This window comes from Phascolarctos cinereus, unplaced genomic scaffold, assembly GCF_003287225.1.
Source record: "Phascolarctos cinereus isolate Bilbo 61053 unplaced genomic scaffold, phaCin_HiC Scaffold_4;HRSCAF=312, whole genome shotgun sequence".
NCBI lineage: Eukaryota > Metazoa > Chordata > Mammalia > Diprotodontia > Phascolarctidae > Phascolarctos > Phascolarctos cinereus.
The window spans coordinates 92,444,028-92,516,116 of record NW_027555847.1 but is presented as its reverse complement, the minus strand read 5'-3'; the positions used below and the strand labels follow the sequence as shown (position 1 = coordinate 92,516,116).

Sequence of the window (72,089 nt, the reverse complement as noted above, 5' to 3'; positions counted from 1 at the left end):
AGAAAAAGCTCTGGACTTGTGATCAAGAAATTGGGGTTTGAATATGGGTTTATTAATTGTTTGACTTGGGGTACCTTATGTCATCTACTGTAAAATGAGGCATTGCACCACCTACATCACAGGGCCTGTTGTAGGAATCAAATAAGACAATGTGGGAATAACTTTATAAACCCTAAAGGGAGCTATGTCAGCTGTCTGCTCCCCTTCCCCTACTTTCCGGCCTTTTCAAATTCTTCTTCCTTTGCCTCCCTTCTGCCCAGTAGCATCCCAGTCCCCCCACCTCTCCGACAGTCCCCCCCTCAAAAAAAAAGGAAAAGGCAACCTGGTTTTGCTTCCTCTGGGAAGCCTTCCAGGATTGAGCGTCTTAGAGGTTTCACTAACCCAAGTCTAGGACTTTCTCTACTCCTCCAGCTCCTGATGGCCAGAGCCTGAGCAAGGAAGATCGTTACTAGTGGCTTGGGGGCTCTGGGAGTCTCAGGTGTGGACCTCCCAGGGTCATCTCAGCCATCTGCCCTCTACCCTGGCACTGGATGGGGCCCACGGCTGTCTTTCCCCTCTTGTGGATCCTTAAGGCTCTTCAGGGAAAGCAAGTCCACAGCCTCCCTCCTGTAACTCGGTAACATTTGACCTACTTCTCCAGGCTGGATCTGTGTCTTTGGCAACGAGGTCCAGACCCACAAGTTTGTAAAGGGAAAGCGAGGGCAAACTCCCTCCTCCCCACTCCACCCCCTTCCCCCACCACCCCTGGCAGGAGGGGAGACGGTGAGTGTCCTGCATTACTCCAGGAAGAAGCCAGATGGCAGGAGAGCTCATGCTACCGTCCAGCTCTGCTCTCTGAGCCCTGGGATGACGAGCCCGGCCTGCCAGTGGACAAGCCAGGGATTCTCTGGGCTCAGGGGCGGTCTGCCCCTCAGACCTCAGCACAGCTGCTGGGTCTACTGCCTGCAAGGGTGACAGGGGGATGTCTCCTTGCTCAGTCTCAGAAATGGAGAGCTGCAAAGTGTCCAAGAAGAATCCCCAAAACAAGGGGGGTGGCTCAAAGGGGTGACCTCTGTCCCTCTCTTTTAGCCCCTTGTTCCCGTTCTGGCTCTTTCTCTAATGGAGAGAACGGCCCAGAGCCAGCTGACCCACCCAGCCCCAGCCCCAGCCCTGATGCCCAGATGGCTACTTCTATTCTCAGGAAAGCGGCAGCCAGCATTGGGAAATATCCCTAGGAACCCAGACCAGAAAGCAGTTCTTTTCAAAAGAGAGGAGGTGAATTCCCTTCCCTGAACTGTCCTCCCAGAAAAATCACACCTACTGATCACGGGCCCCAGAGTCAGAGGATCTGAGTTCAAATCAGACCTCTGATATTTTTGGCATATGTGATCTTGGGCAAGTCACTACCTCCTTGGGCTTTGGTTTCCTCATCTGTAAAACAAAGGAAATGGACTAGATTTCTAGATCTATGATCCTTTAAACATGCCTTCACAAGATGGCAGCACCCACATCAAGAGGGTGCCAGGCCAGGCCATCTGGAACACCAGCTCTGGCTGCTCCCTCCCACCCTCTGCCCCCAAACATCCACATACCACAAAAGAACCCACAGGGGTAGGTCTTCCCCTTGCAACTTTTGTGGCTGTGTGGCTCTAATTAAGCAGCTTTCCTTTTTGGGTTGAGTTCTCTCATCTGCAAAATGAGGATGTTGGATTGTATGATTTTTGAGGTCTCATCCAACTTTCTAACAGATCATTCTATGTTTTGATGTCCCATCTGGCTCTGAAATTCTGTGTGTGTGTGTGTGTGTGTGTGTGTGTGTGTGTGTGTTCTAAATTCCTGCCTGGATCTTAAAATTCAGTGCTATAAAGTCACTAGCAGCTTTGACTCTGTGTCTCTGATTCTATTCCATTTTCCTCGGATATTATTTACTAGGGCCCTGTTGTACACTCAACACTTTTCCTAGGGATAAGGAGAGAAAAGGAGACTCAGGAGTTACAGTTCTTGGTCTCAGGGAGCTCACAGTCGTATGGGTGTACACGCACATAATCTGACCAGAGAGCATTGGAATGTGAGATCTTTGAGGCCAGAGGCCACTTTTGCCTTTTTTTTTTTGTGCTCAATAAAATGCTTAATAAATAAGGTGCTTAATAAAGGCTCGTTGATTATTAACTGAACTTTGAGTCTCGACTTCCTCTTCTTTAAGGCAGGATTTTAATCTTGGCATGAAAATTAAACACACAGAGATATGTATACATGCATCCTTGAGAAGCTATACAAAGTGATGGGTTTTGTATACCTAAAAGTTATTCATTTTGTTTAAAACAAAAGATATACAAGCTGAGTGTGCTGATAAAAAAACCAGCTGGCTTATGGGACACAGAAATAATGATCTTTGTGGTTAAGGGGAGATGGAACTGTAAACCCATAGCTTGGGTAAAGCACAAATAAGGCCTCTGATAATGTCCCTCTCTGTTTTTTTTTCCTTTTTACTGTAGGGGGGCAGGTATTGAAATTCTTTGAATTCAATGATTTAACCTCAATAGCATAGGATCAGAAGATTTAGAGGCAGTAGGAGCCTTAAAGATCACCTGACATTTGTTTTAAATAAGAAGAAACGGGTCCAAAAAGAGATATGATTTAAACAAGTGGTAAATAGGGAGGGAGCCGTGTGTAGGAGAAGGGGTGTGCTTATAGAGACTGAAAGGCCAAACTTTGATTTTTAAAAAAATTCTTATATATTTATAGCATCCTTTTCTTTAAATTTGAGTGCCAAATTCTCTCCCTCTCTCCCCCACACTGAGAAAGCAAGCAAAATGATGTCAATTATATATGTGAAATCATAAAACCAAAAAATAAAAATAAAAATAAAAAAAGAAATCATAAAACCATTTTCCATATCTGCTGTATCACCAAAAAAAAGCAAAAAAATTAAAAAAGTGGGAAAATTATACTTCAGTTTGCACTCAGAGTTCATCAGTTCTCTCTCTGGAGCATTTCAGGATAGCATTTTTTCATCATGAGTCCTTTGCAATTGACTTGGATCATTATATTGATCAGAGTAGCCAAGTCTTTCACAGTTGATCACCATTACGACATTGCTGTTACTATGTGCAATGGTCTTCCGGGTCTCCTCACTTCACTTTGTATCAGTTCCTATGGGTCTTGCCATGTTGTTTTTTTTTTTCCTGAAAACATCCCCCTCCATCATTTCCTATAGCACAACAGTACTCCATCACATTTATATAGCACAACTCAGCCATTCCCCAACTAATGGGCATCCCCTCAATTTCCAATTCTTTGCAACCACAAAAAGATCTACTATAAATATTTTTGTACATAAAAGTGCTTTTCCTTTTTCTGCGATTTCTTTGGGGTACAGAACTAGTAATGATATTGCTAGGTTAAAGGTTATGCATAGTTTTATAGCCCTTTGGGTATATTTCCAAATTGCTCTCCAGAATGACTAGAATGCAATTCCACCAACATTTCATTAGTATACCTATTTTCTTGATCCTCTCCAGCATTTGCCATTTCTGATAGGTGTGAGGTGGTACCTCAGAGTTGTTTTAATTTACATTTCTCTAATCAACAGTGATTTAGAGCATTTCTTTCATATGACTATAGATAGCTTTGATGTCTTCTTTTGAAAGCTACCTGTTTTTAACCTTTGACGATTTATCATTTGGGGAATGGCTTTTATTTTTATAAATTTGACTCAGTTCTCCATATATTTGAAAAAAGAGGCCTTTATCAGAGAAATTTGATGTAAATTTTTTTATATTATTCCATTGTCTATGTACCTTTTATCAAAATGTAATTTCTTTGATTATCTCTTTTAATTATGTCTATTTTTGCTTTTACTTTGTCTCAGATCATGATTGCTATCCCTACTTTTTTTTTAAACTTAAGCTGCAGCATAATTCTGTTCCATTTCCCTATTTTAACTCTATGTGAGTGTCTTTCTGTTTCAAGTGTGTCTCTTGTAAACAACATATTGCTAGATTCTGGTTTTTAATTCATTCTGCTATACACTTTCATTTTATGCATAAGTTCATCCCATTCACATTCACAGTTATGACTACTGTGTATTTCTCTGCATCCTATTTTCTTCTGTTTATCCTTCTCTCTCTCTTTTTGTACTATTTCTTCTCAAAAGTCTGTTTTGTTTCTCACCACTGCCTCATTTAATCCACTCTTTCTTTTGTCTCTCCCTCCCCATATGCCTTTTCCCCTTCCCCTTCTATTTCCCTGTTGTCAAGAGAGATTTCTATACCCAACTGAGTGAATATATATTCTTCCCTTTTTGAACCAATTCTGATGAGAGTGAGGGTCAAGCATTAGCCCCCATCTGCCCCATTTTCCCTTTCACTACAAAAGCTTTACTATGCATATCTCTTTTATGTGAGAAAAATTTCCCCTTTCTACCTCTCCCCCCTTCTTCCAGTACATCCCTTTTTTTCATTCCATTTTTTTTAGGTCATCCCAACATAATCAACTCACACTCATGCCCTCTGTCTGTGTAGAAATGCTAAGGTTCTTAGGAATTACATGTATCATTTTCCCATATAGAAATGTAAGCAGTTTATTGAGTCTCTTATGATTACTCTTTCATGTTCACCTTTTTATGTTTCTCTTGAATCTTCTGTTTGAATGTCAACTTTTCTATTCAGTTCTGGTCTTTTCATCAGGAATGCTTGAAAGTCCTCTATTTCATTAAATATTCATTTTCCCATTGAAGGATTATAGTCAAATTTTTCTGTGTAGATTATTCTTGTTTGTAATCTTAGCTCTTTTGCCTTCTGGAATGTCATATTCCAAGCTTTGTGCTCCTTTAACATGGAAGCTGCCAAATCTTGTGTGGTCGTGACTGTGGCTTCATAATATTTGAATTGTTTCTTTTTGACTGCTTGCAATATTTTCTCCTTGATCTGGGAGCTCTAGAATTTGGCTATAATATTCCTGGGAGTTTTCATGTTGCGATCTCTTTCAGGAGGTGATCAGTGGATTCTTTTGGTTTCTATTTTACCTATGGGATATAAGGTACTGGGGCAGTTTTCCTTTATAATGTCTTGAAATATGATAGTTAGGATCCTTCTTTGATCATGGCTTTCAGGTAATCCAATAATTCTTAACTTATCTCTTCTTGATCTATTTTCCAGGTCAGTTTTTCTCATATTTCACATTTTTTCTATTTAAAAAAAATTCTTTTGACTTTGTTTTATTGTTTCTTGATGTCTCATGAAGTCATTAGCTTCCACTTGCCCAATTCTAATTTTTAAGGAATTATTTTCTTTTTTCTTTTTTTTTTGTGAGGCAATTGGGGTTAAGTGACTTGCCCAGAGTCACACAACTAGTAAGTGTTATATGTCTGAGCCTGGATTTGAACTCAGGTTGCTCTGACTCCAGGACCAGTACTCTATTCACTGCACCACCTAGCTGCCCCAGGAATTATTTTCTTCAGTGAGCTTTTGTACCTCTCTTTCCATTTGGCTAATTTTGCCTTTGAAGGGGTTCTTTCCTTCAGTTAATTTTTATGCCTCTTTTACCATTAGGCCAATTCTGTTTTTTAAGGTATTGTTTTCTTTTTTTTCTTTTCTTTTTTTTCTTCTGTTTTTACTTTCTGTTATTTTCTGTTATTTTAAAATTTCTCCCCTCTCCATCCCAAACCATTTTTTCATATTATTTAATTTTTTAAAATTTTATTAATTTATTTTGATTTATCAACAATCACTTCCATATGTTTTTGAGTTGAAAATTTTTCTCCCCCTTCCTCCCCCCCAACCCTCCCCAAGACAGAGCACAATCTGATATAGCCTTTACATTTATATTCCTATTAAACATATTTTCACATTAGTGAAGTTGTAAGTAAAAATTAAAACCAATAGGAGGAACCATCAGAAAGATGAAACAAAACTCAATAGAAGGTAAAAATAAGTGATAGTGATTTGACTTCCATAGTTCTTTCTTTGGATGTGGACAGCATTTTCTATCCTGAGGCCTCTGGAGATGTCTTAGATCCTTGTAATGCTGAGAAGGGTTCAGTTTAACAATATTAGTCATCGCATAACATGGCTGTTATTGTGTACAAAGTCCTCTTGGTTCTGCTCCTTCACTCACCATCAGACCATATAAGTCTTTCCAAGTTTTTCTGAAGTCAGCCTGTTCATCATTTCTTATAGCACAATAGTATTCCATTACATTCATATACCACAACTTGCTCAGCCATTCCCCAATTGATGGGCGTCCTCTCAATTTCCAATTCTTTGCCACCACAAAAAAGAGCTGCTATGAATATTTTTGTACATGTGGGTCCTTTTCCCATTTGTTTGATCTCTTTGGGATATAGCCCTAGAAGTGCTATTGCTGGATCAAAGGGTATGCACATTTTTGTAGCCTCTTGGGCATAGTTCCAAATTGTTCTCCAAAATGGTTGGATCATTTCACAACTCCACTATCAATGTATTAGTGTTCCAATTTTCCCACATCTTCCCCAACATTTATCATTTTCCTGTGCTGTCATATTGGCCAGTCTGATAGGTGTGATGTGGCATACGGTATTGTTTTCTTCAGTATATTTTGTGCCTCTTTTGCCAAGCTGTTAATTCTCTTTTCATAATTTTCTTGCATTACTATAATTTCCTTGCCCAATTTTTTCTCTACCACTCTTAGCTCTTCCAGGAATTCTTATTGGGTTTGTGTCCAATTAACATTTTTTTCTTTGAGGATTTGGTTGTCGCTGTTATCACATTGTTGTTTTCTTCTGAACTTTGAATTTTATGTTAAAGTTGGGCTCTGCTCACCTGGGGGTGGGGAGGCACTGTCCTAAACTTTAGGCTTTTCTGTGCTGCTATTTTCAGAGCTAATTCTGGGGGTCTGCAAGTTTTTTGGTGTATCCATGGTGGCATGATCCTGGAAGAGGTGTGGTCATTCCTCTCCTGGTCTTTGCTTTGGTCTTTGCTCAGGAAGGGCCCCTGGTCTGCAGTCACAAGAACTAGGGCTCCTCTTTGCCTTGGAACTGTGACCAGGGCTCCCGTTCCCTGTGACCTACCATTAGCCCTCTTCTCTACCCTGAAACTGGGACCCAGAACTGCTTATGGGCATTAGAGTTTCCAAACAGCACCAGCTGCACCCAATGCAAGCAAAGGGTCCCCTGCAATCTCTTTCTGACCAGTTGTCCACCCCTTACTTTCTCTGCGCCGAGAGGTCCTGAAGCTGCTGCTGCTGCCGGTGCTACTGTCCTGGTTGCCTCTGAGGCCCAAAGATAGTGATGCTCCTGTTGAGCTCTGGGTTGGGTCTCCACCCTGATGTTACAAACCTCTCCTGCTGATCTCCTAAGCTGTCTTGGGCTGGAAAACTGTCCTACCCTGTCCTTTTGTTGTCTCTGCTGCTCCAAAATTTGATTTGAGGAGTTATTTTAAAGTTCTTAGGAGGAGAATGTTGGGAGGGTTCAGCTGGGTTGCTATTTGCACTCTGCCATCTTGGCTCTGCCAAGGCCCGTTTTTGAATTTTGATGTTTATTAGCTGGGTGACAAAGGGCAAGTCATTCAGCTTCTCTGAGACTCAGTTTCTTCATTTGTAAGATCAAGATGACAATAATGCCTACCCACTTTCAAGGATTGGAGTAAGCATTCAGTGAAATAAGGAAGCACCTTATAACCCCTAAAGTGCCATGTAATTTTTGTGGATGGAAAATGCTGAGATTGTACAAAGATCTTGGGGCATATGGAAGGTGAAGGGGAGTACCATGAAAAGTCCTTTCTGACTTCAGTAATAATAAAGCTAGTGTTTATAAAGCACTTTCCAAACATGATCTCATTTGACCCTCACTACAACTCTGTGAGGTAGGTGCTATGATTTTCTCCATTTTACAGATAAGGAAAGTGAGATAAACAGGAGTTGAGTGACTTGTCTAAGATCACCCAGCTAAGTAAGTGTCTCAGGCAGGATTTGAACGCAGGCTTTCCTGATTCCAGTCCAATGCTCTATCCACTGCACCACTTGGCTATGTGGATGAATCTGGGATCTCATCCATGACAGTCCTCCTTTTGCTAGTACAAGATCTCACCTCATCTATACCTTTTCCTCCTGGGTGATTCTCATCCATGTGTTACCGTAAAGCCTCCATAGATGACCCACCCAACATAATAGAGGCTTTCCTCTGGTTTTCTTAATATTTCCCAGAAACCAGCATGGCCCTCAGGCTGTACAATTAATATTCTTCTCTCTCCCTACAAGATTGGCCCACCTCCTTATCTAGTCAAATGCATCCTTTGGTATACTTTTAAGTCGGGAGCAAGATACTATTATTAACATACTACAGGGTATTAACATTACTTATAGGCACCACTGTCTTTCCGCTGCTCTTTGGGTCAATGTAACCAGATTGCATCATTTTACCCAGATTACCCACATAACAAATAAGGTCGTTTAGTCAGTCAAAGCGCATTTATTAAGTACCTAATATGTGCCAGGCACTGAGCTAAGTTCTGGGGATATGAAGAAAGGCAAAAGATAGTTCCTGTTCTCAGGGAAGCTCATAATCTGTTGGAGGAGACAGTATGAAAACAACTATATACAAACAAGACATAGGATAAGTTGGAGATAATCAGTAGAGCAAACTCAGCCCTAATATTATGTCCCCTCAGGCCCAGCTTCAATGTTAGGTATCACTTTTATCCTCTTTGGTTTTACTGTTCAATTAAAGGTTGTAAAGTTCCTTCCCCTCCATGGGTCATCTGTAAAGGAGGGTATTGGACTTAGGTGGTCTCTGAGCATTTGCGTTCTCAGCTAGGTGGTGCAGTGGATAGAGTGCTAGGGCCCGAGTCAAGAAAACCCAAGTTCAAATCTACCCTCAGACACTTATTAGCTATGTGATTCTAGGCAAGTCAGATAAGTAACTGCCAATTTCTTCCATTTCTTCAACTGTAAAATGAGGCTAAAAATAGCATCTACCTCCCAGGCTTGTTTTGGGGATCAAATGAGATAGCATAAATGTAAAATGTACTTTACAAATGTAAAGTGTACTTAACAGTGTGTGGCACATACTAAGCGCCTAACAAATGTTTATTTCTCTGACCTTATTTAGAGCTTTGGAAGGGCCCTTGGAGGTAAACTGGACAAAACCTCATATTTTGCAGATGAAACTGAAGACCTGAGAAATCGTGACAGGCTCAGGGCTACCCAGGTTGTAGGTAGCAGAGGTAAGATTTGAACTTGGGGCCTCAGCTCTCAGTCTCATGTTCACGTTCTAAGATTCTTTCCCTCTGACAATCCATTCTCCAAGGTTCTTTCAAGCACAGAGCAATGGGTCTTTCCAGCTCTAAGAACCTAGATTTTGAATGAATACATTTCACTCCATTGCTGCAGTGTCAAGGGTCCTAAGATTTGGAGTCAAAGAACTCTTGGCCTGAGTCCCTGCTTTGCTATTTACTGGCTTGGTGACTTTGGTCCAGTCATTTAATTTCCCTGAGTCTCAGTTTTCCTATCTGTAAAATAAGTGAGTCAAAGCAGGCAATTCCCAAGGTCCCTTCTAGCTCTCAAGTCTATGATTCTAGCACTGGGTTATCAGTTTAAGCCATAGTTAAATATGAGTCAGTTCTGTGTGAGCTCTAGCCTTCATTAGTTGTGTGATCCCAGACATTTCATTTCCTCTTCCTGAACCTCAGTTTTCTCATCTATAAAATGGAGGTGTGGTACAGCGATTCGAGAGCCAGCCTGTGAGCCAAGAAGACCAGGGTCCAAGTCTTACTTCAGTAAGACTGTGACTCTGGCAACTAAGGTTAGAATTTGCAGAGCAGTTGCTGGTCTATGTTGGTAGAGGGAGTTCCCTTCACCAGTGAGATCAGAGAAGTGTACTAAAAATAAAAACATGGGCGTGTCTAACCTCACAGAGAGAGATTGGAAAGAAAATTCTTTAACACAATTCTATATAAATGAGAATTCTTACTAATCATTCAACAAGCATTTGTTAGGGATCTGAAAATGAAATTGAATTAAAAAAAAACCAAGCATTTATTAGGCATGAGGGACATAGAGGCAAAAAATGAGACATTATATAGATTTATATTCTATAGGGAAAGGCAATATATAACCATGTAAATATATACAGAATAAGTAAACATGAAATACAATCAAAGTCTATGCACTTATTACTTCATTGTTTCAAGGACCTATGTGATTTCCTTGGTGGGAGGGAGTATGCTAGCCATCAACCCATATCTTACTCTGTTTCTAATTCAGGAAGTAAATTGTCTCTAGGGGCTTCCATTGCCAAACATTTGGTCACCCTGTAACCAATGTGGTGATAAGAGCCTCCAAACTTAGCTAGGCTGGTCCTCAGTCCCAGGCCTGGGGCTAGAAGTATTCGAGAGCCGTGGAGATCTCAAGGTCACTTCTGCTATGAGAAACCCACACCATTGTTGCTGCCACCAGGAGGCGGAGCAGGACTTGGGCCAGGAGTTATTATTATTATTCTCGTCATAGAGCTGCAACCTGAGGGCTGTGGGAGTGGGAACAGGTGGGGGCTCAAAACAGGAACTGTATGGCTGAATAGGTTAATAGGAGACTGCCATGTTGTGGGGGAGATGGGAGTAGGGATGATTATCGTGCTAATCTTCCCTTATGGCTTCATGATGGATTAGAGGGAATATTGAACTTGCAGTCAGGAAGACCTTGGTTCAAATCCCTCCTCCTACATATAGCTTGGGTAAGCCATTTAAACCCTCTGAGACTCAGTTTCCTCCTCTGTAAAATGGGGATAAGCAGCTACCTTATGGGGTTATTATGAAGTAGAAGGAGATAATGTCTATAAATGACTTTGCAAATCTTGTTCCTATGTTTATCTAGAAGACAATCAATACTGGATTGTTCTGTCATTGCCTGCTAATCGTTATAGATAATATTCATCTAGTACTTTAAATGTTTTTGCATACATTATCACATGTGAGCCTCACCACAGCCCTGCGAAGTGGTTGCTCTTATGATCATCCTTATTTTATACATGAGGAAACTGAGGCTGAGAAGGATTAAATGACTTGCCCTACGGTCATATATCTGAGGCAGGATTTGAGCTCAGGTCTTCCTGACTCAGAATCCAGCTTTCTCCATAACTTAGTGTCAGGACGGACACGAGGTTGGACAAAGAATTAGACTGTCAGGTCAGTGGGACCTGGAGAGGGCTCCTAAGAGAGGATAGAGAATATCTTTTCCTGGAAAAGAGTGTGAGTGATTCCTTAGCATACAGCTTTGGGGGGGGGGGGAAGAGGGGTTAGCTAGATCAAATGAGAGGGAGCCAGCAAAGGGCCTTACAGAGCTCTGTAGGAATGTGCATGGTTATTATTATTCTAGGTGGGATGACCTTTACATTCTAGAGGCCAGCTCTCCTCTGAACAAAGCCCTGCGGGGAAACCCCCATCCCCTTGACCTTCTTGCCTCATGCCAGACCTGGGCTACCACAGGTTTTGGCAGTGGCTACCAGCCGTGACATCTCCTCTCTTTAGGAGTCCAACCTGTCAGGAGGTGAGAAATTCCTCTTAGGCCCGTAAATACCTCATGAGAGGAAAGGGGACACAAGCAGGGAGAGGAGGTCACAGATCAGGGGATTTAGACCTGGAAAGAACCTTTGATATCATCTAAGAAATAGTTAACAATATAAATAAAAATACAATAAAACATAATGTTAATATACAGGTTTTCTAAGTTGATGTTACCTGCAGTGATCCTTATGGCCCCATTTCTATTTGAGTTTGACACCAATGAATTGGTCCAACTTCCTCATTTTACAAATGCAAAAATAGACCCAAGGAGAGGGAAATGACTTGTCTAAGAGAACACAGTCAGGGAAGAGGGAGAAACAAAGGGAGGAGAGCATAGGAAAAAGAGTCAGGTACAAAAAGGGATAAATGAACATAGATTGGGGTAGCTAGGAAAGGGTCCCTGGGAAGACAGGGGATTTGTCCTGCCCTGGAATCCAAAATTCTCCTTTCCATATGGAGGAATTTTGCCTAGTGAATTCCTCTCCATAGATCCCAGGATCCCAGCTCAGGCCTATGGGGTGGGAGAGGACATGGCTAAATAGTCTTTAAGGCCCCTTCCTCCTCTAAAGCCTAGGATCTCTCCTCTAAAACTCCTCTCCCTGCTTCAGATTTCCTGGTGGATCCTGCCCTCCTTCTCTAGGTTTGGACCAGCCATCTTCCCAATGGCCCCCAATTACCCCCAGTCTCTGTGGCTGAAGTGTGGGACCTCTAACTGTCTGGGGGCCCACTATGGAAGAGAAAGTCCAAGGAGAAGGAGCCTGCACGGAGGAATCTTTTTTTCCTCCACCTTAATAACAGGTGAATGGTTTCCCTTGGACTACTGCCAATGCTGAGAGATTGTTGAAAAGAGCCTTGGAGCGGGAGTCAGGAGACTTGGGTCCCATTTCTGACACCTCCTAGTTATGTGACCTTAGGCAACCCCTCTAGGCCTCAGTTCCTGCCTCTGTAAAAGGAAGGAGTTGGACTCCTTGCTAAGACCCTCTCTAAGGACCCCTTTCCATGCTTGAAATTCTTTGTTCTCAGATTCCCTCTAATTCCTTCTAACACATTGTGTGTTTTATGTCCTACTGCCCTCCTGGCTCCAACAATCTATATTCCAAGTTCTAAGTCTCCTTTCAAAGCTGATGTTCTGTGTTGTATGCTCTATAGTCTCTCTCAGTTGCAACATTCTATATTCTAGGTTTTAAAGGCCCTTCTAGCTTTGGCCTTCTGTAGTTCTGAGGCGGGGACACTGGGGCCACACAGAGGACATAGTTAGTTTGACTTTGTCTATGGGTTGGCCTATTTGGTGGATGTACCACTGGGTGGTGTAGGGTGGGAGGGTAAGTGTTATTGGCTTCATTGGAGCTGAAAAAAGGATTGATGAATCTATTATTTTCCCCAAATCTTAGGAAGATATTAACAGTATCACAGAGCTGGGTAGGTCAGTGGCTAGTGTGGAGTAATTACGTAGGGACCTGCAGGTTTGATCCTGTCCTATTAAAAAACTTGGAGTGGGTAGGTGGAGAAGGGGCTCTCTGAGATCCCTGAGGCTTGTCTCTGACAGCAGGCTCTCTCTCTAGACATGCCCCCTCCTCCTGCCTAACGCTGACTGTCTTATCTGAATTTTTTCTGTGTTTGAAAGTTTCCTTGCTGGAAGCTTCTGAGTCCTATCATGCTTATTAGCAGGGATGTCTCTGGATGTCCACAATGTTGCACTACTTATGATATCAGAGATCCCCTAAAGAAGAACCTTCTTTTCTCTATAAAGCCTAAGGTCCTCACTTGTATCATTAGGGCTGTCCTGGTGCAGACAAAGGATTCTAGTGTCTGCTACTCACTGACTCTGAGGACAGAAGGGAGCTTTGCCAACACTGAATGTGGCAAGCCTGAGAGAAGCCTCTTCTAGGCCCATTGGTTTTAAAATAAATATCTTTGTTGATTTTTTTTATATCACCTAAATCCCCCTTTGTCTTTTCCTCTTCCCCTGAGAGCCATAACAAAGAATTGTTTTCAAAAAGAAATAGATTAACTGTGTAACTGTGGGCAAGTCACTTAACCCCAATTGCCTCACCAAAAAGCAAAAAAACCCCAACAAATCCAAAAAGAAATAGAGAAAGAAGAGAAAAAACCCTGCAAATTGAAAAAAAAAATCTGATTTTACACACACACACACACACACACACACACACACACACACACACACACACACACACTGTTTCACACCCAAGGTGAGAGGAAGAGAGTAGGGGGAGGGGAGGAGGTGTCTTTCTATGGAGCTGAGTCTGTTTGTTACAATTTTACCACTTTTTTTTTATTATTATTTGGTGATGGTGGTGGTTCTTTCTATTTACATTGTGACAGCCATCGAGTACACTGCTTTCTTGCCTCTGCATACTTGCTTCTGTATCAGACAGTGCAAATCATTCCATGCTTCTCTAGATTCACTGTATTCGTCCTTTCTTCTAGCAGGGTGATATTCCATTACATTCAGACACCACGAGTTGCTTAGCCAATGCCCCAAACGATGGGCATCCTACCTTGCCTTTACCGCTTTGCTACCATAAGACCATTGTTAATGCTCTTCTTCCTCCTGACATGGCCTGAAGACCATCACACCTGATGTTGAGGCGAACCTCCATGAGATACTGGATTGTCTCTGTCCTTAGATGCAGGGACAGGAACTGGACCCGTGGTTTCATTGGTGGAGACACAACCTCAACCAATATAGACCTGTACCGCCTTGGCAACTCTTAGACAGTTGTTGTCAAATTCAAATAGAGGGGGCTGCTAAACCACCTACAAGGAACCTTGGGGGCCACGTGTTGTCTTAGAAAACAACACGTGTTTATATGTATGCATGTATATTTTGTTGTTGTTAATACATCAACATATTGAAACCAGACAGGAATGCCATTTTAATCTGGTTCAGACTGCATTCAGAAGTGGTGTGGGTTGAATAGGGCCCAGGTGTTTGATGTCTCTGGCTTAGAATACCAAGTTAAATTACTTTTTCAGAGTCACACAGTTTGTATATGTCAGAGGTGGGACCAAAGTCCCTGTCCAAGTCAAGGTAGCTCATGTTAGCTTTTAAATTCAATAAAGATCGACTGTTTTTCTCATTTACTGGCTAGTCTGAGTCTTTCGTAAATCTTTGTAAATTCTAAGACAGCTAGAGTGGATGGAGAAAGACCCTTATCCCAGCTGTGATATTTAAAAAGTTTCCAGAGACATGGTTTCTGGGCCAGCAGGTTATTAATAAAAGGAGGGTCATTTGGCCATCTGTCTTAGACTAAAGACAATCATGGTGGCTGAGCTCACAGTTTATATAGTAGTTCTTTAATGAGGGGCTGAAGGTGATATCAGTCATCCTTGGACAGAGAAATTATCTTTATACTCAGATCACCTCCAGCCTTAGGCTATCTAGACAAAAGGATTTGTCTCCACCCAAGCTTGAGTAGAACTCAATGAGCTTCTCCACTTTAGATTAAATTCCTTGCAAGGTTGGGTGGGGTCTGACCAAGATGAGGAGTTAATTCAATCTCATTATCAGTAATATCCTTTAAGAGACAGAACTTAAAACCAGGACTTTGGAAGAAAAGGCAGAGCTCTGAATCTTCCCAAGATAGTGGTTATTAATAATCATTTCTCTCACAGCCAAATAGTGACTTGCCTAGCTCACATATGTGGTAAGTCACAGAGGAAGGAGAAAAAAAAAGCAAAAAACCCCACCCAACACTGTTTCCTGGGCCCAGACTGAGTTCTAATCCTCATCACAAAGTTCTGGCCCTGGTCAATTCAACTGAACACAATAAACATTTTGTATCTGTCCGTGTTGTTCAATGCCATGAACTCTGTGCTGGGGACACAAGGGTAGTAAATAACATGGTTCCTACCTTAGATCACGAAATCAGAGCTTGGAGGACCCCTTAAGGAGGTCATCTGGTCCAATCTCCAACATTTTACAGATGAAGAAGCTAAGGATGCAAGGTTAAATGACTTACCCCAAATTATACAGCTGGTAGGTAGAAGGCAGTATTCAAACATAGGTCCTCTGACTTAGGAGGGGAACATGGTGCAGTGGAAAGAGTATGCTGCCTTTGGAGTCAGAGGAACCAAGGTTCAAATCTTGCCTTTGATATTTCCCAAGTGACCTTGGGCAAGTCACCTCCCCAGGCCTCACTTTCCCTATCTGAAAAATTAGAGACAGTAAACTAGATGACCTTTGAAATATTCCTAGATTGAAGATCCTTCAAACCCAGCATCCTTTCCCCTCCTTCATGCTGTCTTGGGATTACAGTCTAACACAGGGAAATCAAAACCTATATGATTAAGGAGGATATATGGTAGAATGAGATAGGAAGAAAGGCAAGATCCAAAAGTTTGAATAGAGTTCACTTTCTACTAGTCACAAGGCTAACGCTAGCCGAAGACTGACTCCATATCCATCATCAGTTTTCTCAGAAACATACATTATGGGTGACAATCGGGTGAGAAAATATAGGTGGCTCAATGTGAAACAGGCCCATCACTGGAGATACTTTAGGACCACATGCAGTATCTACTTTTCAGAATCCCCCCCACTTCCTGTGACCAATCTGACCCAGTCCAGAATTTGATTATGTTTATGGTGAGTTCTTCCATGTGGAACAGGGTGATATGAACAATGCTGAGGGCCCTTCTTCCCTAGTTTCTCTTTCCCCAAGTCACACCAACTCCTAGAATATTCCATGTATACTCTATATAAAATTGTTTGCCTTCTCAGAGAGGGAGGAGGAGAGGGAGGATTTGGAACCGAAATTTTAAAAAATGAATATTAAAAATTGTTACTACACATAATTGGAAAAATAAAATACAATCATTTTCATTAAAAAAGAAAAAGAATACACCATGCAAGCCAGAGAGCTATGGATAGCCTGTTCTTCATTCTTGGGTGGGACCAACCCCTTGGGCACACATGTGGGGCCCAGATGGTAGCTGAGATGGTCTCCCCCGATGTGTCAGGGTGACAGCTTCTCACCCTAGATGGCACCAGTGACTGCTCTGGGCTCTGTCCCCTTGCTGTAGCCTCCTCTCAACCCTGCATCTCTGTGAGTCGTAACAACCTTCAAGACAAAACTGTGGAGTCATATTTGGGGGGCAGGGAGACCTCCCTCCATGGTTTTTATCTCTGTCTCTGAGTCTGTTTTCCTTTCTCTGTCTCCATATGAGAACAGGATAAAGAAATGGCCTCTGAGCCAGGAAGTTCTAGCCCCAACACATACTGGCAGTGTGGCCTTGGACAAGTCATTTTTCCAAGTGCTCTAGACAATTCTAAAACTATAAGTTTCAGAGAAAGTGCCCACCTTCAGTGATAGAGGTAGTTTCTTCTTCTAAGAATTCCCCATATCCTTGAAATCCTAGGTCCTGTCCCTTTTTCTTCATCTTTTAGCATTTTGTAGAAATGGAACTATTATTATTTTCTATCACTATGTCTCTGTCTCTGCTTCTCTGTCTTTCTCTCTGTCTCTGTCTCTCTGTTTCTGTCTCTCTGTCTCTCAGTTTCCCTCTCCCTCTGTCTTTGTCTCTTTTTTCCACCTCATGTTTCTTTCTTTCTGAGTGCATGCCTCTTTTTCTCTGTCAACACTATCTTTTCACGGAAAAGTGAAAAACCCAGCCTATCATCCAGATGCTGTCACATTTCCAGATGTTGAGGGCCCTGTAGTACAAATATCCAGATGATGGAGGACATTTTTCCATTTTCATCTGGATGCTCAAGCATTATGTAGAGAGAGCTCATGCCAGAGGCTGTGTTTCTGTCACACTGGGGCTTCAAAGTGCTTAAATCTCCCCCCACCTCCATTACAGACACCCCCAGACCTCACAGAGAGCTGCTGGAGAGATGGAACACACATGGCAGGAGAGGTAGGGATGACAGGATTGTAGCTTTAGAAGGGACCTTAGAAGTCACCAAATCCTGCCTCCTCATTTTACAGAGGAGGAAACAGAGGCACAGATAAATTAACCAATGTACCCATATTAAGTGTCTGAGATGGAATTTAAACCGGATTCTTTCTGATTCTAGGTCTTACACTCTATCCCTTACTCTTCACCATTTCCTTGAGTTGCTGAGAGAAAAATTCAACCTTCACCCCCAAGGAAGTTGTGGTCTAAAGTATGGACGGCTCTCTAATGTTCAGGAACCTCTGGTTTGAGAGGGAGATGCAGCCTCCATCCTTAGGGTTGGTGGTCTGAGATTAAAGACTTTAGACCAATGAATCCAGCCTCCTCATTTTACAGAGAATGAAAGTGAGGGCAAAGAAGGGGATGCCTAAGGTCACACAGAGAGTAAGCAGTAGACTTCAAAATCCAGGATTCTTTCTGACCTCATTCCCTCAGGTACACTAAGTGATCTCAGAAATGCTGTTGACCACCCCATCCTCCACGCCCACCCCCTAAGCTATTTTCCTCGGGCAATAATGACCCTTTGGGCACCCGCCCTCAGGAAGTCCCCTTTCTCAGGGGAAGACCCATTGGCCCTGCCCCAGAGGGGTCGTCTGCTCACTGTAAGGGATACAGATGGTACCTCTCAGGAAAGCTTTGTAGGGCAGCAGCAGGCTGTGAGCTGTGGTGGGGGCCATGTGTGAGGTTTCTTTCAAAGGCACAGGATGATTTAAAAATAATCCTAGAGGGGACTCTCCACTCCCCTCCACCTTCCCTCAACACATGTGCTGTGCAGCAGGCATGGCCCAGCCTAGACCAACCCAACATGTTTGCAAGATGCTGCTCTGTAATCCTTTTGAACCCCACTTAGTGGAGGGGGGAGGGGAAGAGCTGAATGGGACACTGGTGGGGAGGTTGAGGGGACCTCTACCTTCTAGTACTCCCTTCCCCTGCCTTTCTCTCTGCTGTACCCAGCCATTAGTAATGGAGAACCACTTGCTTAATGGCCAAAGAGTATATGATTCCCCAAAGACCGATAACTTATTTTATAGGAGGATAAAAGAGTTTTTGGGAAGGGATTTGATTTGGAAGGGGACTCAGCTTGCCCCCAGAGAAGGGGTTCTTAATTATTTCTATGTAATGGACCTCTTTGACAGTTTGGTGAAACATATGGAGCCGCTTCTCAATATAAATATTTTTAAATGAATAAAATAAAATGCACACACCTACAAAGGAAATCAATTATATTGAAATACAGTTTTCATGGACACCAAGTCAAGAACCCCAAATCTATGGTTACTACAACATTATGTGATGAGTGCATTAGGCATTGAAGAGCAGAGGAGTGGGGCCAGGTCTTGTAGACCCAGGGTGCCACCCAGCCTTTGCTTAGACACCTCCAGTGATAGAATTGCTTCTCTCACAACAAAGCCTATGCCATTGCTGCGGGGCTCTGATTGCTCTGTATCCTGAACCCCTTCGAATAGGGGCTCTGGAAGCGTTGATTCAAGGCACTCTTTGAGTTACCATCTATTCAGTACCATAGCTCATGAGTCTCCATCTAGTGTTTCTTTTCTTTTTTTTAACTAGGCCAAAGCAGAGGACACTTCAGCTCAAAACAAAGACAATTTCATTGTACAAAACAGCAAGGTAAATAAGATTCCTTCCTCTATGCTCACCACATACACTCAGATTCTCACACAGCTGGTGGGAGGGGAAATACTCCTATACTGGATATTTTATACTCCTAAGGCGGCTTCCTAGTTAGAAAATCCCTCCACCTCTGAATCTGCCACTTGCTCCTGCCATGCAGAGCTGTTGACATCGTCTATGGCTGCTTCCTCGGCTATAATAGCATCTTTTAATTTTCCGCCAACCTTTTCTATCTGTTAGTTTTCTGCTTCTTTGCACCTGTTAAGTAGCCTCTCTTCAGAGGAGTATTAACAGCACTTTTTGCTAGCCTTGGGGACATTTTGACTCTTTTGTGATTCAGATTGACAGCCCCACACAGTCTACACAATGGGAGCAGTGACTGTACCCTAATTCAAATCTATCATGTGAAGAGTTTTGGTTTCTCTCCAGTGTCAGCTCCCCCTAGGACTAGTCTAGGTTAATGTTGCAACCTTTGAATAGTCCTGATGACCAGTTCATGGGGTCATTAGATTGAGAATTGGAAAAAGGCCTTTAGAGGTCATCTAATACAACCTGTTCATTTTATAGAATAGAAAGCTGAGGCTCAGAAAAGAGAAATGATTTGTCCAAGCTCAACCATGTAGAAAATTGCAGAGCTGAATTCCAAATCCAAGTTGTCTGACTCCAAAGCCAGTACTCTACCCACTGCCTGACCCTCCTTGATGTGGGAGAGTTCATGAAAGACCTTCAGGACTTTTAGGATGAAGTTTAGAAAGTCGCATCCTTGAATAGATACAGGAAAGATCATTCTTTGGATTGTCTGCCTAAGGAAACCCAGCTCTTTTGCCCTTTAGGCTCAAGAGTCTGCTGGTCTGGGTACCCCTTGGTCCATCAGGAAACCCAGACATGTTTTCTAGGCTGGCTAAGGAACTTCCTAAGCTTCTTCTTACAACTTGCAATTTTTATGAATCTCCCAGGTAATTTTCAGACAGTTGAAGGAGGGGAATCACAGAGCTACCCATTATGGCGCCATGATCCATAATAACTATTTATTAAGAGCCTACCATGTGCCAGGCATTGCACTGGGTGCTAGAGGTACAAGTATATAATTTTTATTGCATTCTGGTGAAGGATGTATTTAATATTTCTGCCTTTTTGTATATGTTTATGTCCTAATCATATAGCTGAGAAAATGCAGATTCCTTTCTGTTCCCATTCAGTAATCACCAAAGATGCATCACCTCTGATTTTTTAAAAATTCTATTTGATCCTTAAATTACTTCTTGTTTATATTTTTGTTAGAGTTTTCCATGTCTGGAAGGGATACATTGAGGTCCATCACTGTTATAATTTTACTCTTTCTGTCTTCAGTTTAATTATCTTTTCCTTTCAGGATATAATGCTATGCTATTTGGTGCACATATGAAGCATTAATATTAATTTATTATCTGTGGAACCTTTAAACATAATGAAATTTCTCCACTTTTCTCTTTTTATCATGTCTATTTTTATTATAGCCTTGTCTGAAATCTTGTTTATCCTTGCTTTTTTTTTAAATTCACCTGAAGCATAATAGATTTTGCTGTTGCTCCTAATTTTCACTCTTTGTGAATCTTTATGTTTCAAGTGTGTTTCTTATAAAAAATTGCTGGATTCTGTTTTCTAGTCTGAGATATGAGTACCAAGGATGAAATCCCTGCTTACAAGGTGCTTACATTCTAACAAAGGAGACAAGTACATGTAGAAATATATACAGCATAAAAGAAAGGAAATAAATACAAGTGTATTTTGTTGTTGTCCATTAGTTTGGGCTGTATCTGACTCTTTGTGACCCCACTTGGGGTTTTCTTGGTAAAGACACTGGAGTGGTTTGCCATTTCCTTCTCCAGCTCATTTTACAGATGAGGAAACTGAGGCAAACAGGGTTAAGTGACTTGCTCAAGGTCACACAGCTAGTAACTCTCTTGAGATCAAATTTAACTCATGAAGATGTGTGTTCCTGCCTCCAGGTCTGGCACTCTTTACAAACCAGTTAAATACATGGTAGTTTGGTAAGAAAGTCATTAGTAATTGGGAGAAATCAGGAAAGGCTTCAAGCAGATGGTGCATCTTAAAGGAAGAGAGGGATTCCACGAAGTAGAGTTAAGGAGGGATAGTATTCCTGGCATGGGGAATGGCCAGTGCAAAGTCATGGAGACAGGCTATGCTGTGTGTAAAGAACGGAAAAACCCACTTTGGCTGGATTAAAGCGTGCAGAAGTAATGGGAATGATGCCTAAAGAAAGGGAAGGCATAGCTCCACTCTATCTATCTATCTATCTATCTATCTATCTATCTATCTATCTATCTATCTATCTGTCTGTCTGTCTGTCTGTCTGTCTGTCTGTCTGTCTATCTATCTATCTATCTATCCATCTATCTATCTCTCTATCATCTACCTAAAAGTTGATCATCCTCTCTTCCTGGATACTTTTCCTTCTCTGGGTTTTCATGATACCACTATTCTCTTGGTTTTTCTCCTCCCTATCTGACCACTGTCTTCTGCTCTTCTCAGAGCAGATCTGGAGCATTGTTCAGTACCACATTTTCAGGAGGGACATTGAATAACTGGAACATATCTAAAGGAGGGTGACCAAGATGGTGAGGGGCCTGAAGACCATGCCATTCAAGGATAAATTAAAGGAACAAGAGCTGTTTAGTTTAAAGAGATGATTTGGGGAGAGGGAATATATTAGTTGTTCTGAAACGTTTGATGGGCCACCCTGTGGAATTTAGCTTTATTCTTCTTGGCCCCCCAGGGTAGAATTCAGGCCAATGGATGGAAGTTGTGAAGACGTTAGTTCTGTGTGATGAAAACCTTCCTAACAATTAGGGGTGTCCAAAAGTACAATGGATGACCTTGATAGGTTAGAGGTCTCCAACTAGAGTCTGGATGGTTACTGGGATAGTGTAGAATGGATTCTTGCTTCTGGTTAACATTAGATTAAATGCTCTCCTAGTACCCTCCAGCCCTGAGGGTCTAAAATATGATAATTCTACCGAGGGTGGCTTCCTGCTAATGCAGTGAAAACAATTCCCTGGAGTTTGGCCTGGCTCTCAAAAACCCCTGACAGCAAAAGAGATTATGCAGCAGCAGCTAGGTCTGGGTGGGGCAGGTTACTGGAGACAGATCGGAGGGTGAGAAGATGGCAAAGGAACCCCTGTGAAAATGGATAGACAGAAAATTCTTGCTTAGTACAGTGCCTGGCACATAGTAGGTGCTTCAAAAATGTTTATCAACTGACTTTCTTTGAGGAGCTTAGTTCAAAAGTTCTTCCTCCAGCCTCCTTCTGCCCTCCTTTATTATTTCCCCTTCTTTACCCTATATCTCTTCCTCACATTTTATTCTTCCTCTTCCATTTGCCCTCCCTCCTCTCTTCTCCCTCCTCCCTTCTCTAGTCTTCCTATTCTATTCTCCTTCCTTCCTCCTTCCTCTAGCCTCTCTCTCCCATTCTTCTTCCTTTGTCCCTTTTCTAGTCTTCCTTTTCCATTTTCATTCTCTCCTTTTTTCTTCCTTCTCTACTCTTCCTCCTCCTTCCTTGTTCTTCCTCCTCCCTCCTCCACTCTCCCTTCTTCCTCCTCTACTCCCCCTTCTTCCTTCGTTCTCTCTCCTCCCTGTTCTCTTTTCCATTTTCCACCATTCTCCCTCCTTTGATTTCCCCTCCTCCCTTTTCTAGTCTCTTTTCCACTTCTACTCCCTCCTTTCTTTCCCTCCTGTACTCTCCCTCCTTGTTTGATTCTCCCTCCTTCCTTTTCTAGTCCCCCTTCTTTCTCTCTTTACTTTCTATACACTTTCTATTTACTCCTTCCTTTTCCTTCCTCTATTTTCCCTTCTCTCTCCTCCCTCTTTTCCCTTTGGAGTGGGAAGTGCCAAGTGGCAGGAGAGAAATGTCATTAATCCTCCCCTACATAAGCCAGAAATGGTGAGCCAGAGGGACCTGTAACCTTCACTCTGTGTCTCATCCCCCCACCAACAACCTTCCATTCCTCACATGTGCCAACTCTGAACAATGCTGTCTACATCAGCTCCAAAATAGCCACTGTCCCCCTGGCTTCTTCTCCTTTTATAGCCGTGTCCCTATTGTAAGGCTCCCCCAACCCCCACTGGGGGTGGGGGTGGGGGATGAAGGGCGGGGGAGACACTAGTGACTTGGGGAGGGGCGATAACGGCTGGAGATAAAGACCCTGAACTAGACCCGAGTCCAGCACTGCCTTAGCTCCTCTGAGCCTTCCCTTCCTTCACTCTATTCTCCCTGGGCTCACTCTCCTACCTCTCCCTTCCTTGCCTCACCAGCCCCTCTCCATGGCTCCCAAGAAGCCTGACCCAAAGAAAGAAGACGCAAAGGCTGCCTCCAAGGCGGCCCCAGCCCCAGCTCCAGCCCCAGCCCCAGCTCCAGCTCCCCAGCCTGAGCACCCCAAGGAAGCCGAGTTTGATGCCTCCAAGATCAAAGTAGGTCTCTTTCCTAGGCCTTTTCCCTGGGGGTGAGACTAGAGTCAGCCCTGGAGGGATTCTGAAATTCTAAAGAGGGATGAGATCGAATGGAGTTAGGCTAGACTTCCGCAAGAGGAGTTTGCAGAAGAGAGACTGGGAAATAGACTAGAGACTGGGAGACCAGGAGAGATTGGGAGGCTGCACCCCTGAGGGGGTGGTACGAGGAGCGGGACAAAGTAGGAATTTCCTGGGGTGGTGGGGAATATCAGAGTTGGAAGACACAGGTGTAGCATGCAGGGTATTTCATTGTAGTGAAAATAATACTGGATTTGCAAGTGGAAAATCTGGGTTCAAATCCTGGTTCTACCATCTAATTTCTGTGTGACCTTGGGCAGATCACTGTCAACTTTCTTAACTGTAAGGGAGGTGAGTAGATTAGGTGGTCTTTAAGATGTCTCCAGCTTCAAATCCTGTGATCATGTGTTTGTTTGTTTGTTTGTTTGTTCTTAGTAAGGCAGGAGGCAAACAGTAACTAGGATGGGGTGGCTAGCTCTTTGTACAAATATGCTGAGTTGGGGAGGGGCATGCTTCCTTCCAGACACTTCAGTCACCAAACCTCACGCCTAGTTTTCCATTCACTTTGCTACTGTGTGATCCTGTTCCATCACCTGACCCCAGACCACCATTCCCAGGGTTCTATTACTGTGTCACCCCTCTCCCAGGTGCACTTTCTCCCCAACCCCTCCCTAATGAGGTTGAAACCCTTTAGGGGCTGGGCTGCCCCTTCTCCTGTTCTCTGTGGTTGGATCAACCTCTGTGCCAACACACCTGTGTACCCATTTCCACTACCACAGTTCTGCCACTGTCCCTGTCCTGATAATCCCTGATCCTCTTCCCCCTCAAAAACCCCAACTATTTTTGTCCTGAGTGAAAGAATGTCTAGTTGTGGCTCAAGAAGGAAGAAACTAATTTAACATTAAGCATATTCATGGAAAGTGAAGCAAGGGGGATTAAAGTTAGATGCCAATTAGAACCTTTCGTGAAGATCCTAGACTATATTGGGGTTACAGAATTTATATTGAGAATGAAGGGAAGGAGAAATGGAAAGGCAGTGTCATAAGAATCATAGATACAGTCCTAGAAGGAAATTTAGAGATTACCTGGTCCAATTTCCTAGAAAGATTCAGTGACTTGCCTCAGGCCGCAAGTATAAGTAGCAGAATTGGGATTTGAATCTATGTTGTCCAATTCCAAATCTGGTCTCTTCCCACTGCACTACCCAGCCTCTCCCATCTACCAAGATCAAGGAGACAGTTGGGAGGACCTTTCACTCGGTTTCTTTCTCAGATCCTATCTCTAGAGGAGGGCAGCTAGGTGGAGCAGTGGATAGAGCATTGGGCCTGGAGTCAGGAAGATAGACACATCTTCATGAGTTCAGATTTGGCCTCAGACACTTACTAGTTGTGTGGCCCTGGGCAAGTCACTTCACCCTGTTTGTCTCAGTTTCCTCATCTGTAAAATGAGCTGGAGAAGGACATGGCAAACCCCTCCAGTATCTCTGCCAAGAAAACCCCAAATGGATCACTAAACGTCAGACACACCTGGGGGGAAAAACACAAGAACAGACTCTAGGGGATATGAGGAACTCTGCCCAGGCTTGGAACTGGGAATGAGCAATAAAATTAGAAGTTGGCAACATTTACCTTAGGCATGTGTACAACTCTCTATTCTGATAATTATATATTGTGAGGATTAGTTGAAGGAAATGGGGATCTCAAGCCTGGGGAAGGGAAGACTCAGGGGAACATTATTGCTGTCTTTAAGTATTTCAAAGGGATTAAACTTATTTTGCTTGACCTCAGAGGGTAGTAATTAATTAGGACCACTGGGTGGAAGTGAAGAGCAAGGCAGATTTCAACTCCATATAAGAAAAAAAGAACTTCCTAAAAGTGAGAATTTGTGAATTTCCCCACACTGGTTATCTTCTAGTAGAGACAAGGTAATAAGAATGACCCCCATTCAAAGATAATGTAGTTGGGATTAATGCTTTAGTCAATACACAATTCACATTTTTATAGTGCTTCAAGATGTGAAGTAGTTAGTACAAGTATTTTTATGCCCATTTTACAGATGGGGAAACTGAGGTCTAAAGTGGCACCTGGTATCATGTCTGGCACATTGTTGTTGTAGTAGCTGCTATAGGTGTAGGTGTAGCTTAGCTGTTATTATTATATAGTACCTACCATGGGCAGCTACATGGAGCAGTGGATAGAGTGCCGGGAATGGAGTCAGGAAGACTCATCTTAGTTCAAATCTGGCTTCAGATATACTAGCTTTGTGACCTTTGACAAGTCACTCAACCCTGTTTGCCTTAGTTTCCTCCTCTGTAAAATGAGCTGGAGAAGGAAAAGGCAAACCACTCTAGTATCTCTGTCAAGAAAACCCCAAAGAGTCGGACGCTAAAGTACAAAAAGTACCTAATGTGTGCCAGGCGCTATGCTAAGCTCAATTCTGCAAGGTAGGTGCTGTTATTATCTCCATTTTATAGTTGAGGAAACTGAGGCAAAGAGGGGTTAAGTGACTTGGCCGGGATCACAGGGTTACTTGAGCCAGTAAGTTTTTGTGAAGACACAGCTCCTCCCCTCAGGGAGCTCCCACTCTGGTTGGGAAGACAAGACTCATGCACAGGGAACAGTTAAGTAACAGGGTGATTCTCCTAGGATTACCATGTTGAGCCTCCTCCCTTCCCTGTGATGGGAAATTCTTCCTGGTTTTTAGCCTTAGTCCTAAAGTTTCTTTTTCTCTAAAGCAGAAGCTCTTAACCTGGGGTCCATGAACTTAGATAAGAAAGTTTTTAAAAATTTCAGTATAATTATTATACAGATAATTCTTTTTATTTTCAAAGCAGTTGATTTCCTTTGTAATTCCATGTATTTTATTTCTCTTGTTAAAAAATATTTTCTAAGAAGGGGGTTCACAGGTTTTTTACCAGACTACCAAAAGGGTTCATGGCACAAAGAAGGTTAAGAATGTGTGCTCTAAATGGTTAAGAGGACGAGGTAGGTGGGTCCAGGTCCACCCTGGGGATGTGACTTTAGGGCTCTGGCATTCCACATAGCAGCACGGCTGGTCCTCTAGAACACAGTAGAGGTGGGGGTGGGGGCGATGTTTGAAACTGTCCTTGGCTAAGGTTGGTCCCTCTAGCCCCAGGTCCCACCCCCACCCCTTTCTGAGTTTTGGCCACCTTCCTAGCTATGTCCTGTCTTGTTCACCTTACAAACATTTCTATTTCACAGTCCAAGCCCAGAGAAAAAAAGGTACCTTTCAATCACTTGCACAAATGATGAGCGTGTAGGTGATGGATAAATAATATTTGTAAAGTGGTTTTGAATTCCCAAAGTGCTTTAAGAATGTGACCTTGTTTGAGCTTTCCTGGGAAGTATTATTGGTATTTTAAGCCTTGTTTTACAAATAGGAAACTAAGTCTTAGAGAGGTGACTTTTCCATGGTCACACAGCCAGTAAAATGTCATAGGTCTTCCTGAGGTCTGGTCTTCCTGACTCTAGATCCTGCACTCGGTACACTGTGGAGGTAATAACAATAATAAACAATAAAAGTAGCACGTATATAGCACTTTGTCACTACACAACTGACTAACCTTTCTAGTCACACACACACACACACACACACACATTTATTTATCTTGATCTCTATCTCTTTATCTTGATCTCTTTCTAGTCCTATCTTTATCTCCTCTCTCTCACTCTGTCTCTACATCTTCATTTCCATTTCTGTCTTCATCTCTATCATCTCTATCTCTTTCTCAGTGTCTATCTCTGAATCTGCCTCTCTCTCTCTGTGTCTCTGTCTCTTTCTCTTGATCTCCATTTCCATCTCCTCCTCTGTCTATCAAGGTGGCTGTGGGGCTCTCAAAGACTCTACCAGCTCCAGCAGTTCCTCCAGGCCCAGTGATGGGCGTTATCATACGGCCACCATGTAAACGAAGGATTAGATTGGTTCTGCTCAGCACCAGAGGGCAGAACCTTATAGGACCAACAGGTAGAAGTTGCAGAGAGGCCGATCTTTGTTCTATGTAGAAAAGATTAGGGGCAGCTAGGTGGTGCAGTAGATAGAGCTCTGGTCTTGGCGTCAGGTGGACCTGAGTTCAAATCTGACCTCAGACACTTGACACTTACTAGCTGTGTGACCCTGGGCAAGTCACTTAACCCCAATTGCAAAACAAAAAACAAGAAAAGAAAAGATTACCAGGGGCTGCCCTATGAGGGGGCAGGCATTACTAGGGAGTACTCATTAGAGTTCTTCCAACAAAGGCTGGATGATCACTTATTGGGGACAATGTAAAATGAATTCTTATTCAACTCAAGCAGAATTTGAACCCACACCCTGTGACTCTAGAGACAGAGCTTATTACCACAAGCTGTCCTAAATCATTATGGTCCATTAAGATTGCCAGTCCTTTCAACAAACCACTCTTCAACCATAGATTATCTCCAGGACTTTGTCAGCATCTACCTGTGTTTCTTTAGACTTTGGGGTCACCTGGAACAGCCTATTGATCTATGACCTTTGTTTCAACTTCTTTGTCTTAGTGCTTAGAATCTTGGATTTTCTATGTATTAGAACTCTTAGGGGCAGCTAGGTGGTGCAGTACATAGATCACCGGCCCTGGAGTCAGGAGGACCCGAGTTCAAATCCGGCCTCAGACACTTGACACTTACTAGCTGTGTGATCCTGGGTAAGTCACTTAACCCCAATTGCCTTACCCAAACAAACAAAAACTTCTTAATTTCTTATCTAGGTTGTTAGGTGGCACAGAGGATAGAACACTGGGAATGGAGTCAGAAAGACCTGCATTCAAATCCTACCTCAGTTACTTACTAGCTGTATGACTTTGGGTAAATCATTTAACCTGCCTCAGTTTCTTCAACTGTAAAATGGGATAATAATAGTACCTACCTTTCAGGCTTGTTGTATGGGTCCAATGAGATAATATTTGTAAAGTGCCTAGCACACAGTAGGCATTATATAAATGTTAGTTATCATCACCACCGCCATCATCATCATCTTGCTCTTTCCTAGCTATTTCCCATGCAGTCCATGGGAAACAATTGTAAGAGGAGAGGAAGTGTCAGCAGACTGAAAAGTTGGTTTGGGAGGGAGAGACCTAGAGGGGCCTTAGGATGTATGTTTAAAGTGCTGACAGGTATCATTGACCTTGGGCAGACAGGGTGTCAGACCTTGACTGTGACAGAGATAAACCCCTCTTCTCACATGGCCTGGTGCCCGCATAGCCTCACAGACCCAGAGCTGGACAGAGCCTCAGAGACAAACTAATCTAATCCCTTCATTTTAGAGATCAGGAAGATGAGGCCCAGGGAAGTCCAAGGCTGGGAGAAGACAGTGTTTGAGAGACAGTGTGGGTTAGTGGTTAGAGCACTGGACTCAGCGTCAGGAACCCGAGTTTGAATCTCACTTCGGGTATTAGTCCTGGGATTATGGGGAAATCAATTAACTGATCTGTAAAATGGGGCTAATGATACTCACACTACTTATCTCCAGGGCTGATGCGAGAAAAGCGCTAGCTTTGAATGAGTTATTACTCTCTCAGAATGCCTTGTGGACTCAGCTATTAGCTTGCTATGTGACAAATTTGGATAGGAAAGATCAGCAAAGAAAGATCATTTAAGGCTGGATCATAGGCTTATAGCTGGCCAGGAACTTGGAGGTCCTCTATTTCAACCCCCTCTTTTTTCAGATGAGGAAACTGAGGACCAGTATAATATTAATAATTAATAATAAAATTAATAATATTAATTGTGCTTCAAAAGAGGGTAGGTATTTGTTCTACTGTCCCATAGCCCAGATTGGCTGTGCCTTAGTAGACTGTCTTCATGAACAAGTCTCTGGCCCCTCTCTCTGACTAGAGAAATTTCATTTTATACAGAGGAGAGAAGTGATTCACCCAAGGTCACATAGGTCATGAGTGGTAGAGTCAGGATTTGAAATGGATTTGTAGTCAGAGGTCCTGGGTTCAAATTCTGGTTCTACTACTCACTATCTATGTGACTTATGGTAAGATGCTTCTCTACTCTGTGGGGAACAGAATTTTTCTGGTTTTTGATGGTACCCTACTGTTCCTCCACATGCCTCTAAAATTCTCCAGTCCCCTGATTCTATTCCAATACTCAGGAATTACCTATTAAAGTAGCCCAGGAGGCCATTCCAAGCTGGCCACGGAGGTTATCACAGCTGAAGTGGCCAAGGTCACATGGATGCATCAAAAATAGATCTGGAACACTTTCTAGACAACAGCCCCTCCTCCTGCCCCGACCCCCAGGGACCGTAGTATAGGATGCAGAGGGGCCAAGGGAGCTGAGATAAAAATAAAGTGCCTGGTTTGTAGATAAGCAGAGAGTGGAGACTGACAGCCTCTCAGAGGTCCCCTTAGCCTTGAGGGGGCCAATCCTACATCTCTCTGAGCACTAGACTGGAAGTCAGGAGGCTCTTTACTTACTCTGAGTCTTGGTTTATTCTGTAAAATGGACCATAGACTTGTAGGTTTTAGAACAAGGCCATTTAGTCCATGCTTCTCCATTTACAGGTGAGGAAACTGAGGCCCCAGCAGGCTATCTCTTGTCCCCCATCCCTCTTCCCTCCCCCATCCCAATCTCTCTTCTCCCACACACTTTCACCAAGGCATGGGAGCTCTGCCCCTGTCCTGCCTTGGTCAGTAGGTTAGAGGGAGCCCATAATGGGCATGAGGAGAAAGGGGCCAACTGATTTAGAACTGGAAGGGACTAAAAAGGCCCTGTAGTCCAACCTTCTCAGTGCATAGGTGAGGAAACAGAGCCGGGGAAGCTAAGTGACTTATCTGAGGTCACACACAGGGGCTGGATTTGAACTCAGGTTCTCTGATTTCAGAGCCCATCCTTTTCTTCAAGACTTGTCAGAAAAACTGCTTTAGCCTCTCATCTCACACAGCCTTCTTTCTGTCCCATGTTCTGCCAAGGAACTGAGAGTCCAAAGAAAGCGAAGACTTAAAATCTGGAAGGGACAGGGCCTAGACTATAGGACAGGAGAAGGCCACAAGAGTGAGGAGTGAGCCATTCAGTGACGTGGCCATCAGCAGAAGAACTGAGACTTGAACCCAAATCTTCTGTCTCCAAACCAAACGTCTTTCCACTGCTTCTCACTGCCCCTCAGTGAGATAATAATCCTCATGGTACCTGCATCACCCGCTTTTTTTTTTTTTGTAAATAGTATTTTATTTTTTCCAATTACATGTAAAGATAGTTTTCACCATTCTTTTTTTTTTATAAGATTTTAAGTTCCAAATTTTTCTCCCTCCCTCCCTTCCTTCTCCCCACCCCAAGATGGCAAACAACCTGATATAGGTCATTCATGTGCAATCACATTAAACACATTTCCACATTAGTCAGGTTGTGAAAGAAGAAATAGAACAAATGGGGGGAAATGGGCTATTATTAACCTTAATCTTCCTACATAAATGTAAGTTATTATTATTGCTGTTATTTCAAAACTGGGCTTTTGTGAATCTGTGCCTCACCTGTCCCCTCCCTCTATTGCTGGCCCTCACAATCCATCTCTAGATCATCCAGGGCTAGTTAGCTCAAGCTTTCAGGGAGGGAGCTCAAGTGTGGGGTGGTCCAATAGGGTACTGTGTCTAGGCAACCTAGCTCCCAACCAGGGTCAAAATCCAAAAACGAAGGAGATTCACGATGGCCTTCTGCTCCCTGCAAAGAATGGAGAGCTGCCCACCCTCCCAGGTTCAGAGGACCCTCCCTCTGTTATGACCCCCCTTCCCAGACCATAAGTGGAGGATTGTTTGGAATTGAGTTGGGGGGAGGGGCTCTGAAAAAATGGTTGTTTCCCACTGGCAGCTTTCACTCCCATGTCAGGGGAGTACACAGGGCAATGTCTCGGGCCTCAGACTCACTGCTGTTCCTTTCCCACACCTCTGCTAAGTCAGAGACAGAAGATTACAGTGTCTTTTTTTTTATGCTGTTTGTGAGAAAAATGGATCTTAATGTTTTGTGTCCAAGGTTGGCTTAAGTCACAGATACAGCTCAAGTACTTAGAAACACATATCTGTATGCTCCAATAGCTACATACACACACACCCCTCCCCTTCGCCATCTCTCTCTGTATCCCTCCTTCTTCCTCTCTGTCTCTTTCCCTCTCCTTCATTCTATGACTCTGTCTTTGTATATTTCTTCTCTCTATCTCCATCTTTCCCCATCTCTCTCCCTCTCTGTCCGTCTTGATGTATTTCTTCCTCATTCTGTCTTTCTCTGTATCTGCCTTTCTGTCTTTCCTATCCCTATCTCTCTCCCTGTCTGTCTTCACTGTCTCATTTTGTCTCTCAGACACATACTCAGTCTCTCACAGACTCTTTTACACTCTCTCACTCCCCCTCCCTCTGGTCTCAGTTTAGACCTGGAACATACGGCTTGCAGTGGGAAATGATGACTTACACCCTGGGCCTGTTTGTGGTTGCCTTCTCTGAGGGAGAAAATAGCATCAAAAGCCCCAGCTGCAGGCCTGCCCTGATGGGTGCCCAGGCACAGTGGGGCCAGGCAGGCGAAGATCCAGCTCACACCTCATAAATCTTTCTCTCTGTGACCCTTGGAGCTTGGGATCTGGCTGCTTCCACAGCTCCAGTGCAGGGTGGTAGTGAGGATTCAGGAGAAAGGAGAGAAAAAAAATCAGGGAGAGCAGCTGGGGTGACTCTTCCCTGGTCAGCCTTGGGAGAGGGGCAGGAGGGGTGGGCCTGGGCAATTCTAGAAGGCACCCATGCTGCTGAAGGTGGATTGTTTCCACTCTTCAGATTGGTGTGGTGGGGAGAATACTAGACTCTGAAGACCTGGGTTCATCTCCCATGTCTGCTTTCTGACTCTACCTGGGCCCCAGTTTCTTTATAGTGTCCAGGGCCTCTCCCATCTCTGATACTTTTTGACTCTCATAACAATAACTCACCTTTATGGCTTTATTTATAGCCCCCCTGGGAAGGTGGGTAGAACAAGAATCATATTTCTGTCTTACAGATGAGAAAGTTGAGTCCCCTGAGAGATGAAATGGTTTGCTAGGAAGTGTGAGTTGGTTTCCAAACCCAGTCCGACACCAGGCCCAGGACTCTTCAAGTTAACTACGCTGTTTCTTGTGAACCATGTACAAAATCTTGTGTTTGACACTGTGGGAAATGCAAGGCTCATTTACTCAGCCCTCAAAGAGCTCACAGCTCAGTAAAGCATGAGATTGGGGAAGAGAGAGAGATTTGGGTTCGATGCTATGAAGGATGCTGGGATGTTAGGACTGCAAGAGGCTGTCAGGAGTGAAGGAAAGAGCATTATCTGTGGGGCATTATCTACTGTCCTTTACTTATTCTAGGCCTGCTCCACTGGTCCACACATAGCAGCTCTGCCTCTGTCTGTCTGGGCTAGAGGGACAGTCTACTCTGAGGGCCTTGGGCCAATGGCCAAGATCTCTGAGTGGAGAATGGGGAGGAAGGAGGTGGCTGGAGGGACTCGTGGGCACTTCTTTAGAGTTCCATGCTGTGGGTGTTCACCTCCTGGCCTTCACAGGGCTCTTCTACCCTAAAAACCCTAGAGTCAGGGTATAATAGGATTTTAAAACCCAGAGGAGCCTTAGAGAGCCCCTAATTTGACCCCTTCATTTTACAGACAAAGGAATGAGGAACTAAGGGGTGATGTGCCCAAGGCCATATGGAAAGAAAGCAGCAGAGCAGCTTCCAAATCTTTCTGCTATGCCTTCATCAACTGCTGAAATGAAATTTCAAAATGGGGGGGGGAGATATCCCTCTTCCTCTTGGAGACTTTCTCAGATTGCTGAGGAGTTCAGGCTATCCTTGGGTTCTCTCTTTCTGCATGGGGATTGGTTGTAGAGCTAGACCCATTTCTCCCCTCTGTAGCAATTCCCCTGGTTCCCCAACTCCACCCCAACCAAGAGGCCCTTGTGGCCAGTATGGGACATTCCTATCCATTCATATCCCAGTTTAGAGTTTCCATGGTGTGGTTGGTCTCACTCAGCTCAGCGTGCCTGTCTGAGACACTGGGTTCCCTGTGAGTGGGGCTGGGTGTGTGTCAGTTGCTGGGGGACAGAGCCAGTGATGACTGAGGGACCTGTCTGGGGGAAGAGCCATAAATGTTTGTGATTCTGCCTCCCTGCTCTCCTTCCCTATCCCATAGCAACACACTCATACATACACACTGTTTGAATGGGATCATCTTTCTTCTCTCCATATTTGAGGAAACCTGGATTTGTCCCTGGGTTTGGGGAGTTCACCCTTGGAGTTAGGGAGGAGGAAATGTTAAGAGGGCTTCTGGGGTTGACTGTTGTCCCCTAGTAGCAGGGACCCCAATTCTTCTATGTCTCTCCAAAAAAGAGTCTCCAGTATAAAAGTCCAATCCTCTTGGCCATATAACTCGTGGAGGATATCTCACATATCACTCAAATGTTAAAGAAAAAACACAGTGAAAAAGTGTGGGGGAGATTCACAGAATCAGAGACTTCAGAAAACCTCAGAGGCTGCATAATACAATCATGGCCAGGGAAAGTCAGAAGGACTTGGGTTCAAATCTTGCCTCAGACATTTATTAGTTCTGTGCCAAGGGACATAGCCTCTCTTTTTCATTTTCCCATCTGTAGAGTGGGGTTGCTGGCTTTGATGACCTCTATGGTCCCTTCCATTTCTAATTCTATGATCCTCTGGCCCCATGCCCTAACAAGGACTGTAACATAGCAGACTTCCTTTGAAGACTCCTAGGGAAGGGGCACTACCTCCTGAAGCACTCTGAGAGAGTTCTAATCAGTAGAAATTTTTCCTTGAACTGAAATCTGCTTCTCTGTAATGGCCACTCCTTATCCTTAGTTCTGCTCTGGGGCCAAGCTAGACAGGATTAATCTTTCCTCTACCTGATAACCCTTTGAAGGCTTGAAGACAAGGCTCACATTCTCCCCTAAGCCTTCTCTTCTCTAGGCTAAAGATACCCAGTTCCTTCAACCAGTTTTTGGAAGGAATGAGAGGTCCTGAGATTCTCCACCACCCTGGTCACTCTTCTCTGAATATTCGCCATTCAATTAATGATATTTCATCATAACACTTAATAATGAACCTCCAAGGCATATTTCTGTACATGGAACAGATAGCCCCAGCTTGGGTGTCAGGGCTGGGTCTCTTAATTGCGCTCTGCTGAGGGGGCTTTTGAGAGTCCAGGGGCAGTAATTAAGAATTTCTCTTCTGTCTTCTATTCCAGATTGAGTTCACTCCAGAGCAGATAGAAGGTGAGTAGCTTTGGGCCCCTCTGCCCTCATCTAGGACTTAGATTATTAGTCAGTCAATAGGTCAACTTGCTCAGCCACTCTAGGATGTCCAATCATATATTAGGCATTAGTGCCAGAGATGACACAACCCCCATCCTCTGAAAGCCCCCAGTCTGAGGAGGAGACAAGGCCCCTACCCTCAAGGAATCCCTAAGTTGAGGGAAAGAGGCCCAGCCCTTGCCTCTGGGAGCACCTAGTCTGAGGCTGCTACCTTCAGAGAATTCCTTCCCCATCTCACCTGGGAAACAGCTCCTGCCCTTAGAGACCTTCTTCCTTCACTCCTCCTAACTGCCATAGAAAACACAGCCTGGAGGCAGCAAGGTGGCACCGTGGATAGAGCACCAGCCCCGGGGGGGGGGGGAGGAGGGGGGTGTCAGGAGGACCTGAGTTCAAATCCAGCCTCAGACACTTGACACCTACCAGTTGTGTGACTCTGGGCAAGTCACTTAATCCCATTACCTAGCCAAAAAAAAAAAATGCCAGCCTGAGGTGAAAGACACTGACCCCACCCACCTCTTTCAGGAAATCATACTAACCTAACCATGATTAGCTTCAAAAGCAATAGTTGCTCTGGAACCCTGGGTTTTGGAGGACATTTGGGACAAAGAATCAGAGGAGGACATTCACTCCCTGCCTCATTCTGTTTTGTGAGCACTCCCCATGTCATCGTATTCATCTGATGTTTTTACCTCACCCCACCAGAGTTCAAGGAAGCCTTCTCCCTATTCGATCGGACTCCCAAGATGGAGATGAAGATCACATATGGGCAGTGTGGGGATGTGATGAGAGCACTGGGTCAGAATCCAACCCAGGCTGAGGTTCTTCGGGTGCTGGGGAGGCCTAAGCAGGAAGGTAAGTGACGTTAGACCTACCCATAGAGAAAGAAAGCAGCTACCCCAAGCAGTTCAGTATGAGAGGTGCTTTTACCAAATCCTACCTGCCTCCACATTTCTCCCTGTTCAGGGTTGTTAGCACAGCAAGGAAGCCAGGGAAGCTCACTAATGGAATGGGAAGGTAGCAGCTGCAGACAATAATTCCCAAGGCAGGCACTAGTTTCCTAAGCTGGGGCCGCCTGTAGCCAGCTCATCTAAGCAAGGTGAAATAGGTTGTCCATTGGAAATTAGTCGTCACCTAACTGCTTGACTGGAATCCTTTGGCTTTAAAGGAAAGAGAGAGAGAGAGAGAGAGAGAGAGAGAGAGAGAGAGAGAGAGAGAGAGAGAGAGAGAGAGAGAGAGAGAGAGAGAGAGAGAGAGAGAGAGAGAGAGAGAGAGAGAGAGAGAGAGAGAGAGAGAGAGAGAGAGAGAGGAGAGAGAGAGAGGGAGGAGAGAGAGGAGGGAGGAGGAGGGAGGGAGGGAGGGAGAGAGAGAGAGAGAGAGAGAGAGAGAGAGAGAGAGAGAGAGAGAGAGAGAGAGAGAGAGAGACCCTTATTACTATAGAGCAGAAGGTTACATGCACCTAGAGATCATTCTGTCTGGGCTTCTTTGTGAGTGATGCCCTTGAGGGGTCTTGTGTAGACAGACAGACAGACAGCTATGCTTATCAGTGGTCTTAGGCATAGAAAAGATCAAAGGGATTAGTGGTGATGAAATTAAGTCACTAAACCAAGGGCAGCCATATTTTTGGACACCTGTTAAGCCCTTCAGTCTACCTTGGGGTTGTAGGGAGTGATTAGAATAATGTCTGTGCCTCAAGTAAGGGGAACCTAACAATCTGCCACTTTCTCTAATCCTTGTCTCAGAATTCTCATTAAAGTCATTTCTCTGGGTTAGCAGGATTGTTGTCTTCAGAAGGTATATGTGATGTTGTAGAGGACCTTGAATGTTAGTCAAAGAAGTTGAATTTCACTCAAATGGCAACAAGGAATAATTGAGTTGTTTTAAGCAGAAGAAAGTCATATGATTGGTTCCAACCATGTAAAACAGAGCAGTATTAGAAAGCATTTATTAGGCCTTACTGTATGTCAAGCACTGTGTTAAGCTTTGAGTATACAAATAGAAAATGGAGACAGTCGCTGACCTCCAGAATGTGAGACCTCAACACGTTCTAACTGGGGGGACAACACCTAAAGGAAGGCTTATGTTCATGTTTGGTTCATGGCAGATGGAAAGCCTAGGTAGGCCTTAGGTTCTGGCGGGGAAAGTACTAGAGCAGATGCCAAGGTCCCAAGGACGTTGGGGAACAAAGACCAGGCAGATAGACTAAGAGGATGTTAGATCCAAGGGTAAGTGATGCCTCCTGACCTATCTCACTGGAGGACATCCCAATATACTTCCCCGTAATTCATTTAAATCTCTACAAGAGGTACCTTGCTCCTTCCCAAATAGGCCTGGGCCACAGACAAGTATGTGTGCATGTGCGTGTGTGTGCTCTTTCTACTATTTGCTCTTAACTTCCCCATCTCCCTTCTCTGTCCCCAGAACTCAACTCCAAAATGATGGATTTTGAAACCTTCTTGCCTATGCTGCAACATATTGCCACCTGCAAGGACAAAGGCACGTTTGAGGATTTTGTGGAGGGGCTGAGGGTCTTTGACAAGGAAGGCAATGGAACTGTTATGGGCGCTGAGCTGCGCCACGTTCTGGCCACCCTAGGTAAGTCTCTACCTACCTACCTACTGCCCCATGAGGCCCTTGAGATGGCTTGGGGAAACATGGCTAGCTGCAGGCTAGGGAGAAACATAAGGCAAAGACCTGAATCTCCCTGGAACCCTATCTGTCACCTCCTTTATTATGTCAGCGTCCCCTGACCTCTAACTCAGAGATGCCCTAGGGCAGAGGGAAGACCTCAAGAGTATGTTGTCAAGAACACAGTTTTCTCTGACCTCATGGTACAGATGTGTTTCAGCCAATCTTTTCAGTGTCATCCGTGCCTCCCAAGACTTTGAACAGCATAATAATAGCTAGCATTTATATGTGTTATTTCATCCATTAATCCGCAACTTTAACCCCACATTAACTCAGTAATCCCACAACGCTTGTGAAGTAGGTGCTGTTATTATCCCCATTTTACAGAAGAGAAAACTTGGGCTGAGGTTAAATGAATTGCCAGGATCATAGAACTAGTATCTGAAGCAGGATTTGAACTCGTCTTCCTAATATCAGGTCTAGTGCTCTAATAATAATAATAGCTAATATTTCTATAGCACTTACTATGAGCCAGCCACTGTACTAAGCACTTTACAGTTCATCTGATCCTCACAACAACCCTGGGAGGCAAGTACTATTATTATCCCCATTTGACAGATGAGGACACTGAGGCAAACAGAGGTTAAGTGACTTGTCTCGGGCCACACACACACACACACACACACACACACACACACACACGCTAGTAAGTATCTCAAACAAGATTTGAACTCATCTTCCTAACTTCAAGTCTAGTGCTCTATCAACGATACCACCTTGCTACTATGCATGGTCAGGTGAGAGTTTCCCAGGCACACATGACAGCCCAGGGGAAATACAGCAGCAAACACAAAAGGAAAGATCCCTAGGAACGCCTGACCCTTGCATAGCTATGATGAAGTCTTACCTGTTTCCTCCTCTTTCCATCCACTGAAGCTATGGATCTCCAGTACTAAAAATTATGAAGACTAGTCTCCAGCATCAGTCGTGAATGCTTTGCTTCTTCCTCTTTTCCCGTGCTCCTTCTGGGCAGCCCTCACCACCTGGGGCTTTTTGGGGTTAATAACCACAGCTGCTGCCTTCCTGACCCCACAGCTCAACTGTCCTGTCCTGTCTTTATTTGTTCCATAACATTATATTGTTACATAAGAATGTGCTGGGACCAGCTTGGACTGGCTCTTGAGAGCTGGTTGTTAAATTTTCATTGTGAATACGTACCCTGGAAATCAACCAGGGCTTGACTTACTGTTTTGTTAATTGTCTGGACTTAAGAAGTGAAGGAGAAAATATTAATAATGAAGATTAAACTTAAAGGATGTCACAGTACACCCCTATTGTTAACCACATCCTCCAGAGATTTATGTTGAGTGAAGCTGTTCATTATAGTCAAGGCATAAATTCTTTGTCAGTAAAACACAGGAGGGCATAATTTCCCAGCCTTGTCGGGGGAGCATCAGTGCCTCATCTTGGCTTCTGACAATGCCCAGTGTTGGAGGGATTGGTGCCTATTTTATACTTTCTCTTAGGCTGTCACCAGAATGTAGTCTTGCCACATAGCATCCCCCTTTCCTCTCATACACCAAAGTCCTAAATGTGGTTTTGAAACAATCAGGGATGAGAGGCAGAAATATGAAGGCAGAAACTTCTGAGTTGTAGAAGGATCACAGTGGATTCGGGGACCCCATCTCAAGACCTTCTACTCTTGTCACATGACTAATATGCAATTATTTAATGACTAAATCCATCCTTCTACCAACCTAAGGCAACGTAAAAAGCGAAAATACAGAGGAGCGCCCCAAAACGGAGGTTTTTCTCTCGGACAATCTTCTCTGTCTTCCTGGTCCTGAAGGACTGAGGGCTTTAATGGATTATAAGTTCAATATAAATCAGTCATATGACACGACAAACGAAATAACTAATATGATCTTTGGTCATACTAAAGGTAATATTACATTAGGCCACTAGGTGGCATAGTGAATAAAGTACTGGACTTGAATCCAGGATAGACCTGAGTTCAAAGCCTGCCTCAAACACTTCATAGCTATGTGACCTTAGGTCCATCCCTTAACCTCTTTTAACATTGGTTTCTTCATCGGTAAAATGAGGATAATAATAGCATCTCTTTTCCTCCCAGAAGTGTTTTGAGAATCTGGCACTTCATAATCATTAAAATGCTACATAAATGTTAGCTATTATTATTATTATTATTAATGCTAATTAGTTATTGAGACTAATAATTAAAGCTAGTTTGATTTTTTTTTTCTAAATCTAATATTAAGAGACACAAAGCATTTAGAATAAAAGATTTCTGCTGTTTTCTGCCTTGGTCAGGTTATACCTGTAGCACTGTGTTCTGTTCTAGGTGCAACATTTAAGGAGGGATGCTGATACATTGAAAGATATTGTGGCAAAGTAGACAGAGCATGCCCCAGAAAACTCTCTAAGACTAAACAGTTGTAGGATGGTTGCTGACCTTCCTTGGTGAACTTTGCTTTTCCTCACAATAACAAAATTACAAGTCTTTTATTTTATACTTTCTCTTGGACGGTCACCCAATTATTATATTATTATATTATTTTAAACAACTGCCATGAGAGAAGGATGACCAGGATTCCCTGTAAAGGAACTGGACATCTTGGTGTCCAAGCATCTCGTCAGGCCTATACAAGAGAAGATGTGGGAGGACATGAAAGCTGTCTCTGAGCATCCTCAAGTGGAAAAGAAAATAGATTTATTGCTTATAGTGCCAGGGGGAGGAAGGGAGGATAGAATGAAGAGTAATGGTCAGAAGTGACAAAGAGCCAGAATTCCAGCAGAGGGGTCCAAAAGCTGAATGAGCTGCCTCAGGCAGTGCTGAGCTACCACCCGCTGGAGGTTTTAATATATTGTCTCACATTTACAGGACATGGTAAGATTGACAAAACACTTTTAATTATAATACCCCGGGAGGTAGATACCCTAAGTATTGTTGTCTTTCCTATCTTGCAAATGAGGAAAAGTCTCAGAGGATTAGAATAACTTGTCTATAGTCATATATGAATGAATGAATGAATGAAAGGATTAATTGAACAACCCACTATGTGCTTAAATATGTATTAAAAAGTGAGATAGTCATTGCCTTAAAGCAGCTTACATTCTAATTGGGGAACTGGGTGGCACAATGGATAGAGGCCTGGGTCTAGAATCAGGAAGATCTGAGTTCAAATCCTGCTTTAGACACTGTGTGACCCTGGGGAAATCACTTAACCTCAGTTTCCTCAATTGTAATATGGGGATAATCATAGCACTTACCTCCCAGGGTTATTGTGAGGATCAAATGAGAGTGATTATAAATCACTAAGCACTGTTCCTTGAACATTGTAAGTGCTATTGTAATGTTAGTTATTATTTATTATTATTTCATGGGGGAATCAATACCTATAAAGACGTAGTAATCGTTTGCATCAGGGTTGTGCTGGTGGATGTTTAACAACTAGCTGTCCAAAACTCCCCCCAACTATATGCAGGACAAAATTTTAAGTTTAATCTGCATTATTAACATTTTCTCCATCACTTTCTTAAGTCTAGACAATCGGTGAAACAGTAAATCAAGTCCTAATTGGCAGCATTTGCTTGTTTCTGAGATGTAAAGGCTCACGTCGAAAGTTTAACAATCTGCTTTCCTGCATGTCCTTGGCTTGCGCTCACTAAGCAGTACAGCTCATGTGTTAGGTGCTGAGGATACAAAGACAAAAATGAAACAGTTCCTGCCCTCAAGGAGCTTACTTTCTGTGGAGCTTTCTTTCTATGTGCTTACTTTCCATGAGGAGAAATAACACAAATATGCACATATAATAATACTAATACTAATACTAACAATAATATCCTGTATTTATTTACTGCTTTTTAAGTTTACAAAACACTTCACAAATATAACTTCATTTGATCCTCAAAACAACCGTGGGAAGTAGGTGCTATTATTATCCCCATTCTACAGATGAGAAAACTGAGGCAAACAGAGGTTAAGTAACTTGCCCAGGGTCCCACAGCGAGGCGATGTCTAAGGCAGGATTTGAACAACTGGCTGCCATGTACTTTCAGTTAATGGGGGGGGGGGGAGGAGCCATGGACATCCAGGAAGGCCTCTCATAGGAAGAAGGTGGCACTGAAGGTGAGCTTGGGATTCTAAAAGTCAGAGGTGAGGATGGAGTGTGGTCCAAGCATGGGAGCTAGAGAAAGGAATGGTGCCATAGAAAGAGTGCTGGAGTTGGAGTCAGAGAGCCTGAGTTCAGATTCTGGTTCTCCCACTTATTTCCTGTGTGACCTTTAGGCAAGTAATGTAACCTCTCTGAGCCTCAGTTTCCTTACCTATCTAGGGGGTTGTGTGGACTAGAGCTCCCGTAGGAGCCTTGTTCTGGAGCTTGACGGACTGGACGAGCTGGCCAGTCAATCTCCTCATTTTACAGTTGAGAAAAATGCCAGGGAGAAAAAGAGAAAAAGGCCAGGGAGGTCAAGCAATTTGTCCAAGGACAAACAGGTAGTAAGCATCAGAGGAGGATCTGAACCCAGGTCTTCTGACACTGGACCCAGTGCTCTTTCCACTGAACCACACTGTCTCCCAAGGTTCTCCTCTAGCTCTCCATATAGACTTCTGAGATCCTATGAACGGATGAGCTCTCCTGAGATCCTTTCCAGCCAGAGAGTATCATAGGCAGAACATGTGGGACTCCAGTCTTGCCCTTAAACCCCTCTAGGTGAGAGACTGACTGAAGATGAGGTGGAGAAACTGATGGCTGGACAGGAAGATGCCAATGGATGTATCAACTATGAAGGTGAGAGACAGAAGAAGGGAGGGAGGCTCCTCCCAAAGGGTCAAGGGACTCATGATCTGGGGAGGGGGACCTGTTCTTGCAGGGGACACGAGGGAGCAATAGAAGAGCCATAGAATCCTCCATCTCAGGAGCTGACCTTGCAAATAAGGGCCTGCCAAATGGGTGCAAGAAATTCCTCCCAGTCATTTCCCTACAGCACTGGTCTGAAGGGGAGACAAACCTCATATTGCCCCACGGCCACTCCCCATCATTGAGTTCCCAGTCTGATGAGGGAGAGGAATACCTACACATGTACATATTAACCCATTCTCCATCCTGGGCTTCTTTCTAGCGTTTGTGAAGCACATCATGGCCAGCTGAGATGCTAGTTCTTCAGGTGAGCTTTTCCCCTCCCCTTTCCCCTCTGGCAGCAGAGGTCCTAAAGTCTGAGAGGGTATCAGGCGCCCAACTCAAAAATCAGACTGGGAGAAGTCAAGGCTTCCCTGGAGTCACTAGGGAGAGGACTCTGCATTTGGATTTCAACTATTTTCCTTTTTAAGAGATTGGATAAAGAAGAAAAGGAAGGAGACAAAAGAAGAAATAATGGAAAGAAAGAAGGAAGAAAAGGAGGGAAGGAAGGAGGGAAGAGAAAGAAAGGAAGGAAGGAAAGAAAGAATGAAGGAAGGAAAGAGAGAGAGAAAGAGGAAGGAAGGAAAGAAAGAGGGAGGGAGGAAAAATAAAGAGAAAAGAAGGAAATAAGGATTAAGAAGTTAGTCAGGCCATAAGTACCTACCATATTCAAGGCACTGTGCTATGTGCTAGGGATATATATGTATATATACACATACACATATTTATATATCTATACATATATTAATGTATATATACACATATTTATATATAAATAAATATACATATTTATATATAAATATAAATTTTTTTATATATGCCATATATATATATATATATATATACCCTATATATTCTAGGTCACTAGACTCTCCAGGACTGGGCTGTAGAGAGCAGCTGACCTTTGACTTTACCAGTTGATCCTGGAATCACTATGGGGCCTGTATTGCCTCTATCCTACAATTTGAGGAGAATTTTGAGGAAATAGAGAACTGCTAATTAAAAGGTCCCAGACCAGTTTTCTGTCCCTGGGCTCCTGATAACGTTGCTCCTTTGTAATTCTTGAATAATTTTTCTTTCAGGAAGCCCTGATAGAGGACCTGATGGGGATGTTTCTTCAACCAGTCCCCTGAAGTAGAGGGGAGTGCTCATTGGATGAAGGCTGGGTGGTTTGCGGTGGGAGGGCCAGGAAAGAGAAGGCTGACTTCCATGGGATGGAGTCCATGGTGTGGGGTGAAGGAAGAATACCATTCTCAAGGGGACACTCAAGTGAAATACTTGACTGCCCCCTTTGAAAATTGCAACGGTAGCTTCTGTGGAGAAGGTGAAGAGTGGGGCATCATGGGAGGAAGGAAAGAAATGTTTGGATGTTTCCTGAGCAACTAGAACCAATGGCTTTCTCCTGCCTGTCCATCACTCACAGATATGCACACACACACACACACACACACTCTCTCTCTCTCTCTCTCTCTCTCCTCTCTCTCTCTCTCTCTCTCTCTCTCATTGCCATATGCATTGCCTCAGGAATGGGGATGGAGAAGGTGGGTCATGGTCTCTTTGGCGAGCCTAATTTGGTGACATGAGCACCATGACACTGCCCTCCTTTCTCATTTTCATTTTTACATAATATATTCAAGTCCACCCCTAATGTCTACCCCAAGTCTGGGGCCACGAGAGGAGGAGTTGGATTCTTCCCGATGACCTCTTGGGGTACAGAGAAGCCTCTCCCTAGCTAGGCCACAAGGCTGGATATCTAAGGCTTCTGACTCCTAGCCCAGGGTTCACCCTATAGCTTGGGGAAGTGCTGCTGACCATAGCCCCTGTCTCTGTGCTCTTAGGGGTGTGTTCCTGATGGAAGAGTCCAAAGAGTAGGGCCCCAGGGTCTTCTGCCCATCCCTACTCCACTTCTACCTCTTGGTGCTACCTTCATCCCTCTGATTGTTGACATCCCCTCCCCCACTTCATTAAAGGGCTTCCTTCTCATTCATTTTAGTTCTTGTTTTGTTTTCATTGAACCAAGCAGTGTCCACAGAGCAAAAGAGTGGAGAGGAAGGAACCTGGGGTCCTTCTTCCTTGCACCCATACCAAAATCCCCCAACTTGGGTGCCATCCTTTTATGACCCAGTTTTCTGGACCACGTAAAGCAATGGATCACTCATATGATAGACTTGTTCATGCTGCTGAAAGAGGTATAGAGAAAGGCACCTGGAGCCCTCCCAGGGCATATCCATGTACTTGTACAGGCCCTTTCTGGAAACGAAAGTCCTGCCTCCATGATCTAAACACATAGTAACTCTGATGAAGGGGGGTTAAGGCCTTGGGGGAAGGGAGGGTGGCATGGAGTGAGGGGAAGGAGGAAATCTGGGGTCAGACAGGGCCCCTCTCATCACCATCTCCTTCCCCTGAGCCTGGGGTAGCCCTAGTGATTACTCTGTGCCTTAGAATCCTAGAGGCCGGGTTAGTGACCTATGGGATGAGTCTAGACACCAAGGTTCCCATCCCTCCACTTCTTGGAATACCAAGTGTCCTTGTCTTGTTATGGGACACCAAAGAAAGGTTTGTGTCCCTGAAGACCCAAGAATGCTCCCCAAGCCTACATAAAGGATGATGCCTCAGGACCCCCCCAAGTTCCCACTTGCTGCTCCCATCATCTGTGTTAGAATGCTCTCCACCAAGCTGGGATTGTCCCAGAGCTCTGGATCGAGCTCATTTGCCCATTCTACAATTCCAGGCTCACTCTTAGACAGCCTCTTAATCTACTTTTAATGGTTTGTATACCTTCACTGGTTCACAGGATAACTACTGTCCTTTCAAAAAAGGAAGGGAGAGAATTCCTTATAATAAGTACTATTATTACATTTGGGCCTGTTCATTCAGAAAAAAATGATGCATTTAACCTGACACCCAGTTGTCTCCCAAAGAAAATTTTTAAAATATTCTGGGTATGAATCTTCCCGCAAACACTTAGTAGTTGTGTGATCCTGGGCAAGCCAGTTAAACTCACTGGGACTCATTTGCCTCATTTGTAAAATGAGGCAGTTAGGGTCAAGTTTCTAAGAACCCTTCTACCTATAAATAGAGGTAGTTAATAAATATAGCTTATTTATTATACTATAATATAATAGTTATATTGTATATATAATTATATACAATATAAATAGTTAAGACTTCATGGAGGACATGACTCTTAATTAAGGATTTAAAGGAAGAGAGGGACCTCAACAGGAAGACATGGGGGAGAGTGTATTCCAAGCATGGCAGAAGCGCAAAGACAGCCAACCTAGAAAGGGAAGGGTGAGATTGGTCAGGGCAAGGGGGTCGTATTTTAGTTTAGCTGGAACGTAGAATAAGTGAAGGCGAGGAGGTTGTGTAAGATAATTAGAAAAGGAAATTGAAACTAGATTGTGAAGAACTTTGAATGTTAGGGTCATAAATAAGGTCATAGGTTCCAGAGCTAGCAGAGGCCTTAGAGGTAATGCAGTCTAATCCCCTCATTGTAGGACTTTGTGGTTTCTCCACTAGGCAATGGAGGACCCATGAAGGTTTTGAGCAGAGGAGTGATAGAATTGAAAAAGCACATTAGGAAGATTATTCAGGAAGCAGGGCAAAGGATGGGATAAAAAAGAAAGATTATAGATAGGGGACCAGTTAAAGGGGCTATTATAATATCACAGGAAAGGTTGGGAAGAGCCTAAATTAGGCTGGGTTTAGTGATGGGGAAATGAGGAAATGAAATTGATCGACTTGGCAATGGATTGTATATGGGAGGTGAGGGAGAAGGAAGAATTGAAGATAACTCAATATCATTTTATCATGTTTATCATTTATAAACTGGGTCCCTGGGAACAGATGGTGGCTGGATCAGTGGAAGAAGAGAGAGGTTAAAGGGAAGGCCAGGTGTGAGAGGGAAGATCCTAAGCTCTGTTTTGGTTGGGTCTGACTGCTGGCAGGCCATTCAGGTGGTGATGTCCAGGGGGAAAGTGGAAAAGCTCAGGGGACCAGAGATGCAGACTTAGGGGTTATCTATGTAGCATTGAAAATGGTGCCGCTGGCATTGGATAAGTTTGCCAATGGGCAGAGAGAAGATAGAAGGGAAGGAAAGAAAGGGGGAAGAGAGGAAGATGATGAAATTGAAGGTCTAGTGTCAGACCTGGGATTTGATTCCTAAGTGCAATGCTGTATTTCATACTGTCTTCCAACTAGGTGGAGTTTTTCCTGAGACCCCTTTTCAAGAAAGGATGGGAGCTCAACGAAGAGATGGGGGTGTCCAGTGATGACAGTAGCTAAGGCTCAGTGAGGGAATGAGGGATTAATGTCAGAGTTGGGGGCTTAGTGAGGAAATAGGGGCTTAGTGAAAGGGATAGGAACTTGGTGAGGGCCATGGGAGCTGAGTGACTGAAATAAACCTCTTTCAAGGTTGTCTTTTCGGGAAGGGGTACCAAGCAGGGGTATGCAAGCTTTGCTGAGAAAGCATCGACATCTCTCAGGGAATGTTGCCCCTGCCAGCTGTGGGCTCCCCACAGATGCATAAACATTCTTCTCTGAGCCCCCTTCAAGCATGGTGGTCTGGTCTCCCATGGCCCCTGAGGGATAGCCATAACCAGAGAGAGTTATTCTTAGGGCCTCTCTGAAGGTCCCTCACCCTGAGGATGATGAGACAGATGAGGGCAGGAGGGGAGCCCTGTCAACCGACAAGTCTGTGTGCTAACAAAGACCCAGGACACAAAGGTCCTAGGTCCAAAACTTATTTCTTATCACTAACCTGCTGCATGATTTTGGGTAAGTCAGTTTAATTCTCTAGCCATCATTTTTCTGAGTTTGTAAAATGGGAGGAGGTGGCCAAGATGGCTATCTATACTGTCCCATCCAGCTCTGAAGTTTTACAGTTGAATTCACATTTATTAAATACCTACTGTGTGCGAAGCACAGCGTTTAGGGAAGATACAGTCTCTGTCCTTATGGGACCCATATACACATAACAACCATGCACAGTGTTGGCAGATAAGCCCATCAGAGAGGTGTAAGTGACTTGCTAGCTGAAGGAGTTCATTTCAAGGGATCAGGGAAGACTTTGTAGGGGAAAGGCTCTGAGGGATGGGTAGGAACTCAACAAGCCAAGTGGGATGGAGGCTGGGGGCAGGGGAGGGAGGGAGGGCATTTCAACCACAAGGGACAGGGTGAGCAAAGGCACAAGCAAGCAGCAGGAAAATGCAAAACGTGTATGAGAGACAGAATAATTCTGTTGGGCTTCAGTGTAGACTAAATGGAGGGGGGAAGTACCCGATGAGGTGGGAAGATGAGGTAACTTCAGGTAATAAAAGACTTTGCACTTTTCTGGTTATATAATAGGGAGCCATTGAGGGGTTTTGAGCAGAGGAGTGACCTGATTATTTCTCTGCATTAATGAAGATGTCTGGCGGTGCTATGAAGGTGAGGTGGCTTCTGTTTGTTTGTGTGTTTGAGGGAAGAGAGATTAAAAAGATGGGAGAACATGTTTGGGAATTCTTGCAATAGCTTAGGCTCTGTATAAAGTCATTGGTAGATTAGAGAGGAAGGGACAGATGTGAGAAATATTTCAGAGGTTAGGATGGATAGGACTCGGTGAAGTGACTAAATATGGGCAGTGATGGAGAGGAAATCTTCAAAGATAACACTAAGTTTTCCTGTATGGGACACAAAATAAAGGATAATGCCTTGGACAAAAATGGGTAAGTCAGAAGCAGGATTAGGGTTGGGGGTGGGAATAAGGACCTTAGGAATTCCTGCATGGATCGAGAAGTCCAAGAGACCCCTGTTTGTTGTCATTCTAGTGCTGAAATGCAATCACACAAATTTAAAAATTCAAGCAGGAGCTTTAAATGAAATCAGGTGGAGGCATTCATTGCAGAGGCTGGGGGCTATAGGCGCAGAGCAGTGCATACACTGTCAGACTGGACTGATGCGTGTGTGGCTTAGTTTTGCTGAACTGTTTTCGTTCCTTAAAAAAAAAATCTTTGTTATAAAACAGTGATTCCCACTTAGTTGTTCTTGAATTCTTTGGGAATTGGGAATTTACTTAAATAGTCAAATACTTTGATGAATTTACCACCTTAAGCAGTAAATAATTGTAAAGAATATTAAATAGTATATTGAATTCACTCAAGTTCACAACACAGCTTGTTGTTGTCATTAAAAGGGGTTCATGGAATAAAAAAACATTGGGCATCACTGCTGCAAAGTATGACTCTCTGAGAGGGAGAGTGGTTGGCATGTATTGGGAAATTCAGGGCATATGAAAATAAATCATTTAATAATTTTTTAAAACATTGAAAAAAAAAAGAAATCAGATGGGAGGACTTAGAAAAGTCAGCAATGAACCTGAAAGAAACTGTCTAGATGGTCTAAGAGAAACCAGTCTGTTTGCCTAAAAAGAAGCTGGGCAGCAAAGGAAAAGAAAGTATCTGGTAGGCCTAAAAGAAATCAGGATGGGGAACAAAGGGATTATATTTCAAGGGTGAAGGGCCTAGGTCAAACATATCAGAGGACTTCCCGATCATTTTTGTCTATGGAGATCTTCAGGGGTGCCTTCCTCATCTCTAAGGGCTGGGGGCAGAGGGACAGGCCAAGGACAAAGACATGGTTCTCCTAGGAGGGGAGAAAGGTGGTTCTTTCTGGGAGCAGGGGTATTGCCTTGGGCTATCAGGGTGGGGGGCCTGCAGCCTCGAGGCCACATGTGGCCCTCTAGGTCCTCAAGTGCGGATTCAAAGGGTTACACTTGAGGACCTAGAAGGCTACACGTAGCCTCGAGGCTGCAGGTTCCTCACTCCTGGGCTAGACCATCTGCAGGGCACCAGGGTCATCCTGATTGCTTAAATGTATCATCCAGAACTTCTCAAGCTACCTTGAATATAGGAATTTTAAAAAGCCACCCGAAAAAACGATAAAAAGAAACAATCTCATGGTTTTGTACCAATTCAACTCCAAACCATCTTTCCCCCATCCCCCACCTCTCCCCTCTCCCCTCTCCCCTACTCCTGGGGGGTTATTTATTCCCAACCCCAAAGCCACACAATTCTGGTTTGCCAAAATGGCTGACACAGCACAACTGGAATGTGTGTGTATGTGTATGTCTGTGCGCGCGCGCATGTGACGGTGCTTGAGGCTGAGAATGGAAGCAGACAGGACTGGATGGTCAGCCAATGGGGGTTTTTAGGAGCTTTTAGCCCCGAGTCTGATCCCCATGCCTAGATAAGCAGAACATCATATGATTTTATTGGCGCCAGGCAGGGTTCCCTGCCCTGCCTCCTCCTCCTTCCAAATCTGCCTATCATTCCATCATTAGGGACTCATCCTTTCAGCTGAGTAGCTGATTAAGCCTTTCTTAGTCATTAACACCTGAGTCTGGATGAGTTTCCCAGTTTCCTTCCTTGAAAGCTAGTTTAGCTGGGGAAAACTAGGTTAACTCTGGAGTTCTGCATTTCTTTAGAATTTAAGCCCGTAGGCAGTGACTTCCTCTAGATACTCAGTACAGAAAGTTATGTAAGGATTATGACTCCCTCTCTAGAGTGTGGCACAATGGATAGGGCCTCTGGAGTCGGGAAGACTCATTTTTGTGAGTTCAAATCTGACCTCAGACATTTACTAGCTGTTTGATGGTGGGTGAGTCACTTAAGCCTATTTGCCTCAGTTTCCTTATTTGTAAAATGAGCTGGAGAAGGAAATGACAAACGACTCCAGTATCTCTGCCAAGAAAACCCCATGTGGGGTCATGACATGACTGGACCATGGCTGAACATCAACCACAACACCAGAGCGTAAGCTCCTTGAGAACAGGTGAGGCAGCATGAAGGATGGGAGTTTGGGTGGCTTCGCGTGGGAACAGACATCAGAGGAAACTGAGGCCTGGAGCAGTTTGACTGACTTGCTTGTGGTTACACAACTCTCGAGTGGCAGAGCTAGGATTCAGACTCAGACTTTTCCACTCTGAGCCCAGGCTTTTCCTCCACATCACCTCCATCACCATTGTGAAAAGAAGTTTGTTAAGAAACTATTGGCATTAATGCTTGGTCTAGAAAGGACCAGCCTTTCTCCCAAGTCATCAGAGAGGGGACATCTGAGCTGTGGGGAGGAGAGGTCCTGATGTCTGCAGTTATCTTCAAGGGGAAGGTATGGGTCCCAACAAGAAGCCCTGGTGTCTGCTCCCCCAAGGCGCCTCCTGATCTCCCATCTGCTTTACCTGATCCCAAGGAGCTTACTCTGTAGTGAGGGGACCCAACATACGTACATAAGCAATGAGGTACGGTGGAAAAAGCACTCAATCTGAAATCAGGCCACTTGGGTTTGAATCCCCCCTCTGCTCTTTATTGCATGTGTGATGTTGGTGAAGTCACTTAACCAGTTTGGGCCTCAGTTTCCTTGTTTGTTAAATTAGGGGGTTGAGCTAGATGATCTCTAAGGCCCCTTAGAGTTCTAAATCTATGACCCTATCACTCTTCTGATATGAAAAGCTAAAAGGGTAATTAAAGAAGAGAGAAACAATAGCCCTGGTTTCTGCCTTTACGCCTCACTGTCTCCCATCTCCCATATCCAATCTGTTGCCAAGGTCTATAGAGTTTATCTGTGCACCTCCTTCTCTCTACTCTGACACTGACGCCACTCTAGGACAGACCCTTGTCACCCCATGCCTGGGCTATTGTAATAGCCGCTGGTGGGTCTGTCTGCCCCAAGTCTCTCCCCACTCCAGTCCAGCCTCCATTTAGACACATAAGTCATTTTCTTTTATGTGACCACTCCCTGCCCCCCAAAAAGCTCCAGTGACTTCTATTGTCTCCAGGAACAAATACTAAATGCTCTGTCTGACATTCAAAGCCCTTTATAACCTAGCCCCCTCCTACCTTTCTAGTCTTCTTTCACATACTCTTCTTCAGTGACACTGACCTCCTGGCTATTCCATGAACAAGACACTCCATCTCTCAGCTCTGGGCATTTTCTCTGATTGTTCCCCAGACCTGGAACACTCTCCCTCCTCAGCTCCACCTACCAACTCTTCTGGCTTCCTTTAAGTCCCAGTGAAAATCCCATATTTTACTGGAAGCTTCCCCAATTCTAGTGTCTTTCCTCTGTTAATTATTTCCTATTTATCCTGCATGTATACATATATATAGATATCTATCTATCTATCTATCTATCTATCTATATCTATATCTATATATAGATATATATATCTATATATATCTCTCTCTCTATATATGTGTGTGTGTGTGTGTGTGCATATATATGTATGTATATACATACACACACACACACACACATATATATTTGTTTACATGTTTTTTCCCTCATGAGATTGTGGACTTCTTGTCTCTTTCTGTATCCTTAGCACAGGGCCTGGTATATAGTAGGTGCTTAATAAATGTTTAGTGATTGATAACAACATATTTAAAGCTTTTAGGACTTGATAAGACTTACAAAATGAAAAATAATACAACAATTTAGAAATTGAGATACGGTTAAATATTGACTGTTGGTTTCATAGGGAAGATTTGATGAGTTTTTACCTCATAGATGAAAGTGAGTGACTGAGTACTAGGAAGGTCAGGTTTAAGCCACTGAAAGAGGTCAAGGAATTGAAGAAGCGGGAGGGATTGAACTCTGCTGAAGTGACTTGAAGAAACCAGAAACAAAAGCCATCAGCTGTTGAGAAGGCAAATGCTGCTAGCTCTCGATTCAATGAATTGAAGCTGGAGTTCATTGACAGGAAGCCTCAGTTTCAGCTCTTACCATTCAGCACCCCCTTGAGTTTGACATAGGTGAAGTCTCAGAAATCTCTGTTGGTCATTCCTGTCTCTCTGTTTAAAAGAGAAAGCACAAACAGGGAGAGACAGGTTGTGCAGTTGCTTTGCTATATAGTAAGAGATGCTGAGATCTAACTGGAAGATGCAGCGTCCTGATGAGTGGAGATCTGGCTGAGTTTGTCCGTATGTCCCAGAAAGAGGCAGACTGATGAACTTTGCAGATCTCTGGCTTAAAGGGAACTAACTGCTAGGTAATTCAAAAGACTAACACTTTCCCAGCACCCTTGTAAGGGTGACTGTGAGTTAAAAGAACTAATGTTTTGTTGCTTTGAGAACAGAAGAAAAGATGTGATTGGTTGGATAGCAATGAGAATCAGGTTGGAGTGACTGAGCCAGTCCAAGGAGAGAATGGGTGTCCATATACTTTATATAAGAGGTGGCCACAAAATGTACCTATTACAATAGAACCATTGTTCTAGAGCTCCAAGTGACCTCAGAAGCCATGTAGTCCACTCCTTTTACTTTATGGAGAAGGAACTGACACCCAGGGAAAGTAAGTGATTTATTCCCAACCATATAGGCAATAAACAACCAAAGGTAAGATTTGAACCCAGGACTTCTAATTCCAGAACCAGTAGTTTTTCTACTGTGTCATGGGTAAATTAGATATGAGATGGTTAAAAATTGCAAAGGGACTTTTAGGTGGAACTAAGAGGGTAAGATCATTGTGACCTGGTGCCCAAACAAGTAGATGGGGACATAGATGGCTGGAATGTGATTTCTTCCAAGCCCTGTCCATCTTCCCTGACTTAGCAACAGGATGCAGCCAATGCTGGGAAAACACTAGCGGATTCACTCTTGCCTCCTGAGGTAGCTTAGCTGAATTGGAGGTTCCTGGGCCACCAGGAAGGGATAGCATGAAGGCTTTGGATTTCTGGTTTAGTGAGATCAAGTGACTTGCTCGAGGTCACATAGACAGTAGAAACCAACACCCAGACCAAAGTCCTCTGCTTCTTTCTCTGGAAGCTGTGCTGACCCATAGGTACATACTCTATACTACAATGAAACTGGACAGTGGTGTCCTGGGACCTGACACCTTCTTGGCTTTGCTCCTTAGGCAAGTGTGCCCTTTCCCCCCCAACCTCATCTGTGGGATCCACCTTTTAAAGCCCACTCAAATGTCTCCTCAAAGAAGCTACTGATACTCTACCCAGCAGGCAATGACCCCTCCCTTTGCACCTCACGGAATCCTTGGTCTGACCCCCATCCAATGCGCTTATCATGCAATAATAGTGTTTTATAGTTTTCTATGTTGGGGTCTTCCTACAAGAAGTATCATGGTATAACAGAAAGGGGCCACTAGGTGACGCAGTGGATAACACACTGGGTCTGAAGTCAGGAAGACCAGAGTTCAAATTTTATCTTAGACACTCACTAGCTATGTGACCCTAGGTAAGACCCTCAGCTGCTGTCTGTCTCAGTTTCCTCATCTGTAAAATGGAGATAATAATAGCACTTACCTCCCAAGACTGTTGTGAGGATCTAATGAGATATTTGTGAAGTGCTTTGCAAACCTTAAAGCACTATGTAAATTATAAATAAATAAAAATATAAATTATATAAACTATATAAATTATAAAAATATATAAATGAAAATAAAAAAAATGAACAATACAAATAAACAAAATAAATAATATGGATATAAATGAATACATTTAAAATATAAATAAATTAAAGTACTATTATTACTAGAAAGCACTGGTCTGTGAGAGTTGGACTATAAGGCAAGCTGAGCGCCGCAGAATCAATGCTTTTGAATTGCGGTGCTGGAGAAGACTTTTGAGAATCCCCTGGACAGCAAGGAGATCGAATCAGTCAATAGTTAGAGAAATTAATTCAGGCTATTCACTGGAAGGTTAAATACCGAAGCTGAAGCTTAAATACTTTGGCCACATAATGGGAAGAGAGGACTCATTGGAGAAGACCCTGATGTTGGGAAAGACTAAAGGCCAAAGGAGAAAGGGACAGCTGAGGGTGAGATGGATAGTGTCATAGAAATAATGAACATGAAATTGGACTGACTTAGAGAGATAGCAGCCGACAGAAGGGCCTGGAGTCTGTGGTCCATGGGGTCACGAAGAGTTGGACGTGACTTGGAGTTAGAACATCTGGGGCAGGATGGGGAGGGGAAAGAATCTTAGCTCTGTACTATCTGTGTGGCCTTGGTTAAAGTCACTGGACCTTTCTGAGCTGCCTCTGAAAATGCGGACATTGGGCTAGATGCCTTCCAAGGTTCCTCTGTGCTCTAAATCATATGATCCTGAGACCATCACCTCCATGTGGACAGGAGACCTATCTATCTCATCTAAATTGTGTATTTTTCCCCAACACCTAGTGTGGTTCTCTTCCCAGTCCTTATAAAGTGTTTGTTGAATGAATAAATGAATAAATGAGCTCTAGGGTCAGGATTTGCCTTCACCCTGAGTGCTGGTCCTTCCCAGTCTGGGGACATTTCCTTCCAGTTTATTTTACCTTATCTTATCTTACCTTACCTTACAATTCTCAGGCATGAAGGTTCTTTGTATAAAGGGCAGACATCTCCCCAGCAAAGGCAAAATGAAAGCCCAGAAAAGGTGGGTGAATTACCCAAGGTCACACAGTGAGGGGAGAAGAGTAGCTGGCAAGAGAATGTAGTAGTTGGAGGCCTCCTCAGGCTCCCCTCTGTGTCCCCATTGGGACACTTGGGAGAGTTTACCTTGAACTTGGCCCAGCTCAGTCTCATCTATTCCCTGTTTTCCTGGCCTGCAGGACAAATGAAGCCCCTTTGGCCCAGTGCCTCCCTTCCTCACTCTCTTCCCCCCATCCTGCACTTTCCATTTTAATGAAAGAACCTATAAAAAGTCTAGAGAATGCAGCCAGTAGCAATTAAATATTATCCACAGCTGCAAACCATTGGGGGCCTGAACGTGGAGCCGGGAAGGCAAATATGCAGTGGTTTTATGGTGAAGAAGGGGATTGGGGAAAATTGAAGAAAGCGGAGGGCAAGGGTGGAAAGGAGGCCCAGGAGGAGGGGCAGGCAGGGAGGAGCAATCACATGGTCTTGGGTCCTCCAGGGAGTGAGAGTGGGGGAATCTTGGAGGGGCTAGGACTGTGGGCCTTCAACCTCTCTGTACCCCTTCCCCCAGGTGACCCTGGTTGTTGATCCCACAGTTGACCCTAGCTCTTCTTGACCTCTCTCAGGGTTCTCCTGCCTCTTAGTGCCAATGCCAGGAATCCAGTGAAGTCCCTCAGGTTACACCTGGTGGCAGGCAGTCTAGGGATGTCTGCTTATCTCCCTCTTAGGCTGAGCTAATAATAGTAATGATGGGAGGCAGCTAAAGAGAGGGCTTTCTCCCTCTCTTCCCAGGCATCATAAGATCAAGAGCTGGAAGTGACGTTAGAGATCATCTAGTCCAAACTCCTCATTTGGAATTGTTTGATTAGCTGAATCAACTAGTTATTCAAAGAGTCTAGTAATTAGAATCAAATGCATATAAGCTAGACTGATCCACTGTTTGACTAAATCAACTGGTTTGGTTTTGTTTTCACTGAACTGGCAGAATATTTGAATACAATAGGTAAACACAGTGTGTAGATAACCCATGTTAACCCAGTCTCAGCCACTACTTGGGGAATTCAGGTATGACAGAGAGCCTGAGAAAAGAGACTTTCCTGTAACAAAGAAAGTCAGAACCTCTGGCCAGCCAGGACAAGTATCCAGAATAGAGATCCAAGGGTGGGAGCTTCTAAGCAGTCAAAGATTTTTGGGGAAAAAAAGACAACAGGGAGCAGACTTTCCAGGTACTGGTGCCTCCATGATGGCAGAGCTAGCTTAAGAATGTCTTGTTTTATTTGCTTTCTGGGAACCATGTTTATGGCATTCAAGAGAATCGTCACCATGAGTATGGCCACCATCACCATCATCACAGAATAAAGCATAAACTCCTAACTGAAATTCAAGGTCCTCAATGATGGAGGGTTCAAACCCAGCCTCTGTTACTTACTAGCTATGATTTTGGCCAAGTCACTTCACCTATGGGTCTCACTTTAATGATCAGTAAGTAAAATGTCTGTTCCAAGGCCTATGAGACTCCCTATCCCATAGTCTTTGTGATCTAGGCAAGCCGGATAACTTCTCATGACTAAATCTGTTTCTCTTCTCTCATTTCTTGCCTTTGCTCCTACTATTCACCATGTCTGGAAGGGATTTTGTCCTTCCCTGCTTTCCATCTGCTGAAGTCTCTTCCTTCCCTTCAAAGCCCAACTCAGTTTTTACCTCTTCTATGAAGCCTTCTGTAATTCTTTGCCCCTTTCCCAAGATGAAAGTCATCTCTCTGTTTTCAAATCCTCATGCTATTTTGCCTGGATTTCTCCTTTGTAGATGTCTCACTCTCTCCCTTGTATTATAATTTATATGGGTATTTTCCCCCACCAGATAGTAAGTGCATTAAGAGTAGAGCTGCTGTTGTATTATACACACATATGCATGTATGTATATATACACACATACACATGCATATATGTATACATACACATGCACACACATACATATATGCATGTATGCATAATGTAGGGCTGAGATATATGGGGTGTTCAAGTAGGACAGGCACCTCTGTTGTGAGGGCTTGCCAAGTTCTTTTCAAGGCTGCTCATCCACCTTTGGTGTCTCCCTGGCATGCTACTCTCACCTGTGGCTCCAAGAAGCTGTAGCGTGTGCAGCGGCCACACCCTGGGAAACTATCTCAGCAGATGGGTTAAACCAGCTTGAAGTAAACCAACCTGTTGGTGAGTTGGTGGGGTGTCTACCCCAAGCATATGAAGACTTTCACCATTTGTACCAATGACCACGAAGGTACCTTGAAGCAGGCACTGTGGAGCACTTAGAGCTTGGTTAGACATCAAAGATGCCAATATCATTCACAGCATCCTGGGCAATTGCCTGTCATCCAGTCTTGCCACTGAACTCCAATGACTCTGGAAGAGTGACAACTTGGCTCAACTCTGCCTCCTTTAAATCAAAGTCATGCCAAGTCAAGACGTCACCCGTGATGTCCCAAGTCCTCTTCCAAAACAAAGGACAAACAACAGCAATGATGTAGGGCTAAGCACAGGTTTGTACAAGAATGGGAGCTTACTACATGTTGAAATGAATCAAATGTGTTGAACCTCTACCCTCTCTTCCATCTCTGCTATAAAGATGTTTATTTATAAATATCCAGACATCCTTTTTACATCCTAGAGATATTTTTGGAGGAAGCATACGTAGAGCAAGGATGTTGGCAAGGTATCCAGGCCCTCATCGCCTCTCACCTGGACTACTACAATAGCCCTCTAATTGCTCTCCTTGCTTTATCTTTCCCTGCTCTGATTCATCCTCTACTCAGCTGCCAAAGTGTTTTCTTTCTTTCTTTCTTTCTTTCTTTCTTTTCTTTCTTTCTTTCTTTCTTTCTTTCTTTCTTTCTTTCTTTCTTTCTTTCTTTCTTTCTTTCTTTCTTTCTTTCTTTCTTTCTTTCTTTCTTTCTTTTCCTTCCTTCCTTCCTTCCTTCCTTCCTTCCTTCCTTCCTTCCTTCCTTCCTTCCTTCCCTCCTTCCTTCCCTCCTTCCTTCCCTCCTTCCTTCCCTCCCTCCTTCCCTCCCTCCTTCCTTCCCTCCTTCCTTCCCTCCTTCCTTCCCTCCTTCCTTCCCTCCCTCCTTCCTTCCCTCCTTCCTTCCTCCTTCCTTCCCTCCTTCTTCCCTCCTTCCTTCCCTCCTTCCTTCCTTCCTTCCTTCCTTCCTTCCTTCCTTCCTTCCTTCCTTCCTTCCTTCCTTCCTTCCTTCCTTCCTTCCTTCCTTCCTTCCTTCTTTCCCTCCTTCCTTCCTTCCTTCCTTCCTTGCAATAGGGGTTAAGTGACTTGCCCAGGGTTAGCAAGTGTTAAGGGTCTGAAGATGGATTTGAACCCAGGTCCTCCCGACTCCAAGGCCAGAGCTCTATTCACTGCACCACCTAGCTGCCCCTCAAAGTGTTTTTTCTAAAGTCTTGTTATGTTCATGTCACCCCCTACTCAATGAACTCTGGTGGATCCCTATTGCCTCTCTCATCAAGTATGAATTCCTATGTTTGACACTGAAAGCTCTTCATAACCTGGCTTCTTTTGACCTTTGCAGTCTTTTTTAAAAATTAAGTTCTCAAAAATTACCAAACATTTATTTTTTCTCCCTTCTACCCCACCCTGGGGGGGAACCAATCCTTGCAACATATATTCATAGTCACACACAAAAAATTCCCTCATTTATCACACTTAGTCCATTACCTGTTAGGTGGTGTGGAGTCTTCTTCACTGGTTGAATGTTGGTCGATCATTGCATTGGTCAGAATTCTTGAGTCTTTCAATGTTATTCATTTAATTGTTAGTATATACATGGTCTTCTTTATTAGAATGTGAGCTACCTGAGGGCAGGGACTGTTTCCCCCCCCCCCGCTGTTCTTTGTACCCCTCACACTTCTCACAGTGTCTGACTTAATAAATGCTTGTTTAGTAGAAAGCATAATACATGTAGCAGTAGGCACTTAATAAATGTTGTTTAGTAGAAAGCTTAATAAATGGAATAGTAGGCAGTCAATAAATGCTGAACAGACTTTGGTGGCAGCAGTAGAGAAGGTGGAGCTTGGGCCTTTTGGAGAGGGGTGGTGCTGGCATGCATTATTGAGGTCACATGGAAGCCCTAGTGGCTCTGGTGGGATTTGAGGAGCTGATTTCTGCAATCCCTTGCCTGGGCTCTTCTTATCCAACCTCTGAGATGGGCAGTGGCTAGGGGCTGGGGGCATGACAAGAGCTATGTCTACTAACCCTTTGCTCCTACCTCCCTCCTGCTTTGCCAGGGACCTACTTCTTTCCATCACGGGACCTTAGGTCTAGAGCTAGAAGAGACCTCAGACAACATGGAATCCAGCCCCTTCGTTTTACAACTCAGGAAGTGGAGGAAAGAGAATAAGCATTTATATAGTGCCTACTGTGTGCCAGGCACTGTGCTGAGCAATTTCTTGCATATGTTATCCCTTTAGATCCCCATAGCAACTCTGTGAGGTAGGTGCTATTATTGCTCCCATTTTGCTGTTGAGGAAACTGAGGTAGACAGAGGTGAAGAGACTTGCCCAGAGTCACACATCTAGGAAGTGTTTGAGGCCAGATTTGAACTCAGATCTTCCTGACTCCAGGCTCAGCAATAGATCCCCTTGTCCGAGGTCACAAAAGTCATAAACATCAGGGGTGGGGTTTTGAACCCAGGTTCGTTGACTCTCGGGACAATGCTCTTTCCCGGCAGAGGAGCACAATCACTTCTTAAATATTTCCCTCTCTGTACTGGGGGCCAGTGGCCTTCCTGGTTTCTCTGTGGTTGTTTATTCTGTGTTTCTTGCCTATTAAGATAACTCAATTAGTGGCCCAGGGAATAGGTCATTAGTGGCAGTGCTTCCTGGAATCCCTCTCCCTCCACTGACCTCCTTGGTCCTGGAATCCCATCGAGGAAACACCACACATCTGCAGCAAATTACGCTACCTCTGTCCTGGGCTCCCTCGTCCCTACCCTGCTGGTAGACCTCGCGGCTCTCTCCTCATCAGCCTCTACCTCCATTCTCTGGGTTCTCCGGGAGCGTGCAGGGAGATTCATGGGCTCTAGCTGGACTCCAACCAAATATTCCCCAAAGGCCTGCTCTAGTTCTTAAGATTCCACTATTAAATCTTCATTCTTTTGGGTTAAGGGATTACCCTCTCTCCAATTTCATCTTTGAAAATGCACTCCTCCCCCTTAATGGGGAATATGCTGGGGAACTGAATCATTGGACCGTAGGGCTGCAGAGCTGGCAGGAACGGTAGAGAGCATTCAGTATAATTCCCTCATTTACCATAGGAGCAGCATGATGTAAGGGGCCTCTTGGGGCGATGGATGGACCTCTGCACTTGGAATCGCGGCGTTCTGAATTGCATATCCTTACTCTGATAGCTGCTGACTAGCTGTGTGACCCAAGGGCAAATCAGCTAACCTCAGGCCCCTGATCTGCTGTTTCTGCTTCACAGGGCTGCTGTGAGCATTCGATGAAAAGTGCTAAGCAGATTTTCAAGGGTCTTATCATTGTTGTCATTAATTATTACACACAGAGAAACTGATGGAAATGATATGCTCAGTCATACAGTGAGTCCCTAATGGCCGGGCTGGGACAAAACCCACCCCTCTAGACTCCACTGTCTGATACACATTTATTCACACACCAACTCCTCTTAACTCCATCGCTTTCCCCCTTTGCATTCTTTCCTATTTATCCTGAATATAGTTTGCTTTGTATTTGTTTGTTTACATCTTACCTCCCCATTAGACTGTAAGCTCCTTGAGGGCAGGGACTGTCTTTCACCTCTTTTTGTATTCTCAGCACTTAGCACAGTGTTTGCACATGTTGCTTGTTTTTCAGTCCTTTTCAGTTGTGTCCAACTCCCGATTTGGGGTTTTCTTGGCAGAGATACTGGAGTGGTTTGCCATTTCCTCCTCCAGCTCATTTTACAGATGAGGAAACTGAGGCAAATAGCGTGAAGTGATTTGCCCAGGGTCACACAGCTGGTAAGCATCTGAGGTGGATTTGAACTCAGGTCTTCTTGACTCCAGCTATGGTTCTCTATCCACTGCTTCACCTAGCTGCCCTGGTAGTAGGGTATATAGTAGGTGCTTGATAAATGTTTATGGAATTGAATTGAACTGAATGCTGCCTGCTCTCTTCTATGTTGTTGATGCTGTCTCCAAAGCATTCTCTCACTTTCTTCATTGATTTTAGCTCCTGGCTCACAGTCTTCCTGCCCCTCTCAATCACCTCCCAATCATCTTCAAAGATTTCAGTATTCAAGTTAATAAGCCCCCATCACCTTGTCCAGCCTAGTACTGTGGAAAGAGCACTATGTCTAGAGTTGAGAGACCTAGGTTCAAATCCTTGTGACTTGTATAACCTTGGGGAAGTCACAGAATCTCCCTGGGCCTCAGTTTCCCCATCTGTAAAACGAGGAGTTAAGACAAGTCCCCCTTCAGCTCTAAACCACCCAATTTCTAAACTTCCTCACCTCCAATGATATTCTTCTCCACTCTATTCCTGCCATTTGCCAGCATCCTTACACCTGAGCCCTCATTGACTCACAGAACTGTGACCTCTTGAAGATCTAAAACTTCCAACTAACACTTCATTCTCATGTTCATTCTCCAGTTCCTTGCCATCCTGCCTCCACGATTCTCCTCCTCCAGCTCTGCCACTATGACTTCCATTCCCTGCACATCCAATCCTGATCCTATAGTCTATTATCATAATTATTTAATAATACATTAATATTTAATTATCTAATCTATATTACTAGACTCCATCCCAGAATCCCTGCCCCTATTCCTGACCTACTAACCCAGCAGTTTCTGATTCTTCAATCCTGTTCCAAGGTTTATGATCATCCACCCAAATCCAGGCTATTTTTGCAAAACTGTACCCAAGGGACCAATCATTTCTTCCCAGACCCACAATAAACTGATTCTGCACCCCCTCCTCCCACTTCTCCCTTTGATTTGGCTTACGCTCTGGAAGCTGGGGGAGCACAGAGCCTTTGCCCCAGCCACTCAGTGTTATGACCTTGACCTGTGCAGGAGGACCCTGGCCAAGTACACAGAACTTTCCGTTGGCTATATGATCTCTTTGTGGAACACGCAAGGGTGAATTAGCCATGGCAATGTGATAATGCTGAGATGGGGTCTCCCTTTCCCTGCCAATGCTAATGCCAATAATTACAATTCATCGCTGGTGTGGTCAGTGGTTCCCTGTTTGGCCAGAGACTCGGCCTAGGCGTTCTGGGGTAGAATGTGGTGTCTCAAATGGAAACATAGGCCACTAAACCATGGTAAGGATCCCTATGGGCCTCATGTTGACTTAGAAAACCATATATTCACATTACCTGTGTTTTATTGCATTTTTTGTTTATTGTGATAAATATTTCCCAGTTACATTGTAATAGGGTTTGGGCTGCACGGGAGTGTTGGGGGCTGCAGGTTACTGCTAGGCCACATGTTCGATCCTTCTGGGGTAAAAGAAGAGGGGAGAGAGGGAGATGGAGAGGGGGGGAGAGAGAGAGAGAGAGAGAGAGAGAGAGAGAGAGAGAGAGAGAGAGAGAGAGTGAGCAGCTAGGTGACAAGGTGAAAAACTTGAGGGGTCAGGAAGCCATCAGTGCAAATCTGGCCTCAGACACTTATAAGCTGTGTGAGACCCTGGGCAAGTCACTTCACTGCTATCTGCCTCAGTTTCCTCATGTATAAAATGAGGCTACAATAGCACCTATTTCACAGAGTTAATGTGAGGCTCAAATGAGAAAGCACACATTTTAAGGCTCTTTGTAAACTTTAAATCACTAGAAATGCTAGCTATCATTAATGAGAAATGCATGACCTTTGGCTTTAGGGAACCCCCCCCTTTTTTTTAGGTAATTGGGGTTAAGTGACATCCCCAGGGTCACACAGCTAATAAGTGTCAAGTATTTGGTCACACTTGAACTCAGGTCCTATTGACTTCAGGGCCGGTGCTCTATCCACTGCACTACCTAGCTGCTCCAGGGAGCCCTTAGTTTCAAAGTTCAGTCAAGATGAACACCCCAAACCAACGAGCAGAAACCTCACGGAACTACGTATCACAAAGTACTGATCAGAAGGATGATGTAAAAATCAGGAAGGAAAGGAAATAAGCATTTATCAAGTGCCTGCTATATGCTAAACACTTTACAATTATTATCTCATTTGATCCTCACAGCAACACATTTGACAGATGAGGAAACCAAGGCAGATGGTGGTTAAATGACTTGTCCAGGGTCACACAGCTAGTAAGTGTCTGAGGCCAGATTTGAACTCAGGTCTTTCGGACTCCAGGCCCAGCACTTTAACCACTGGACACCAGCTGCCTCTACAGATGTTGGGCAGAAGTGAAGGTGGATGAAGGCGAGTCCAGAAGGGCTTCGTGAAGGAGTCAGGTAACCTTTTGGTGGTGGGTTTGTAAATGAGGCCAGGGTTTGAAAGAGATCAAGGGTGATGGCAAATGGCTTACTGTGTGACCCAGGACAAGGCACTTGTCTCCTCCTTTATCAAGTGGAGATAATAATAGCTTCTTCCTCACTGGGCCATGAGGATCGATGAAGATGCTGTATGTTGAGGGCCTCACAGAACACCCAGAGCTGGATCTATGTGAAAACCCAAAGGGGTACGAGAAGGACTCAGTTGAGCTGACCAAGGAATCATGGTGGAGTGGAAAGGGCCTTAGCCTGTGTGTCTGAAGGCCTGGATTCGAAGCTCTCCTTTACCCCTAACTGACCAACCTTGGAGAAGTCCCTTTCCCTCTCTGGGCTTTGGTTTCCTCCTCGGTTAAGAGGAGGGGCTGAGCTAGAACCTTAGATGGTACCGAAGGTCCTTTGATTCCGTGTTGTTCTCATAACTCAGATGCAAGGTCCCATGATTCTCTGGTTGTGAGTTTAAGATTCTGAACGCTGGGATGAGCTCGGTGACATCGGGGAGCAGGGGGAGGAGGCCTTAGCAGCTGTTCTGAAATGTGGAGAAACAATGAAGTGAGGAATGTCTGAGCTCAGGGGAAAAAAATAACCCCAACAAAAAAACCTCCTACTGGGGCGGCTGGCTTATGTTTGTGCCTTTAATGAATTAAGTATAGGGCAGGCGGGTGTTTAATGTGGGGGGAACAGGGAGGCCTCGAGGGACTGCCGGAAGGAGAGAGCTCAGTAGGAAGGAGTGAGCTCAGTAATGAGAAACAGGGAAGCAGAGCGGGTGGGTGTGGCAGGCAGAAACTTGGAGGCATGGCTTGGGGTGGCCCCCTTCAGAGAGACACTGAGCACGTTCCTCATCTGCCTCCCCCCCCCCAATCTTCTATGCTCAGAAATATTTAAACCAGTTAGTGCAATGGTTAGTGCACTTTGTTAATAAGGCCAAGGTTGTGGGTTTAAGGTTCATTAGAGACGATTGCTTTCATACCTAGGAAGCTCTCTAAAACTGCAAGGTGCAAGACAGTAAGAGGGAGTTCCCTATACTCATAAAATCATTGGTCTAGGTAGATAGATGGATAGACAGATGGATGGGTGGACAGACAGAGATAGATAAAAGATAGAAAGAAAGATAGGTGATAGGACAAATAAAATTAAAAGTCCTGTCACCAATTAGCACAGGGCTAAGACTTAGGACAAATCTTTTCTCTCGGGGCCACTGCTTTCTCCTCTGTAAAATAAGGGAGTTGACAGAAGATGCGTTCCGATGTCCTCCCTTCCAGTGCCAACATTCTATAACTGGCGTTATATGCATCACATCACACTATAAACTCCTAATTCAAGAAAAGAAGCAGTAATAAAGTAGAAAAATAGAATCAGTCTGGGAAGGGCTTCCTTGGGGAAGCTGGGGTACCCCCCTCTCCACGGCCTAGTCCTCCTCTTTCTACTCTTCCTCCTCCTGGATCAGCTGGATAAGTCTTTAATGTTTCAGAATTCTAGAGCCCAGCTAAACCCAATTCCATTTCTGAAAAAAAAAATTCTCTGCTGCCTTCTTCTCCCATCCCCTTTAATTAAAACCATTGTTTTTCAAGAGAGTTTTAATTAAAAAACAAACATGTTTTGCTAACTAATTTGGGGGCTTGTGTTATGCAAACCAGAGCATCTCTACTTAAAAAACAACCTCCTGGGGGGCCCTTCCCCTAAGAAGTCTGAGAATTTCACCCCAAGTCTTGAGGACAGAGGGTGGGGTAAATAAGGCTACTCTCCATCCCCCTCACCAGCTGTGAGACTGATTTCTCTGCCTGTCACTTGGGCTGAGTTACACCCTGAACTTTATCCCCATCCACGCCAGCTGGTAGCACAGACACTGTTGCAGTCCCCAGTGAGACCCTTCACCCCAGGCAGTGCTGGAACTAGTGATTCCTGTGCTGGGGTAAATGCACCCTAATATACACAATCAATTAAAGAGCATTTATCAAGAGCATACTATGTGCCAGGCACTGGGTTAGGAGCAGGAGAGACAAGGATGGGACTCAACCCCAGCTCTCGTTATATTTTAATGAGAGAGATGAGTGCATATAATAAACACATGCAGCATTATTATATAATGAGTAAATGCACGCATATACAGAGAAGTTAAATACAAGGGAGTTTGGGAAGGAAGGCACAAGCCGTTGAAAGGATCAGGGAAGATTTTGCTTGAATTGTGTCTTAAAAAGACAAAAAGGATTCTATGAGTGTTGTTAAGTTGTTCTTCATTCATCCCCGACTCTTTGTGACCCCATAATAGGTTATCTTGGCAGAGATGCTGAAGTGGTTTGCTGTTTCCTTTTCCAGATCCTTTTACAGATGAGGAAACTGAGGCAAACAGGATGAATGACTTGCCCAGGGTCACATGGCCAATAAGGATTTGAACTCACAGAGAGGTGCCTTCCTGACTCCAGGCCCAGTGCTTTATTCACTGCACCACCGAGTTGCCCCCAGCATAAAGCCCTGCTTGCTCTGCTCTAGTTCCATTTCTGACCCTCTGCTCCCCACCCTAGACTGTATCCTCTTCTGATCGTAACCTAAGTGCTCATTCTAGGTATGGGGCATGGCCGGTGCAAGGTTCAGAGGCGAGAGATGGAGTGTCATTCATAGAGGACCGACAGAAGGCCCTTTTGGCTGGATGACCAATTTGGGGAGGGGGAGTAATATCTGTTGCAGTTGTCACTTATCCTTTGTTCTCACAGAGGAACAATGACATCAGGGAGGTGATGCCATGACCTGCAAGTGAATTGGATTTAAGTGAGGCAGGGCTGTGCAAAGTCACCAGCCTCACTCTCTCCCCTGGAGCCATCTGGGAAAGACGCAGATCAGAATGACTGGGGATGGTGCCAGGTGCACTGGGAGACCGTGGTCTTTTTAAGCTCAGGTCTCACCTCGGTCTCAGTTTGTCTGAGCCAGTGTGCCCATTCAGTGATTAAGGCTGGCTAGCTGGAGAGTTGGATCGGGGCCAGCGTGTGAAGGGCTTTAAAAAAAGTTTGGCAGAAGGGTTTGTATTTGATGCTAGAGGCAATAGGAAGCCACTGGAGTGGACTAAGTACACGCCCACACAAAACCCGAGGGCTAGCTTCCTATTTTAATTAATTATTTGTGGTTACTAGGTACATTGTTTTTACCTAGGAAAAGGAAGAGCTATAACTATTGCTCTCTAAATTTCAGCACCAAGACGGAGCCCTGTTTGTCCTGCCCCAGTTACAATTTTTTTTTTTTTTGGTGAGGCAAATGGGGTTAAGTGACTCATCCAGAGTCACACACTGGTAAGTGTTATGTGTCTGAGGTTGGATTTGAACTCAGGTCCTCCTAACTCCAAAGCCGGTGCTCTATCCACTGTGCCACCTAGCTGCCCCCCCACCCCACCCCGGTTACAATTCTGTTGCTCTCTTCTCCACCCCAGACAGTCCTAATGCAGTCAGAGAATGAGCCCTAACGTGGGTCATAAATTGATCCCAAATCCTGGCCACAGCCTGACCCCTAACCTCAGTCACATACTCATAACCCCACAAAGATAGACCCTCCCTTCGCCTCTATGTTCTAAGCCTGGGAGCTTTCTCTAGCCCTGCACTCTGCCCCAGCTGGTCTGCTTAGAGCAAATGTTGCTAGTCGGCGGCATGTAAGAAATGGTCTTGCTCTTGCGGATTTCTCAGTGGTAAAGTTGGCTTTTCCACCCTAGTGCCCTAGGCTAGCCCCTAGGCCATGTTTTCACTAGCGGCCTGTGGTCTAGGATAAGTTTAGGACCCTGTAAAGGATTCTCTTCTTTTTAGACCCTGTGTAGTGCCCATTATGTCTCCTCCTTTTTCCCTTGTAGCCTCAGCTTCTACGTCTGTTTAAACCCTAATGTCTTGGGAGTCCCTGGTTCCCAACTCAGGAAGAGAGCACAATTAACAGATGCAGTCCCTGGGACCGTTGTTTAATGGATACCTTTTACTAGGCCTTTTTTCGTTTGTTCGTTTTGGTTGGTTGCCAGCCTACCTGGAAGGGCCGTGTGTTTTGGGGGAGAGAACCCTGGAACTGAAGTCAGGAAATGGTGCTTCAAATCCCAGCTCTTCCTGGATGCATGAGCATGCTTAATCATTTCATCTCACTAAGCCATAATGTGCTCAACTGCAAAAAGGGATGATATTTGTGTTACCTGCCTCATTCGCCTGTCATGAGGAAAACCCCGTAGAAATGGAGATATGAACCGTGGACGTCATTTGGTCCAACCATCTCACAAAGAAGGAAAAGAAAGCTCAAAGTAAGAAACCAACCTTTCTTTTCAGTAAATTTCTTCAGACATCAGCTAACCTTTATCAATCTGACTGGGCAGGCTGGCTGTCTCCGTGTGGGACGCGGAGTCTCCCTCCTGCTGACTCTAAACCAGTAATCCTCCAACCACAGGGGCCCTTGGTCCTAACCACTGCTGCATCCCCACTTTCATCTATCCCTGTTTGTCAATACGCGGTCCTCTTTCCGGGAAGTGGTTTTACAGATGTTAGATTTTACAAAAGAGGAGAAAAACTTGGTATTTTTACAGTTAACATCAGTGTACCACCCTCCCCCCATATATCTCTGCCTATACACACACACACACACACAGACACACACACACACACACGCCCCTCTTCCCTTCTTTCACTCCAGGATCCAGCCAAACTGACCTTCCCCAATCCCTCCCACATCATGCTCTCTGCCTTTGCATTGGCCATCCCTCATGCCTGGAATGCACTCCCTCCTCGCCTCTGCCTCAAAGAATACCTCTCCTCTCCTGATTCAGCACTGCCTCTACATGAAGCCTTTCCTGATCCCCTCAAACTGCCTTGTATTTAATGATTTTATGTTTATTTTTCACTGATCTTGTATATAATTGCATATTTACACGTTACCTCTCCTAATATAATGTAAATTCCTTGAGAGTAAAGATTGTTTCATTCATTGATTTTGTATCTCCAATTATCTTTCACCCAACCAGTCAACAGGCATTTATTAAGCATCTACTGTGTACCAGGCACTGTGCTAAACAATATGCACTTATTAAATGTCTGCTGTATACCAGGTACTGTGCCAAGTAATATGCATTTATCAATTGTCTGCCATGTGCCAGGAACTGTGCTAAACAATATGCATTTGTTAAGCATCTACTGCATACCAGGCACTGTGCTAAATGATATGCATTAATTAAGCATCTGCTATGTCACAGGAACCACACTAAACAATTTATATTTAATAACAAATACCGTGTATTCACTGTGTTAAATTTCACTGTGTTAAATGTTAGGGATCCAAAGAAAGACAAAAATCGTCTCTGACCTCAAGGGACTCACACAGCACCTGGTACATAGTAGACACTTAATAAATAATAAATATTAACAAATTATTAAATAAATTCATAAACATTCATAAATAATGCTTGCTGATTTATTGATATTTCATATCCTGGACTGTGAGTTTTATGAGGGAAGGAACTGAAGTTTAGCTAGTCTTTGTATCTCCACCAGCACTGGGCAGAGTGCCTACATATAGTAGACGCTCAAAGGATTTTTTTATTTGTGTCAGAATAGGAAACTTCTGGTGTGGGAACTCCTTCCACCAATGCAGATAGCAACCTGGCTAGCATAAATCATAAGCATTTTCTGAAGCACAAAGGGACTGAATGACTCACTCAAAGTCACGTGGCTATAGAGCATCAGAGATGGGATTTGAACCCAAGTTTATTTGTCTAGTCCTCAATCCACCATGCCAGGCTGATGAAAAGTAAAGAAGAGTGAGGAGGTATAGGAATAGGGTGAGAAAGATAGTGAGGAAAATAGGAAAATATGCAAGTAAGTATGGTTTAGAATGTGAATGGAATGAATTTACCCATAAAATGGAAACAGATAACAGATTAAAATTTAAATTCAACAATATGTTGCTTTCATGAAATGCTACGAAAATGAGAGATATAGACAAAAACAAATAAAGGGCAGGAGTAGAATTTATCATGTAAAAAAGCAGGGATAGTAACCATGATCTCAAACCAGGTTAAAGCTAAAACCAGATTTAATCAAAAGAGAAAAATAGGGAAACTACATTATGTGTCAACCATGCTAAGCAATAGTTTTAGACCATGTAAAATAACTAGACAGTATTAAAAATATGAGAATATACCTGCCGAAACAGACACAGAAACTATATGAATATAAACAGAAAACACCTTTTATACAAAGTTAGATCTCAATAACTGAAGTAATATTTATTGTCCATGGGTAGGTAAAGCAAACATAATTTTAAAAAGTTACAACTTTACCTAACTAATCTGTTTATGTAATGCCATCTCAATTAAATTACTAGAAATTATTTTACTGAGTCAGAAAAAAAATAATAACAGGGTATATCTGGAAGAGCAGAGGGTCAGGAACTTCAAAGAAACCAGGGAAAAAAGATGTGATGGAACTGGATCTAGTAGTATCAGAACTTAAACCACATTATAAGGTGAGAGCAGTGTTGAATCAAAAATGGATAATTGTGGTGATTTTGAATTTAAAATTTTCCTGTATAAATAAAACTCATATAGCCAAGAATAGAGGGAATGCAGAAAACTGGGGGGGAAACTCTCATAGCTAATCTCCCAGACAGAATGTGATTGGGTTGGGTTATTGCTGTAGTGTAGGAAATCGTAAGCTGGTGGATTTAGAAAAATATGGGAAGACTTGGACTTACGAAGGAAGATGCTATCTACCATCAGAGAAACAGATGACCAGTGGAAATAAGCACAATACCGTCGTGCAAATATGCATTTGAGCGCGTATGTGTATGTTTATGGATATCTGTATATATGTATGTATGTATGTGTGTGTGCATATATATACATATATGTACATATATATACATATATATATATGCATTGTGTATATTATATATATGTATGTATATAAGTCTGTAGCCTTCTGGGTGGGCTGGGGAGGGGGGAAGAAGGGGAAAAAATAAAGTAAAAAGTGCACAGCAGAGGACAAAAGAAAACACAGAAGAAAGCAAAGATGGACAGCTTTGAAAATAATGTGTAGCATTTATTATATAGTTTTTTTTGAAATGGAAATTTATTGCTTTATATTAAATCCTCTCATGTTCTGCTGTGGACATGGCAATGTTTTCTTCTTTTCGTATTTTGCATTTAAGTTTAAAATAAATTTAAAAACTTAAAAAAATAAAAAATATTCAGTCAGTTGAATTTTTCAAATGACCCATGGAAAGGCATCCCATGTAATCTCCACCTCTTAGAGGCTCCAGCTGTGGCTTCCTGGGTTGGGGGGCTAGTGTCCTCTTACCTACATGAGCTTATTGTCCCTTAGCGTTAAAGATAAGGACTTGTGTCTGTCTCTCTCTCAGGGACATGCAAGAATGCAGCCTCTGAGAATGTGCAGGCAAGTCAGTGTGATGCTTGTTCTCTGGGGACCTCTTCTGGGAGAGAAATGGAATGGAATGAACGGAAAGAGTCACAGCATTTGAACTTAAGGGTTGCCACAACAAGTTCACCCCAACAGCTCCCAAGCCCCTGCTCTCCCACCTGCCCCTAGAGCCCCAGAATCACAGAATCTTGGAGCAGGAAGAGGTGGCGAGCCTCTCATTCTCATTCACATTCCTGATGGACAGCCATCCAACCTATGCTTGTGAACCTCTGATGACTGGAGACTCACTACCTCTCCAGGCAGTCTATTCTCCCTTAGGACAGCTTTTAGAAAGTTTGCCTGTATACTTATATGTATATTTAAGAACAACTTTGAGCAAATAAGTCATTTTGACTATTATAAATACCCAAATTAACTACAAAGGACCTATGAAAGATGGTAGCTGCATCCAGAGTAAGAACTGAAAAATGGAAGTATGTATAGAATGATTTTACATATATATACATATACATACATATTTGTGTCTAATGGTAGCAGTCTCTAAGGGGAGGGAAGAAAAAAAAGAAATTTACATGATAACTTTATTATATACTGATAAATAGAATGATTTTACATATATACATATATACACATACATATTTGTATCTAATGGTAGCAGTTTTGGGGGAGGGAAGAAAAAAGAAAAAAAGAAATTTACATGATAACTTTATTATATACTGATAAATTATAGAATGATTTTACATATATACATCTATACACATATATATTTGTATCTAATGGTAGCAGTCCTTGGGGGAGGGAAGAAAAAAAGAAATTTATATAACTTTATTATATATAAAAGGAATGGTAAGTTGTACATAATAGATTTGCAATTTCATGTACAATCACCTTTTTTAATTATGCTATATTATGGAAATGCGTGTTTTATTCCAAAAATTAAAAACAAAATAAATTTTTTAAAAAAAGGAAGAAAGTTTGCCTGCATACTAGGAAGAAATCGGTTTCTCTGCCACTTAAGTGGAGATGGGTTTAAGGCAGGAGGAGACCTTTGAGCCCTTCTTGTCCCACCCTCTCATTTTGTAGCTGAGGAAACCCAGAGAGGTTAACATAACTATCCAAGGGTACACAGGTGTTGGAGCGAGCACTTTCACCAGCTGGACCTAATTCTGCCAGTATCATTCCCCCTTACTGAATGTCTCTGTTATCGTCGAGGGCACATCCATCCTTCCGTCCATGGTTTGGAACCTTGGCATCAGCCTGCACTCCTTACACTCAGCCCACGTCCAATCTGTTGCCAAAGCTTGTTCTGCCTTCACGGTATCTCTCATACCTCCCTTTCTCTCTATTCACAGTCACGACTCTTATCACAGCCACAGACCCTTATCATCTCATGCCTGGACTGC

The 72,089-nt window shown here is 43.7% G+C and overlaps 1 protein-coding gene across 1 annotated transcript; it reads left to right on the top strand.

Annotated features, from left to right (window-relative positions):
- Positions 1-23,270: 23,270 nt before the first annotated feature.
- MYL3 (myosin light chain 3) lies at positions 23,271-44,429 on the top strand. The gene is made up of 7 exons (XM_020999286.2): positions 23,271-23,534; positions 34,832-34,859; positions 35,601-35,750; positions 37,317-37,490; positions 42,257-42,334; positions 42,666-42,710; positions 43,525-44,429. Exons 1-6 carry the CDS (start codon positions 23,388-23,390, stop codon positions 42,692-42,694), a joined length of 606 nt encoding a protein of 201 aa, XP_020854945.1. The 5' UTR covers positions 23,271-23,387; the 3' UTR covers positions 42,695-42,710; positions 43,525-44,429.
- Positions 44,430-72,089: the final 27,660 nt, after the last annotated feature.

Coding starts and splice junctions, on each gene's coding strand:
- MYL3 (XM_020999286.2), top strand. CDS start 23,388: ATGGCTCCCAAGAAGCCTGACCCAAAGAAAGAAGACGCAAAGGCTGCC. Junction 34,860..35,600: donor CACTCCAGAGCAGATAGAAG/GTGAGTAGCTTT, acceptor TCACCCCACCAG/AGTTCAAGGAAGCCTTCTCC. Junction 35,751..37,316: donor GGGGAGGCCTAAGCAGGAAG/GTAAGTGACGTT, acceptor CTCTGTCCCCAG/AACTCAACTCCAAAATGATG.